Raw genomic sequence first — 71,061 nt, forward strand, 5'->3', positions numbered from 1 at the left:
ATATTGCAAGAATGAGTTGGTGGTGGGTGTGTGGTAAACATCAAGCACAGCCCATCTGTGTGGGTGATGCATATGGTCAGATTTCCTGTCTGTATGCGTGCAGAAATGGATCTGAAGTACTGTCATGCTACTGTGTATACGCTTGAGTTTTCACCAAACAACAGGCTTATATGATGCTATAGAGATGTCACCCTGAAAATTGTGTTTTGGTAGGAGAGTTAAGAGGCAGAGAGAAACATGGAATGCATTTATTTCATCCGTTAGATCAGCATTAGAAAAGTGACAGTGAAAAGGCAGTATACAAGGAATGATTGTAATTGTGTGTTGAGATACAGAGAAAAGCCAGTCATTTTGTTGCACGGTACAGGTGATTCCAGGAAATCCCACAGTAGTACACTTCACTCTATGTTTCCAAGTGGTACATAAATAAATACTTACAGCAGGTCTTAACTGAAGACATGTCTCAGACACAGCGTAAGTGTTTAGATCTCACGCATTCAAACAACCAAATCGCCTTTTCGCATAAGCGTCAAAGGGAATGAAAAGCTAGGGAACATCACGACTATCAGCCTTACCTGAAGACAGTAGTTCTAGTCTTAAAGGAGATTGTCTCTTAAAAGCGTCGCTGTTTATGACAAAGGACGTCCCTCTCCTCTTAGCCGTGTGTGCGTGACTAGATTATTGCTTAACTTTACAGCACGCAAAGAACCGTTTGAATCCAACAGAGATGTATGTGCCCGATCCCTTGGATGTTGGAGTAGAAAGATTTAAGTGTTGAAAATAAAAGTGTACATTCCATTAGAAACATTACACTCTCTTTGTATCATACAATATAAAATATGTACTGTGTACCGTACATGTCTAATGAGAGGGTTTCCATGACAGGCTACCTGTGTACTGAACTCTGTTAGCTTCATACTCTCCCTATCAGTTTACCAATCAGTAATTGGTAACAGCTGATTTCTGCACTCACACATTTGGTCCAACTTAGTAACTCTTGAATATCTCATGGTATGCATGATTCACATCTAGTAGTTCAACATTCCAACAATTAAGTCTGATTAATACACGTAAATGCCATCTTTGTTTAGCAACATTTGAAACCAAATGGTGTGTAGATTATTCAAAAACAATAGGCAAAATTAACTGTGACGACCAAACCCCAAATGGCATTCCCAACTGGTTCATGTACAGGGAACCAGCCGTTTTTTCTACATCTTTTTAATTAGCATGAAAAATCTAATCACACATTTGAAAAATAAGACCAAACCAACAAATAATGAAGACCGAAGGAACAAATCAACTAAATCAAATTACATTTGGTTTGAAAGACGAGATAACTAATTTTACAGTATTGTCAAATATGTCTTAATTGGAAATTAATAATTCGTGCAGTTACTGAAAATAATCAGAGAACGCGTCACGAGAGAGAACAGAGATTCAATCTCCTTGTGCAAGTATTGTCCTGAAAAACAACTATATGAAAACTATGTAAACAGCTAAAGTGTGAGTAGAATTATCAACAAGCTGTTTAAGCCAGCAGAGACCAGAAGGAGACTGTAGTGTAATCAGAAATGAATTATTATAAACATCTATGAATTAATACTCTCAACCTTTTTGGGGAGGCAGCTTTGAAACAGTTCCTACTTTCAGCAACTTACCCTATTTAGTAGTATGTAAGGCCTCATAGTTAAGAGTTGTAGAAATATTAAAGAAAACAACCCATTTGCCTGACAAATAAAAACTGGATGCATGTGTTCTTCTGCAGGGTTCACTGCAACACCCCCTTCCTCAAACTCAAATACACAAGACCATTCCAAGCCAGCAAAATCCCCCAAAAACTAAACAAAAACAAAAGACAAATCAACAAAAATCAGTTCTTTCATGACTGCAGTGCACCCAGTCAGAACATGGAACAGTATTCCTGACTGCACGCTGTGTGGGTCCAGTTAGCGGGCGCACTCTTCCCTTTGCTGTGTGTGTGTGTGTGTGTGTGTGTGGCCCATGGTGGGAGCTGGAGGCAGGCAGCTACTTGAGGAGGCTCTGCAGCATGGCTGTAGCGTAGGTGGGCCGGGCCTGGTGGCTCTCAATGGCGCTGCGAAGGTACTGGACCCCCCCACAGCGGTCCCAGATGTCCTCGAACTGCCGGGCCAGGATCTCCGCCCCCCTCTTCCTGGTCAGACCCGTCTCCTCCAGGCTCAGTTCACACATCTCCATGTCATCTTTCCCTGCACACAGCAAGCCATCAGTGGCACAGGAGCAGCTGCTGGTAAGATGACATGTAGGACATCCTCCTCTCAGCTGACTTAAAGCTTGGACTCTGAGAACACTCAGGTCTAACATAACACAACACAGTTTGTCAACTTAGAGAACACACAGTTCTAACTTTGAAAACACTTAGTTCTAACTTAGAGCACAGTTTTAACTTAACATAACTAGTTCTAACTTAGTTCTTACTTAGAGAACGCAGTTCTATGTGTTCTCTAACTTCATGCCTCTGCCCTGTGTAGGACCTTGGGGTGACTAACCTGCCCCCAGCGGGATGGGGTGACTAACCTGCCCCCAGCAGGATGGATGGGGTGACTAACCTGCCCCCAGCAGGATGGATGGGGTGACTAACCTGCCCCCAGCAGGATGGGGTGACTAACCTGCCCCCAGCAGGATGGGGTGACTAACCTGCCCCCAGCAGGATGGATGGGGTGACTAACCTGCCCCCAGCAGGATGGATGGGGTGACTAACCTGCCCCCAGCAGGATGGGGTGACTAACCTGCCCCCAGCGGGATGGGGTGACTAACCTGCCCCCAGCAGGATGGGGTGACTAACCTGCCCCCAGCAGGATGGGGTGACTAACCTGCCCCCAGCAGGATGGATGGGGTGACTAACCTGCCCCCAGCAGGATGGATGGGGTGACTAACCTGCCACCAGCAGAATGGGGTGCTTGTCTGGGTGCAGCTCCATCTGCCTGGCGATCCAGGGCCCGTCAAAGTGGGCGTACCACCAGCCCTTCTTCTTGTTCTGGGGATCCTTGTACTGATCCCCAGGCCGGATGAAGGGGATCCGGAAGTAGCGCTGCTGCCTGTTCATGGCCACTTCATGCTGCCTGGCAGGGATGGGCGGAGCCGGGTTCTGCTGGGCTGTGAGTGGGCGGAGAGAGGTGGTATGAGGCAGTCTTTGGCCAACGGGAAGGGTGGGAGGGAGAGGGTAGCAGCTATAGCTTGTGGAGGGGGTCAGTAGAGATCATAGAGGCTCTGATCAAAGGGAGAGCAAATCAGTACGACAAGAAGCATGGCACATGTTTGTTACAGAGCTTTAAATCTCCTCTCAAAACATTTAAATACAATATTTAGCATATATATGCAAAGTGGAGCGTAACAAATAAGGGATTGAGCTGGGATTCCAGAGGGTTCTCTATGCAGTACAGGGGAAGACAGGGACGCGTTCTCAAGCTTGTTTAGGCAGCATAGCAGTTCCAACCACCACATCTTCAGAAACTGTTCTATCTCCATCAAGAAGATGAATTCTTCCCATAATCCTTCCACAAGAAATAGCAAAAGCAAATAAAAAGGTTATGGCATCAACTGAGAAGAAAACACCTTTTGGATCCCATCACCATTCAAAACGTTCCCCCCCCCATACACACGACGCAACACAAAGACGTAGCAACCGACAGAAGACTGAACTGAGGCCTCCTTGACAAATGCACTTAAAATGCAAACTCTAAATCTGCAGACTGGATGCCAAAATACTACTTGCACTACAAACACCAGTTTCCTCGGTTTCCAGCAACCAAACTGACTGAAATCATGATGTACTTCACACAGTGTTTCAACTGGCATTTTATGTTCTCACTTTATGGTTTTCCTTCAATCAGAAACCCATCTCTAAGTGCAGAAAATGCCTCCAGTTTTCTGCTCAACTGAAGAGTCTCTTAGGAGTTTCTCTTTCAATCAGCGTGTAGACTTCTCCTGGTGTCACGCTCCCACCTATGCCTTGACACCCGCCCCACACCCCAGCACAGTTTAGACAGACTGCCCTGAACCCTCCCACCTCCAGGTTGCTGCTTTAAATTTGCACATGTATTCCACATCCATAACAGCTGCGGCTCACCACCCCCTCTAAGCATCCTCAGTTTCTGAACGACTCGACATGCCTAATGATCATGTCTCCAGTCGATCACTGCCACAAAGAACCGTATCTAATTACTGGAATTGGCTGAGAACGACTGCTGTGTATACCGCCTTATCAGAACCGGCATGCCTCAAAAATGGAAACTATTAATTTCAACAACAGCCGTTCATGTGGAATTAGAATAACGATCACCTTTTTCCCCCAAAAAATGTTAAGTAAAGCTATTTTGACGGAGAGCGTACCGATAACCCATAATAACCCATCTCTTGTCATGTCCCATGGTTAGTGGAAGGTTTTGTTTAGAAGGGCTGTTAGTAGTGATACATTGTGGAGTACCACTTACATGCTTGTTTCACAGGTGAAGGAGTATCTGAAAATAAACATGCTTGGTTACACAAATACACACGCAACACACGTAGGACAGTGGAAACAGTGTAATCACGGTAATTATGGAGAAGTACAAAGAAAAATTAACTTAACAGTGACGAAGACTATAAAGAGGAACGTACATTTGTAGAAAATAAATATGATTCCCCTTGTGCATAAACACCATCAGTAAAAACACCAGTTTTATAATAGCTAATGGTGCCATACTAATCAAACTAATATCTATCAAAAAATGTGCTCTTGGTCTGTGTAATTTCTCTTGAATGGATAAGATGGAGCACCGGAGGAATTGCTGTCAGTACAGGGAGAGAAAGGAGCTAAATGGTTAACATTAGTGCAAATTATCCCAGAATATGCAAGCATTTCCTCCACATATGGCTTGTCATTGTGTCAATGTTCACAGTGTGACTGAACTCACAGAGACAGAGAGAGAGGATGGATGGATGAGTATGGTGTGTGCGTGTGTGTGTGTGTGTGTGTGTGTGTGCGTGCATGGGAACACAGTCCAATCAGTAGTCTAAACAGACAGAAGCATAAAAGTGTGTCTGAGGTCTGCTAAGGGGGAAAGAGCAAAGAGCTCTTTGTCGTCATGACGACTCCACGCATTGCAAATGTAAATGAGGAACAGTCTGCGGAGAACCGGAGAACCCATTTCCGTGTCCAGTCGAGCGTGAGCGCGTTCCACAACAATGGAGAAAGGTCAGCCTTAGGGGACGTGGCCACTGGAGCCCTCCCAATGTAAAGGTAACAGCACAACTAGGCTGCTTCTTCACTTCTGTCTGCCAACTAAGACCTTAACAGAGAGATGGGCCCTAGTTCCATCACCATAGTTACACTTCCTTAAACAAAGAGAAGCTTGACCCCAGAGTACACACACCACAACGATAATGACAACTATATAGCAGAACGGTATCGCTGTCATCACGCCCCCCCCCCCCCCCCCCCCAAAAAAAGGAAAATGAAATAATTCAGCTGATAAACGATAAAACACTGACAACCAAATCAGAATCCATCAGAATTTAAAGCGCCCGCGCATTTAGAATGGCAGATGACATTGCTGAAAAGCTTATTGCCGAGGTTAGTGTGGACTTAAATATAGTTAGTAGGGGTGGGGGAAAAAACTATTCACATTTAATTTGCGTCTTTAAGCGATTCACAATTTTTTCCATTAAAAATCGCAAAAAATAGATCGATTTTTAATCGAATCGTGACCCCAAGAATCGTTTCGAATCGAATTGTGACGTACCAAAAGATTCCCACCCCTAATAGTTACAGTTATAGTTATATAGCCTTTCGTTATTGTCTTTGAACGGGCCTAACAGTGTGGTCACGTTGCTTTAAAGACAGGTGATGCGTGGTGGTCTCACCATAGTCGGTGACTGACTTGGGGGCCCTCTGCTCGGTGTCCGTATTGCGTTTCTTGTTCTTTGACTTCCAGGCGTGGTAGACCTTCAGGCGGCGGTGAAACTCCTCACGACAGGCTGCCAGGAGCTCGATGTCTGTGGGGTTAGAGCAGGTCTGGGTTACAGTGAGGAACAGATACCTGGGGTTATCGTCCCTGACGCCTGGGCATTTATCACTGTGACAACCCTCTAGCAGAGATGGGAAGGAGCCTATAAATACTTAGTTACTGTACTAAAGTAGATGTTTTCTGGCATCGGTAGGCTACGCTACTTTACTTCACCATTTATGACAACGTTTTACTTTTACTCAAATATCTGTAGGTTGCTTTCTAATTTATTAAATTTTCAAACCAGGCTCAAAAAAGGTTTACAAGAAAAGTTTGGAAAGATTGAAAAAATAATCTTGAAAAAAAAGTTACGTTATGGATGAGAGAGGGAGTTAGCGTCAAAAAAGATTCCTGGCGAATGTGCTGCGTCTATAGTGTCTTTTTGTATTAATGTAACCTATTAGTATGATGTGAGGTCCAACAGGTAGGCTACTTTTTACTCAAGTATATGTCTGAGACCATACTTCTTTACTTTAACTTGAGTGAAAAAGTAAAACCTGCACTTCAACTTTTACCAGAGTCTTTTTAAACATGAGTTTCCGACTTCTACTTGAGTGAAGGATGTGTGGACTTGTGCCCGCTAGGCCTTCTGTTTGGCTGTTTAGTGTTCCAGACACACGGAGACGAGTGACATGGAGATGTGAGATCGTCAGACAATGCAGAAATGTAATTTTTCCCCTGACTGACAGGGCCCCCCCCCCCCCAAAAAAAAAAAAAAAAAAAAAAACAGAAATTAGAAACTCTTTTTTTTCTCTCGTGGGGACCAAACTTCCTGGCGGCCCCCTTGGTGACAGGCTCATAATGTCATCATGACAATTTGATTAATAAGAGCGAAACTTGCACCTTAATCTTAATGCTTTGGAAAAGTGCCAACAGAGGATTAATCAAAAGATAGATCTGGGTAAAAATACTCAAGTTGTATATTTTTTTTCTCCAACTGTGCCTATTTTGGCAGCAGTGGTGAGAGATTGACAGAGCTTCATCTGTATTGTGGTCATGGCCCTTGGTCTCCCTGGTAGGCAGGTGGTTGCTGGCCTGTTAACTGCTAAACTAATCATTTCTTTGTGCCCTCATGGGTCAGCTCACGAGAAGACTTCTCCTTGCCGCCGTCGGCCTTCTCTACCTGCTGCTCCAGCCTCCATCATTCTCTGGATGAGTACGAGCCTAGCGATCCGACGTTAACAGAACTGTGGGCAGCGCTGTTCCGACAGCAGATTACGCCGAAATCGATAACCGCTGATGAAACAGTCATGTTGCGCTAATGAATTAAAGAGCAGAAACCCCTCAGGCACCTAACAAAACGTGCAGATGTTTGCTAACTGCCTAACTGCCTCCTCCCTAAGGATTGTCTCCCCCAAAGGTCTCACAGCTTAACAGATCTTAGACTGGTCCATGGAGGGAGGAAGCAAAAGGCTTCTCACCGCACGAGGTGTTGATGGCATCCCTCAGCTCAGCGTACTTCCACTTGCTCAGCTCGTACTTCTTGGTGCCGGCGGCAGCTTTGGTGGCCTGTACCTGGGGGCTTCTAGGAGGGGGGCACACACAAACAGGACAAGGGGGTTACCACAACACACCCCGTGCTGGCAGGGAGCCAATGGGAAGAGCAGGGACGACACAAAGCTCAGGAGTCACGTGACTTTCACCTCAGGGTACAAACAGACATTTTAATTGGGTGGTAGTTTGGGGGAAGCTGGGAATTAAGGTGAAGCTTTGCATTTTCTACAAAAACAAGATGGAGAATTTCAGGGGGTGGCTTGACTGTAATGAGGGCCATTGCGTGGGTGGATTTGTTGTTGGAGAAATAGGGGGAGAAAACAATCTGGAGGTTCTTCAGAGCAGTACTCATTCTGCTGAAATACAATAATTGGCCTTTTGAGGGTACTCCTCTCTGGCTGTGAGCCTGTCCACAGGCCTGTGTTTCTCAGCAGACAGGTACTTCTCACAGCCCTCATTAAGCCACGACAGGGATTTGCCCCGTTTAGAACAACGTGGAGTAAGGGCGGGCCTCCTACCACCGAAGGCCTTTCACTCTGTAATCCCATTGGCTGGCCGGGCCTCTTCACCAGTACAACTGTTCAGACACAGCGGGCTATTCTGGGTTCCCTGAAGCTCCCAAAGCTGTAACCTTGGGCTAACGGGACAGTCCCCTTCTGGCCAGAACTTCCTGTCGCCATGTGACTCAGGCAGTCTGAGGTAGCATGAGCCAATTAGCAGCAAACACAGTGAGTGGTTCCAGAGGTCAACTGGTGTGTGTGCGTGGTCTCTAGGTACATGTCACTCATTCACACTTGCTGTGAAGGTGACAGGGCCGGAAGGTGGTGAGGCCTGGGGGATAGAAGCTGCTGTGGTGGCTGCAGCAACACTTGGCCCTGTCATCACAGGGACACGCCTCCACAGTTGGCACATGGCACTTTCCTCCTGTCTACGCACGCCGCTCGCACTTACTCTTTGTTGTGTTTAGATTGTTGCTCATTTGAATTGCGAATTAATTGGGTTATATTGTATCACATTTCACGGAAATAAAGTATTGATTGTTACTACAATGATTCTAGAATCATGCGGATTTACACGTCATGAATGTCACAAATTCAACCACAATCATAAAATTTAAGAAAGTGTAAATCTGAAGAGATGGTGTGAGATGGACAGATTTCAGTGCCGGTCGAGTGGGAGAGTGAGTTGGAACAGCTACCCACCTAGCCAGAAGCTCAGACATTTCCTTGGCCATTTCCTCCCTAAAAGAACATGGTGATTCCAGCACACAGCAGTTAGAATGCCAGTCAATGTCACTGCTAAGCCACTGTCAACAGCGGTACCAAAAATAAAACACAATTTGCACACAGAACCACCACCCACAGAGGAAACCACCGCAGCAGAGAGGAAAACACTCAGTCAGAAACGTGTGTGTTTGACCTAGGAAGGTAACACACTCTCTCCTCCTTGTCGCTCCCTGACCAGTAAGGCTCTGTGCCTGTACACTTCCCAGGGGGCCGTCTGGTGACGGAATCCCACCGCTGTGACATATGGCTTGTGAGGCGTGACGTAGCTACAGCAGGAGGCGCTAAGCTGCCGACATCCCATCGTGGGGGGCCTTGGGGCTGCGCTGATTAAACTCATCACTCCTGTTGATTTAAGCATCCAAGCGTTCTATATTTACCCTCATCTCCTCCATTAAAAGCCTCTCAAGAAACCTGTCCCTAGTCCTAACAGAAACAAACCTGGGCCCAACGGTTCTGTCTGCTACATGATTCTTTTGGGGGGTGATTACCTGATGAGAGAGCATATTACCTAGGGAAAAGGTGAGGCTGTAGAAGAGTAGAAATGTGGAAAGTAACTGAAACGGCATTGAGAGAACAGGCATACTTGATAAACACTACTCTACAGAGCGCATTCCAGGTGCAGATGAGGTGGGAGTGAAGATGCAGAGAGAGTGCAGAGAGAGGATGTGGTTCCCTGAGGACAACATCCAGCTGGTGTTGCTGAGGTTGTGTGCAGTTCAGTTCATGGGAGATGCAGAGAGAGTGTGAGAGAGGATGTGAAGGGCAGGTCTTTGTGTGTCTGCCGCTGGTTTAAGTGCTATGACGTACTGGGTATTAGTCAGAGAGGACTACTCATTTGCACCTTGCCAGAAGAAAGTGCATTACACACCTAATTCAAAAGTGCATGTAACTTTATGTCTTAACAACACACATACTGCGCTGGTTTAAGAACTTTCACGTATGGAGTCTCTACTTGAACTAAGCTCTCTGTGAGGGTGTGCTGGAAGGAGGATTGAGAAACGGAGGCCTGAATTGAACCTACATGGTCAAGCTCTTGAGGACTTGAGTTCCAGCAGCGCTGTAAACGAGAGGAGAACAGGATTACAACGTTGCACTCAGCATACAGTGAGTGGGCCAATGGGGAACTGGAGAGGGTGATTTCCCCTGTCCTCTGTCGGTCCAGAATGGGTCATTACCATTCCAAGGCTGTCAGATTAAGGACAGATCAGGCCCCTTGTGAAAAACGTCATTCTGAATGGGAACTGGGAAGGCATAGATATGTCTGAAAAAATAAACTAGACAAGCCACTCTGACCGAGATAGACGTTCACAGTCATCCTGCCTGTTTGTTCCTGAGTGTGCCTTTGTCACGGTTCAAGTTTGCGGTTTATCTGGCAGATTGCAACAGCATGCGGGGTGGTAATGGGTGAGTGGTGAAGGGCAGGTGGGGATGGGATTAAGGGGTTAAATCTCTTCTTACGTAGCTCTCTCTGGAGACGCTGGAACACCCGAAGAGCCGTTACTGGGAGAAGAGAACAGAAGACATTGGTTACACACACACACACACACTCAGAAGAGAAACCAGCCCGTCTCTCCAAAACACCTTTAAAGGAACTACATTAACAAAAGTCAGTGTTCCGATCACTGCTTAGAATCGGTAAGACTGGGTTGTCCGTGGTGGTGATTGGGACTCCAGAGCCCTGTGCTCTCTCAGCTGCCCCGGGTGGGCTGTACCTGCGCAGGCCTGCGTCGTAGGGGCTCTCCTCTGGGATGAGCTCAGACTCGCTCTGGGCGATCCTCATGGCCAGCTCCCTGTCTCTGCGCTCCTGCTCCAGGATGGTGGAGCGCGCCGCCTCCTCCTCACGCTCCGCCTCCATCTGCAGCTCCATCTCCGCCTGCACACACACACACACACACACAATGTTAGTTCACAAACACACACATCTACACCCACCTCATCCCCAGTTGATGAGGGAGGGAGACGGGCAGGCAAGAAGGGCTGAGCTGGTTCCTCTGCCTCCCCTGTCGTAAGGTGCTCCTTTACTCTAATAAGGGACTCACGGAGGTGTGTGTAGCCGGCAGCATGATTGATGCGCCTGCCTAGTCCATGTACTCACCCAGCCAGGAGACTCTTCCATAACTCAGTCTCCGCCAACCAAACTCACAAAGGGCACCAGAAACTCGGTTTTGAGGACAGAGCAATTCCTCACCCAGAAGGGACACAAAGTGAGGTCTCTTTATGTTAGAGAACAATAAGGACACTCTCTCCTTCCCCCCCCCCCCGCCTAAATAGCAGGTTCAGAAGAGTCTCTTCCCCCTTGGGGGGCCCTGCCCTCGGCCACGCCCCCTCCCTAACCATATGGTTCCTCAGTGTCAGGTGCCTGGGCCCTGCCCTGGAGGCAGGGGGATATGATGCAGGGCTGCGGGCCTCTTCAGACCCCTGCTAATGAGCTTTTCTCCTGGGAGGCGCTGTGTCCAGGAGAGCCTGTCAGCTGGAGATCAGCCAGGGGCTCGCTGGAGCACAGAGGCACCAGAGGCTCAGGGGAGGGAAGTGGGGCGGGCAGCTTGAACTAGGACACAGTCCACAGTCCACAGGCTAGCATAGCATATTCATTCTTGTTTCAAAATCTAAGAAGGAAGTGAATAGTAGATACAGCAGTGAGACCAATTTAAGAGTTATACCCCCTATCCTCCTTGAAAGGTCGGGTGTTGAAACTAATTCAGCCCTCAAAGAAGAGAATGAAGAAAGGAAAAAAAAATCTAATTTTGGTGCAGTTTCCTGCCGCCTAAAACCATCCAAAATATGAATTCATGAATATTTGCTGAGCACGCGTGCCCAGAGAGCGTAATCTGGAGGATATCAGCCAGCAGCACCCTGGCTGCAGGCCTCAGGGCAGGGCCTCTGATCTGACGGCCGGCTTCACAGCGCTGCAAGCTGCTGTTGACAGAGGGTCAGTCTCTCTCCAGCTCTCTCCAACAGCAGCTGGGGAACCCACTGAACAGAAACAACCCTCTGACACAGGGACAGAGTGATGGAATGATGGGGGAGAGAGAGAGAGAGAGAGAGAGAGAGAGAGAGAGAGAGAGAGAGAGAGAGAGAGAGAGAGAGAGAGAGAGAGAGAGAGAGAGAGAGAGAGAGAGAGAGAGAGAGAGAGAGAGAGAGAGGAAGAGAGGGAGGAAGAAAGAGAGGAAGAGAGCTTGCCAGGGAACTTTGCAAAGTGGAGCAGGATGAGCATCAGACAGACAGACTCTTCAGCTGACCCACAGGAAGTCACCCACCTGAATCCTCTTCTCCTCTTCCTCCATCTTCTTCCGTTCCTCCTCTTCCTGTTTCCTTTTCAGCTCCATCTCCGCTTTCCTGAGGGAGAGAGAAAGAAAGAAAGAAAGAGAGACAGAGACAGAGAGAGAGACAGACAGACAGACAGACAGAGAGGGAGGGAGGGGGAGAGAGAGAGAGAGAGAGAGAGAGAGAGAGAGAGACAGAAAGAGAGAGAAAGAGAGAGAGAGAGAGAGAGAGAGAGAGAGAGAGAGACAGAAAGAGAGAGAAAGAGAGAGAGAGAGAGAGAGAGAGACAGAAAGAGAAAGAAAAAAGAGAGAAGAGAAAGAGACCTGTCACAGAATGTAGATCTCCAACTGACAAGGAGCCCATATAGAGAGCACATGGAGTCCACACAGCGACTGACTGACTGCTCCTCAAGGTAAGCCATCAGTCAACAGCAGCCCCAGAGCTTCCCAGGTCACTGAAGGTAAACCAGCTCCAGTCCCTGATCCAGCAGCCTGCACACAGCCCGCTGACCTCCCTAACAGTCCTGACATTCACTTTAGCCTGGATGACTTCCATGAACAACCCTGTATAACCACGTCAGGACTTTATGGAGGTCCCACTGACACGTCCTTCCTCTGTCATAATACTCGTTTCCATAACGGATGCCCTTCAGTCATCAGGCAGATGAGTGTGTGGGTTAGTAACTCTCTTGGGGGTTCATAACGCCGAGCCCACCGTCTCTAATATCTGAAATGAGGAGGTACTGATATGTGACGGTTACGATGGGCCACATCGCCTCTGCCAATAGGGTTTTATACCCTAATAAAGGACAAGCGTGTCTGCTCCTCTCTGTGTCCTCCTGACCACCCACCCTCCTCCTCCTCCCCCCCTCCCCCCCTCCACTCCCCCTCCTCCTCCCCCCTCCACTCCCCCTCCTCCTCCCCCTCCCCCCTCCACTCCCCCTCCTCCTACCCCCTCCCCCCTCCACTCCACTCCCCCTCCTCCTCCCCCCTCCCCCTCCACTCCCCCTCCTCCTCCCCCCTCCCCCTCCACTCCCCCTCCTCCTCCCCCTCCCCTCCACTCCCCCCTCCCCCTCCACTCCCCCTCCTCCTCCCCCCTCCCCCTCCACTCCCCCTCCTCCTCCCCCCGGTCAGCTACTCACAGGCGGCGTTCTTCCTCCTCCTGCTTGCGTCTCTGGTCCTCTTCCTCCCTCCTCTTCCTCTCTCGGTCCATGTCCTCCTGGATGCGTTTGAGACGCTCTCTCTCCTCCTCCTCCTTCTTCTTGTTCTGCATGGCGGTCAGCAGCTGCTCTGAGCGGGTCACCAGAGCCTTGTACTCGTGGTCAATCTCAATGCGGGTCATGATGGTGCCCTGAGGGGTCAGAGGTCACAGGAGGAAGGTCAGGTGGGGAGCAGAGGGGAAGATAAGCGTGGTGGGCAGGTCTCCATCGGGGTCTCAGACCCAACGAGCCAGTATGTGCTCAGGCCACACCCACAGACAGAACAGTCATGCATTCTAACTTGCACTCCTAATTCTCTCCTTGGCTGGGCAGATCAACCTTCATCCCTTATCAGAGTCCTGCATATCTGGCTGCATTTCCTAAGACTCTGCATGCCATGGTGTAGCTTCGAATTAGAGGGCAAACGTGTTGCAGGTCGTAAATATTCATGCACATCTGCCGTCGATGGAACCTTTTTATGGAAAAAGTATAACTTGGTAGCACAGCTGTGTCTGCCCGACCAGGACCTGTCCTCCTAACACAAACACACATTATGTGTGACTCCAGCTAACCTGGCAACCCTGGCTCTCACGGAACCCCTGCAGAATGTATTTGTAATCTAGAAAAACTAATAAACAAGGTGCAAGGGAACTCAACGAATTCAATTCATTTATTTGGGATTTGGAGACAAGATGGACGACATCTGAAAACTAAAGAGAAAAACGAGTATCCCTCGGAGGCTTGTGATTATAATGAAGCTAGTGTTGCTGTGCGGTGCTGACAGTGACTGGGATGAGGACTAGGATGACATCTGGGAAGAGAAGGAGCCAGCCACACTAGAGCCATGCCAAACCAAGTCTATTTGTGTGAATGCAGAATCGTGGATTGTGGTGAGGGAGGCAGAGCAGGGGAGGGGGAGCAGGGGAGGCAGAGCAGGGGAGGGGGAGCAGGGGAGGCAGAGCAGGGGAGGCAGAGCAAGGGAGGCAGAGCAGGGGAGGGGGAGCAGGGGAGGGGGAGCAGGGGAGGGGGAGCAGGGGAGGGGGAGCAGGGGAGGGGGAGCAGGGGAGGGGGAGCAGGGGAGGGGGAGCAGGGGAGGGGAGGGGAGGCAGAGCAGGGGAGGGGAGGCAGAGCAGGGGAGGCAGAGCAGGGGAGGCAGAGCAGGGGAGGGGGAGCAGGGGAGGGGGAGCAGGGGAGGGGAGGCAGAGCAGGGGAGGGGGAGCAGGGGAGGGGGAGCAGGGGAGGGGGAGCAGGGGAGGGGAGGCAGAGCAGGGGAGGGGGAGCAGGGGAGGCAGAGCAGGGGAGGGGAGGCAGAGCAGGGGAGGCAGAGCAGGGGAGGCAGAGCAGGGGAGGGGGAGCAGGGGAGGGGGAGCAGGGGAGGGGAGGCAGAGCAGGGGAGGGGGAACAGGGGAGGGGGAGCAGGGGAGGCAGAGCAGGGGAGGGGGAGCAGGGGAGGCAGAGCAGGGGAGGGGGAGCAGGGGAGGCAGAGCAGGGGAGGGGGAGCAGGGGAGGCAGAGCAGGGGAGGGGAGGGGAGGCAGAGCAGGGGAGGCAGAGCAGGGGAGGCAGAGCAGGGGAGGGGGAGCAGGGGAGGCAGAGCAGGGGAGGGGAGGCAGAGCAGGGGAGGGGGAGCAGGGGAGGCAGAGCAGGGGAGGCAGAGCAGGGGAGGCAGAGCAGGGGAGGGGAGGCAGAGCAGGGGAGGCAGAGCAGGGGAGGGGAGGCAGAGCAGGGGAGGGGAGGCAGAGCAGGGGAGGGGAGGGAGAGCAGGGGAGGGGAGGCAGAGCAGGGGAGGCAGAGCAGGGGAGGGGAGGCAGAGCAGGGGAGGGGAGGGAGAGCAGGGGAGGGGAGGCAGAGCAGGGGAGGCAGAGCAGGGGAGGCAGAGCAGGGGAGGGGGAGCAGGGGAGGGGGAGCAGGGGAGGGGGAGCAGGGGAGGGGAGGCAGAGCAGGGGAGGGGAGGCAGAGCAGGGGAGGGGAGGCAGAGCAGGGGAGGGGAGGGGAGGGAGAGCAGGGGAGGGGAGGGGAGGGGAGGCAGAGCAGGGGAGGGGAGGCAGAGCAGGGGAGGGGAGGGAGAGCAGGGGAGGGGAGGGAGAGTGGCCTTAATAAAGGCATCGCCTCCCCGAGGCACCAACAGTCAATAGTCTGGTCTGAGCTCCTCATCATTACCTGCCATCTGTCAGCAGGGGAAAAAGCACTTCATCCAACATCAGAACGTTTATTTTCAGGTATTTATTCTGGAACGCAAATAACTTGTGGAATGCTTATGGTGAAGCGTGTCTAGTTATTCATTTATCTAACAGTAACAGAAGGCCTCGTCATTTCCTGTAATCTGACGTGACGCAGCTTTAAGTGTTCTGGAGTGAGTGGAGAATGTGTGGCTCAGCGCAACAGATACATGTTAACTCTATGTGGACACTCGAGTGAAGAGCAGAAAGAGGAGGTGCTTTTGCCGTCTCACACACTTTGATCTTGACCATGAGGCTGCTGATAGCTGCATCCAGCTCCTGGATCTGGGTGGCCATCTCCTGTTTGCCCTCCTTCAGTTCCACCTGGTTGAATTTGTCCATCCTCTTCTTCAGATGCCGCACCTTGACCAGCCCGTCGATCCTGTTAGTAGACGCAGACGCACATTCACAGACACACCCCAAAAACATCCAACACATTCACAGACAGCCACACGCAATCAAAAGCACAATCAAAAGACGCACACAGACACACACCACACCCAAATAATGACACACGCCGTTAGCCCCAGATTGAGGGTTGCCAGATCAGACAAAAACTCTCCGGTGAACCCCCCCTCCCCGCCATCTTCCCCTCCCCTGGGCTGGTGTTGTTTATCATCACAAGTCTCCTGGAGCTTCACTAAGGTAAGAAGCGGTAAGAAGCCACAAGGCACGCTGTGGCGGTCTCTGTGGCGATACATGTGAGGATTGTTAAACAGGCTGGCGCTGCTGAGCTGTGAAAGTGGTGTATAATGAGAGAGAGGATGAGAGGGAGGAGAAGGAAGGAGAAGGAAGCAGACGGGAGGAGAGGGAGGAGGAGACAGAGGAGGAGGAGGGAGGAGGAGGAGAGGGAGAAGAAGGAGAGGGAGAAGAGAGAGGAGGAGAGGGAGAAGAGGGAGGAGGAGAGGGAGGAGAGGGAGGGAGGGAGAAGGAGAAGAGGGAGGAGAGGACACCCACCGTGGCTTGTGCTTCCTCTTGCAGAGCCACATGCGTACCGTCTTCTGCATCTTGATGCAGGCACTGGCACGGTACAGCATCTTGTTCTTCACTGTGGAGAGAGAGAGGAGAGAGAGAGAGAGAGAGAGAGAGAGAGAGAGAGAGAGAGAGAGAGAGAGAGAGAGAGGAGAGAGAGAGGAAGGAGAGAGGAGAGGGAGAGAGAGAGAGAGGGGAAAGAGAAAGGGAGGGAGAGAGAGAGAGAGAGACAGAGAGAGAGAGAGAGAGAGAGAGAGAGAGAGAGAGAGAGAGATAGAGAAAGAGTGAGAGAGAGGGGATGGAGAGAGAGAAATGTTATGAGAGGTATAGGAAGGGAAAGAGAAGCTTAAAGGCCTTCCACCCACAGACCTGCTGGGACTGGCATAGACTCTACTATGGCCTATACCTTGGCAATGTTCAGAGACACCAGACCAGATGGAAAACCTTCCTCAAAGTCGGGTGTGACATGGAATAGAGATATTACAGTCTGTCAAGCCTGTGGACTAAATGCAGACTTCCCAGCATGCCTGGCGTGAGCAGGGTGTGTGCTCTAAGACTGGTGCCTGGGTCACATAGAGGTGACCTGGCTCAAGTCAGAATCATCCCGTTTAACAGCTGTGTTGTGCGCCGGGGGGCAAACGCCGGGGGGCAAACGCCGGGGGGCAAACGCCGGGGGGTTGAGCCGACTCACGTTTGATGACTGACAGGCTGCACCACTGCACCTTCCTCCAGCGACTGCAGATCAGCCACTGGTTGACCTTCTTCACCAGCTCTGCCAGGTGGTCAGGGTCCGACTTCATGATCTGGTCAAACTCTGCAAACTGGTGGAATTCAGAGGAGGAGATAGTGGAGGAGATAGTGGAGGAGGAGACGGAGGACAGGTGAAGGAGGTGAGGGAGGCGTGTCCAGAGAAGTTAGAGACACCGACTCACAGGTTTTGACGGTGGCTCAAACTATCAGCTTGACAACAAAGGATTCCAAATATTCATGTATTCATGAATTTCATCCCTGGGTCCAGTGTCAAAGTTACATCAGTTCTCACAATGGGCTTGGTCTGGTGTACTCCACAACAAGCACCGCTCGATGTTACAAAAAAGCACAGACACTACAGTATAAATAATTCATATGTATATAAATGAATACTCCATCTGTTAGCACTGGTCTATTATCAAAAATATAGCTTAGACTTTTACCTCCTCTGCCAAAATGAATCTCAACTCAACATTAGGAAACAGCAACCTCTTTTTTTAAGAGAGCTGGCAGTCTGAACGCCTTACCTTCCCAGGCCTGAAGAACACTCTGGTCAGACCGAACTTGTAGTCGTTCTCATTCAGCCCTAATGCCTTGAACAAAGCCTGCAGCCAAAACATGAGCACAGTTCCTTTGAATAAACATGGTGGTGTCTGTGGTGTCTGTGGTGGTCTGTGATGTCTGTGGTGGTCTGTGATGTCTGTGGTGGTCTGTGGTGGTCTGTGGTGGTCTGTGGTGGTCTGTGGTGGTCTGTGGTGGTCTGTGGTGGTCTGTGGTGGTCTGTGGTGTCTGGAATAGCGAGTGGTTAGGTGGCTGTGTGGGGCTGTGGGAGGGGAGCCTCGGGGTCGCCCACCTTGGTGAACAGGCGAGGGTCCAGGCGGGTCAGCTTGGCAGGCATATACTGCTTGTACATGTTGTAGAGCTCGTGGAAGGGGGCTCTGGAGGGGAAGCCGCCCTGCATGAGGTCCAGCACCGACACCATACCTGCCAGGGCACAGGCAGGTCACAGCAGGGGGAACAGAACATCCACACACACATGTTTTGTAGGGTATTGCTGAATGAAATAGAACGAATTTCTTAAAAGGACGAAATACATCTCTGTCCATCTACTTCCCTTCTTGATTTGTCATAACAACTGTCAAATGTGTTTGAATCTTTCCACGTCAAATAAACAGTCCAATCATGATATTTTTGTTATCAGGGTTACAGAGCAGAGGAATACATGTCACGTCTACTGACTTTTTGTGGATGAAATATCTCCAAGGGTACTGAACTAAACCACGGTAAATTGAATATGCAAATGAGACAGGAAGACTGGAGAAATTTGCCTTGCAGCCTTAAGAAGGCAGCCGACGAGAAAGAAAAGAAGTTTAAAAAGCTGTCAGGTAAGATTGGCTTCTAGTGTCCCTAGTGGGTCACCACACACATTCATGTAGGTCTAGGACAAAAGTCTGAGAATCAGCAGCAGCATGGAACACTATGCTGTGTGGGAGAGCCCTCCACCTCCAGGTCTGACTGGTCCACTCCCTGCTGGTCTGACTGGTCCACTCCCTGCTGGTCTGACTGGTCCACTCCCTGCTGGTCTGACTGGTCCACTCCCTGCTGGTCTGACTGGTCCTCTCCCTGCTGGTCTGACTGGTCCACTCCCTGCTGGTCAGACTGGTCCACTCCCTGCTGGTCTGACTGCTCCTCTCCCTGCTGGTCTGACTGGTCCTCTCCCTGCTGGTCTGACTGGTCCACTCCCTGCTGGTCTGACTGGTCCTCTCCCTGCTGGTCAGACTGGTCCACTCCCTGCTGGTCTGACTGGTCCTCTCCCTGCTGGTCTGACTGGTCCTCTCCCTGCTGGTCAGACTGGTCCTCTCCCTGCTGGTCTGACTGGTCCTCTCCCTGCTGGTCTGACTGGTCCTCTCCCTGCTGGTCTGACTGGTCCTCTCCCTGCTGGTCTGACTGGTCCACTCCCTGCTGGTCTGACTGGTCCACTCCCTGCTGGTCTGACTGGTCCACTCCCTGCTGGTCTGACTGCTCCTCTCCCTGCTGGTCTGACTGGTCCACTCCCTGCTGGTCTGACTGGTCCTCTCCCTGCTGGTCTGACTGGTCCTCTCCCTGCTGGTCTGACTGGTCCACTCCCTGCTGGTCTGACTGGTCCACTCCCTGCTGGTCTGACTGGTCCACTCCCTGCTGGTCTGACTGCTCCTCTCCCTGCTGGTCTGACTGGTCCTCTCCCTGCTGGTCAGACTGCTCCACTCCCTGCTGGTCTGACTGGTCCTCTCCCTGCTGGTCTGACTGGTCCACTCCCTGCTGGTCTGACTGCTCCTCTCCCTGCTGGTCTGACTGCTCCTCTCCCTGCTGGTCAGACTGGTCCTCTCCCTGCTGGTCAGACTGCTCCACTCCCTGCTGGTCAGACTGGTCCTCTCCCTGCTGGTCAGACTGCTCCACTCCCTGCTGGTCTGACTGGTCCACTCCCTGCTGGTCTGACTGGTCCACTCCCTGCTGGTCTGACTGGTCCTCTCCCTGCTGGTCTGACTGGTCCACTCCCTGCTGGTCTGACTGCTCCTCTCCCTGCTGGTCTGACTGCTCCACTCCCTGCTGGTCAGACTGCTCCTCTCCCTGCTGGTCTGACTGGTCCACTCCCTGCTGGTCTGACTGGTCCACTCCCTGCTGGTCTGACTGGTCCTCTCCCTGCTGGTCTGACTGGTCCACTCCCTGCTGGTCTGACTGGTCCACTCCCTGCTGGTCTGACTGGTCCACTCCCTGCTGGTCTGACTGGTCCTCTCCCTGCTGGTCTGACTGGTCCTCTCCCTGCTGGTCTGACTGGTCCTCTCCCTGCTGGTCTGACTGGTCCTCTCCCTGCTGGTCAGACTGCTCCTCTCCCTGCTGGTCTGACTGGTCCTCTCCCTGCTGGTCAGACTGGTCCACTCCCTGCTGGTCTGACTGGTCCACTCCCTGCTGGTCTGACTGGTCCACTCCCTGCTGGTCTGACTGGTCCTCTCCCTGCTGGTCTGACTGGTCCTCTCCCTGCTGGTCAGACTGCTCCTCTCCCTGCTGGTCTGACTGGTCCTCTCCCTGCTGGTCAGACTGGTCCACTCCCTGCTGGTCTGACTGGTCCACTCCCTCCAGGTCTGACTGGTCCACTCCCTGCTGGTCAGACTGGTCCTCTCCCTGCTGGTCTGACTGGTCCACTCCCTGCTGGTCTGACTGGTCCTCTCCCTGCTGGTCAGACTGGTCCACTCCCTCCAGGTCTGACTGGTCCTCTCCCTGCTGGTCTGACTGGTCCACTCCCTGCTGGTCTGACTGGTCCACTCCCTGCTGGTCAGACTGGTCCTCTCCCTGCTGGTCTGACTGGTCCTCTCCCTGCTGGTCAGACTGGTCCTCTCCCTGCTGGTCTGACTGGTCCACTCCCTGCTGGTCTGACTGGTCCACTCCCTGCTGGTCTGACTGGTCCTCTCCCTGCTGGTCTGACTGGTCCACTCCCTGCTGGTCTGACTGGTCCACTCCCTGCTGGTCTGACTGGTCCACTCCCTGCTGGTCTGACTGGTCCTCTCCCTGCTGGTCTGACTGGTCCTCTCCCTGCTGGTCTGACTGGTCCTCTCCCTGCTGGTCTGACTGGTCCACTCCCTGCTGGTCTGACTGGTCCACTCCCTGCTGGTCTGACTGGGGGACCTGGGGTGGGTGTTGGACTGCAGCAGCTCTCTGACTGACCTGAACACTGGAGCTGGGACAGGATCTGGGCTCCTTCAAACTGGTGGCTCACCATCTTCAGGTTGGGCTTGATGCAGCGGATGAAACTGGAGCCCTGAGAGGGACAGAGGAGGGAGAAAGAGAGGAGGGGGAGCAAGAAGGGGAAGAGAGGAGGGGAAGAGAGGAGACGTGTGGCTGTTAAAATATGTAGATGGGGACACAGCTCTTTATGAAAAACTACAGGCTCTAAACTGCATGGGCCTCTATTAGGATTTAAGGTGTTGACAAAATGGCGTTATGTCCTCGGTGTGCCTCCTGTGGAATCAATGAAGTTGTGTAAAAAAGGGACGTAGAGCTACGAGACCTGTGGGCTAACCAAGGTGGCTGGGTGACTGGGGCGGTACTGACCGTGCTGCGGAGTTTTTCCAAAAGAATGTTCAACTGGGTCTGTTTGAAAGAGATGAGAGAAAAATATTCTTTAAGAGACCATCAGTCATGGGAGTCGCCGCAATGTAACGGGGGGGGGGGGTCTCGTCCCCCTCACTTAAAAAAAAAGTTGTTTGGACCCCCCCACATTTGCGATCAAAATATTAGTGCATGACTGGTGTATTAGTCCAGCGATCTTTCCATTGCTTCACAATCAAATCCGTTCAACTTTATGAGAAGGGAAAATACCCATAGCAATAGAATTCCACTCTGCGGGATGCGAGTCGGACAGTTCACGCCTCCACATCGTCCATTATCAAGTGATATTGGACACCTCTCGGGCATTATCCCTTACTTATTGATCTTTACTGACTTTCAAATAACGTCCCGTTTGCCTTTCTTAGAGTTGATAGAAGTAGGCTGTTTATAGAATGAGATCTGTAATTTTACTTAGTATATCTACCGATCTAAAGGTTGACCCAATATATGAAGTCATCACACAATCTAGTGACTTTTAGCGGCTTTTCAGAGAGCCACTAGCAACTTTTGGTGGGATCTTTTTGGCAACACTGTTAGAGACAGACTCCAGGAACAGGTGGAATAGGCCAGCTCACAGCCAACATGCATATTTATTCCTCATTCCCCTGGCTTTGGGAGTCCAGTCAAACTCAAACTGACAGGTAACAGTACATTACAACCACGAGGGATATTGAAAGTGTCACTTTGACAAAACCACAACGACAACAATAACGATGTGCATCCAAACAGGTGAGAAACAAACACAGGTGCGTCTCGTTGGAATACAGACAGATAATGATGCTTTTCAGACGCTTTGTGTCTAGTGCTATGCAGGTAGTGATATTGAACTGGCTCCTCAAAGGAGCCTCCTGTGACCTTCACATGCACCCAAACCTCACATCTCTCACACCTCTCACATCAACGGATGGTACGGCTCAGCAGACACAGACAAACCCTTCACGGGGGAGTGTCAGGGTCAGAGAGCTAATACCAGTAAGTACTGTCTATATTACCTTTTCTAAGTCTGATGGCAGACTGTTTTGTTATTGGCTGGTGGGGTGACCTGCCAAATGACACTCAGTGCGACCAATAAACAGCCTTGAGCTTGGGTCGCCAGAATTCAGAATGTCACTGTGGTCGAGTGGCTGGGCAGAGGAGCACAGAGGTGATTTATCAAAGGCTCCTGAATGTCTCACAGCTAGACACACCCTGGCCCCTAGTCTTAAGATCGCAGCCGCGCTCCACGCAGAAAAAGATTTATGCTGTCGTTCAACACACAGTATGAATTCCAAACAGTTTCAGCCGAAAGGTGAAGGTACACTTCCTCTATATTTAACTTATAACATCTATAACATAACCAATTATCAGAAACAATTTTACCTCATTCCATTGTGTCTATATTACACACAGTCATGTTAATGTTCGCAGAACAGTGCCGACATTAACAACCATTAATATTCATACCCAGCGGGTATCACATATTGCATTACCCAACGCAAAACTTACACTTGCAGGGAAGCTGTGAAATCTTAATAATAGTAACTCATGTTCTCGTCCTGTTCTCATTCATTTTTGAATGAACATGAAGCTGCATCCTGAAGTGATGTGTGAGGAAGTGGGTTTAAAAGCCGTTTGGCTCACCTTGAACTTGTTCCCCACGCTGATGAAGCTTAGCTTTCCAGCCTTCTGCTTGGAGTCCTTGGTGTTGTTGGAGTTCTCAAAGAGTTCCCTCACAAACCTGTCTTTGGATTCGCTGATCAGGCACTCCAGGGACATGTGCAACGCATCGTTGTTTTTCTCCACAAACTTGGTCTGCAAAGTCACAAGTTCACACTTCCTGAAAAGGACTGCAGGTGGGATTCAATTGTCATTTACAGCTATTGATTATATTCCACGTGTAATACGCTGAAAGAGCGGATGGGTTTGATCCAGTTTGGGAGGAGACACACGGTATAGAAGTTTGGAGAAGAGCGAAGGCTGTGTCGCGAGCCTACCGTCTCGTAACACACGGCTCCTGCAAAGTGTCGGACTATGAAGCCCTCGTCATCCCTCACGTTCCTGTGGACAGCCAGCTTGGATTTTCTGGGCACCTGAGAGGATCACACACACTGATTTTGAAATACATAAGAGGACAAATGAAGATGAAGTTGTGGATACTTCAGTGTGCAGATGCCTCAGAGCTGGAGAACAGCTGCGGAGACTCACAGTGAGACGGAAGTGGTTCTTGTGCTTGTTGTGTACGGTCTCTGCAAAGTGCTGGTCACTAGGCTGGGGCAGGCGGTTCTCTTCATCCAGGATGTCCAGGATGCCCACCAGCTTGGCCTCCACCAGGTCTGACAGAACAGAGAGCATCACAACAGGCTATTCAGCTAATGCAATCAGCGTGGGCTTAGAAATAACATACGATATTACAGGTGTTTTTGCTCAAAGGACACATTTGTGAACAACTCTGGGCCCTCAAACACGTTCCAATTATAGGAGACACACCTGTCCAGAACTACATTTAAGTTTAATAAAGAAAAGTCATTTATAAATAGTATCTTCTTGACCTATAACTGCTCCGTATAAAAAAAATAGTGTCACAAAGAACATTTTAATTAGGACACTTTTCAAGTAATAGCTGAGAGCAAAATGAATCTCTAACCACAAATCTATAACACAGAGAATCCATCTAAGCACAGAGCGGTGAACCGCCCACATGCTGTAGCTGGAAGGACTGGAGGGCCGCACACATGTACTGTGCTGTGAACAGGTGCAAATCAGACACCTGCAGAGAGCACACACTGGCTAAAACACATTTGCAAAAGCTTACAGTGCCTGACATTGTTCTGGAGATCAATGTCAACCTACTGTGACACAACAAAACCATGATGTTGAACAAGGCTGAAAGCTCCCACACGCATATTAAGAGTTAGTTTTGGAGGGGGGGGGGGCTTGGTGTGATGGATAACTTGGTGAAGTTCAAGGTAGGGTGTGTGCTCTGGGCCAATACCTACAGAGCAGGCTCCACTGAGAACTCTGCAAACTGAAAGGTGTTTGGCTGAATTCGGATCCCATTATGTGGAGCCGGGCACGTAGTGAAAGCTAGCATTCAACCCCTGTCACCTCCACGCCTTTGTGTTGTTCTCGCTGTGGGAGCAGCACAGCAAAAAGGCTGGGGTTTAGATGTGCTCCTCCACATGCTCAATCAATCAGGCCCCCTTCGCAATCTCTACTTCTGTTGTCCAGGTAACAACGCAAAAGCTCCACAAACGAGAATTCTTTCGCTCGGGTGTTTGACCCCCTCACACTGAGAAACCACTCTGCTGTCTCCCACACACACACACACACACACATGCACACACACACACACACACAAACGATCGAGTCCACCCTCACCACTCTGCTGCTGAATGAATATAGAGCAGTGAAAAGCAGCCAGTCATCTGGAGGGAACAGTGGTGCTTTAGCAGAAACTGACCTATGCAGTCCTGATTGTCGACGTAGTGAACCTCGTTCACCCCGAGTCCCTCCTTCTGGTACAGCTCTTGCTCCTGGAGAGAGGGCAGAGAGGCTTGGCTGTGCGTCCACATTCAGGATCATAATGTTAGATTTGAGTATTTCATTGGGTCGTTCTAGGATCCAGGGACCTCCAAGGCTGAAATTCAAGCTCTAACTGATTGTTTTCTATATAATCCAAGCAACACAAATGTTTCCACCCCAATAAAAGAAAATAATTGGAATGTAAGTGATGGAATAACTTTATTTTATTATTTTTAACAGCTGTAGTGATACCTATGTTTTGGAAAGCCAGGACAGCAGTGCTAACGTAAGATAATAATTAGTAAAAGCACTTACCTCTTTCAGGATGCGTTCGTTGAAGAACTGCTGCAGTTTCTCGTTGCAGTAGTTGATGCAGAACTGCTCGAAGCTGTTGTGCTCAAAGTACTCTGGAACAGAAAACCCGCACACGAGTCAAAAACCCCAACAACGTGAACTTCTTCAGCCCAACGTCACAGCCTCTCAGACAGAGGGGACATACCGAAGCCTGCGATGTCAAGCACCCCGATGAAGTTGGCAGAAGAGTCGAAGGGGAAGCACTGGTTGACCCTGGTGACCACGTGGTCGAACAGGCGGCTGTAGACGGCCTTGGCCAGGGCATCCCTGGCGTTGTTAGCCTGCTCCACCTTCAGAGGCACCCTGCCAGATGGAAAAGATAACTCATAACAAGAGGGTTGGGGTGATTGCACCAAGCTGTGAGGCCTGGACCAGGGCTCAGTACAAACTGCCACAGGCCTGCTTGGCTTCCCAAGCAGATAATTGCATTATTGACAAGTTGGGAGGGGAGTGATTGGGGTGCAATACCCATCGTAACACAATTACAAAGTCTAAGAACCACCTCAACAGGGGTGTTGCCTCTGGAGACACTCTAAATTCAATATAATCTGACCACAAAGACGCTCTAAAGCAGGAACATGTCAATCATTCAGCCCCTGTGGGCTTCAAAAGGTTCTGAAAAAGCATTTTAACATTTTGCCCTTTAATTCACAAATACATGGCTGGTGTGCACTTAAGCCAGGCGTCCATAGACACAACCCTGGTGTGCACACAGCCCTCTCCACTGGAGGGTCACCAGATAGGACCAGGCTGTGCCCTGGTCTACCTCTGATGGGAGACATGATTAAGGACTGACGAGGCCAGACACATCCATTAACTCTACCAACCCTGTGGAGTTTCACCAAGCACTGAGTGGTGTTAAAGGTGACATATCTTAAGCACTCACAGACACGCCCCCCCAACCCCTCCACACACACCACCAATCCCCTTTCCACATTTCTGCATAGACTGCCATGCATGTATAATTCATAACCCCTTTCCGGAAAGAATCTCCAGTTAAACATTTGAAACGCCGAGGGTTGAGTCCCCTGTCATTTACAAACCCGAGGACTCTGAAGCGACATGACGCTAATAGTGCTGCTCCTGTGCATCTCCTCCAAGTGTTCTCGTTCTTCACCTTGCATAACTTCCTCTCCAGCATCTTATCAGCTGTCGGTGGAATTGACAGCCTTGGCCCAATAGCTAGTTTAAATAAGCATTAAGATGACCTGGAGAAACCTGCATGGGGAGGTTAGCATGGGGAGGTTAGCATGGGGAGGTTAGCATGGGGAGGTCAATAAGCCCGTAGCTGTTTGCCAACAAGTGGGTGTGTGGGAGGGGCACCATGACACTTCTGAACTCTCTTTCACTCTCTCAATGTCTAAAGCCGTCGCCTGCCATGCCGTTTAGCGAAGGCTTTCCCTTCTTACATAAGGCGTTAAAATAGCCATGCTTAAGGCTGGGTGGAGCAGACCAATCCCCCTCTGGCCCGTTAGACATTCCCCTGCCTCCGTTCCCTTGCTACTGTCATCTCTGGTGTGGATATCGTAGTACGATATCCAAAGACAAGCCACAGCAAAACAAAACAACAACAAAAAATCATTCTCAACTATTTTAACGCAGAGGACCTTCCACCCTCCCAAATGTTCCCAAATTACTTCTCAACTATTTAAACACAGAAGGCCTTCCATCATCAAAAAAATTAATAAAAAAGATTCACAAATACACGTCTGGTCCCCTGCTGGTCCCATCCTCACTGCTGTCTCCTTACTTGATGACCGTTCCTTTGGCGCCCCCTGCTGTTGTGAGCATAACCCTAGTGGTGAGGCTGACTCGGAGGTCGTCCTCATCCAGACCCAGCAGCTCAGAGCAGTGCTCCAGGGGCTGGCCGGACTGCTTCCCGAGGGTGCAGCCACCTGGGGACACAAACACAGCACTTTTTCAAACACAGCACTTTGTCAAACACAGCACTTTGTCAAACACAGCTCTTTGTCAAACACAGCGTGTAGATCAAGTAGAGTCTTTTTGTCCTTGGAAGTGTCAAATGGAACCCTTCAGGTGGGAATTGAAGAAGAAGAAGGGACTGAAGAAGAGCTCACTTGGGCCTATGTTCGATTGAGCGTTTATTTTGCACGTAATTGCCACATACATCAACATACGGTCCCCTTGAAGATCCATAGGGTCCTCGTCAATACCGCAATCAATAGATGCTCAACATAAGCCACGCAAAGGTCTTAAAACTAATGTCTAATGTGACTTGGGGCCAACCAACGAGATGCCTTTAACAAGTACAAATTGTCTTGTTAAAGTAAGAGTAATAGAACCAAGTCACAGAGGTAGCCTACTTGATGTGATTTATCTGTGCTAGTTAACCTCTTCTGTATATCTACTTCCTAATGAAATGGGCTTCATCAAAGCACTCCATCATTACTCGACACTCACTATAATTCACAAACTCCGGTCGGCTGAGACAGAGAGAGAGATAAGGGGAGCACAGCCAGTTTGGGTGGGATGCAGGAAAGACACTCCCCCTCCCATGTTCTGAACAGGAGGGAGGGGTGCAACCTTGCTCATCACACCACCAGTCGATATGCTCATCTGCCCCGGCTGAGGGTCTCTACGGCGGCCGTATAAAACGCCATGGGGGCCCCCCGCCATGGGGGCCCCCCCATATATACATTAATGTATATTGTCTATGGTAATCCCAGTGTACCATCTCCCAAAATGTACCGCATCGTGTCAAACAATAACACGAAATACGCAGCTCTTAAAAATGATGACGTGATTTGTTAACACTGTAATTTTGGATAATGAAATGAATTCTGGCTTGGGCAGCAGCTCTCTGTGGAGCTGGATGGGACTTCCTACAAGGACTTCCTGGTCTCCAAACCCCAGTGAATGCTGGGAAGGACTCCCCTGTTGCATCTGAGACGAAGACCAGGAGCATGTTTATACTGAAGACAACCCTAGGAGCATGGTGGCTGGCGAGGGAAGTTGAAGATTAAAGTAATCAATCGGCAAACGAGAGGCTTCCGGAGAGGGGAGACAAAGCAAATGGCACCTGTTACACAGGAACTAAAGCCTGATGGTTTCTGTGGTGGCAGGAACCCAGGAGATGGTCGCTCACGACTGAGGTGCCTGACAGAATGTTTTTTCGTTGTTATAAATGAACTCTCCTCATCCTCAGTTACACCTGGAGGTGCTGTGGGCCCTGGGGCAGGTATACTAAGGAGGGCAAAAGGCTGGAGAACAGGACATGGGAAGGTATACTAAGGAGGGCAAAAGGCTGGAGAACAGGACATGGGAAGGTATACTAAGGAGGGCAAAAGGCTGGAGAGCAGGACATGGGAAGGTATACTAAGGAGGGCAAAAGGCTGGAGAACAGGACATTCATTCTTTCCATCTTTTCAACCACGATGTGACGATGAACAAATGGAAAGAGAGAGAGACAGTGAAACAGTCGTATGAGAGGGTACACGCGTGATACATAAAAAAGTATGAGAGATGAAAGAGAGAGATGAGAGAGAGATTAAAGAGAGATAAGAGAGAGAGATGAAAGAGAAATAAGAGAGAGAGATGAAAAAGAAATATGAGAGAAAGATGAAAGAGAGAGAGAGAGAGAGATAAGAGAGAGGATCCCTGCTCACCTGAAGTACTACCTGTCTCCTCAAAGTCGATGTTGCCCAGGTGGAGCACCCCTGCTACCACCCTGAACAGGTCAAGCTTCTCTGTGTCGTCCAGGCCGATCTTCTTCATGGCCCCACACATCCTGTTGAAGTCCCCCTGGTCGTCCAGCAGGGGGTCCTTGAGGGGCCCTGCCTTCAGGTGCTGGGAGACCACCAGGAGAACAGGGGTCAGTCACTGGCCTACAATGGTCATGACAGCCTGAGCAGTATGTTTTGGAACGGCCAACCTGGTCGCAAAGGACTGTTTGTCAAACAGAACTTCCGCATGTAAATGTAACCATTGTGTGTTGTTGTTTTATGCTGCTTTCTCGATGTTTGCAGATTTATGGGACCCATAATACTGCAATTTTTCTCAGCAACAAAAACACGTATTATTCCCGGGTTCCATGGAATGGAACACCACATATGCAAAGTTATTTAAAATATTCCTAACAAAGAAAGAGCGAAGGCTACAGAGACAGAGGTTGGATAAATACAGAAATGGATCTTTTTCTTTTAGTAAACATGGAAAATTAGTCCAAAAGACCTGAACACCACACAAGGGTTGAATGGAACTCTGAGCTCTTGTAACACCAACATAAATCTGCACATCAAACAAACCACATCAAATCTCAAATCGTCAGAAAGAAAATGAGCTGGTGTAGGGTGGGCAGAGCAGGCCTGGAGACCCGCTCAGCCTGGCAGCAGGAATGTCACAGTCAGATGATGCTCTGGCAGCAGACGACACACTATCCTTATTTGGGGGAATTTGAAGGTGTTTGTGTTGAACAGCCAGATCAGTGTGTGAGACGCAGCCGGGGATGAGGGGGAAGGGGACTCCCCCAGTGATGTGGTAACCATGGGGACGGGACTCCCCCAGTGATGTGGTAACCATGGGTACGGGACTCCCCCAGTGATGTGGTAACCATGGGGACGGGACTAGGGGTGGTTCTTCTCTATAGAAAAACGGATGATCCACGGTGATAAAAAAGGGTCTCAGTTCATTCTTAAATCAAAACATTTAACTCAATGATAACAGATCCCTAATTGCATCCCCTTAATAAATTCCAATCAGCACTTAGTCATGGAAGTGCTTAAATGATGGCTTGTTTCTGATGTGGAACAGCTCCAGGCTGAACTCTAACTGACACCCAGAGACCCAACTGAGCAGAACGCAGGCCAGAGCTTATGGAAGTTCAGTTAAGGGGTCACAGCCTCCCTGTGCATCAGATACACCCTTCTACTGTGACATTCGGATCAGACCAAAGCTGGACAAGTAGGATATTGTCATTTTGACCTGAAGCCCTACAATAGAGAGCTGAATAAAAAAAAAAATTATAATTAAAACATGCACTGGACTAGGAGAGAGACAGAGTGACAGAGAGAGACAAAGAGAGACAGAGAGAGAGACACAGACAGAGAGGCAGAGAGAGAGAGAGAGAGAGAGAGAGAGAGAGAGACAGAGACAGAGACAGAGAGAGACAGAGACAGAGACAGAGACAGAGACAGAGACAGAGACAGAGACAGAGACAGAGACAGAGAGAGAGACATGCAGAATCCCACTACACTCGGAGCAGATGTGAAATCAGTGATCAAAATGATCCCTAAATTCACATCCTCAAACGACCAAAAGAAAGCTTTTCTATGACACTGGGCCAAACTGACTGTATAATCACCTGATCGTCCTGTGTTTTATAGAGAAGAAGCAGGGTACAAACACACAGCCCAAATCAACTGAACAGCCAAAGGATATAGATGATCTGGCCGCTTGTTATGCGCTGCGTGTTGCTAACAAGCCTCTGGAGCCAGACCAACACATCCTTATTCCAGATAAATGTTGGATTCCTGTCTCTTGAGCTTCATTCATCTTGATATAGAATGTATTCCACTGAATCTACATCATTCACATATCAACAGTTTGCACAAATAAAGGTATATGCTAGTTTTTTTGCCACTATAAAGTACATTTATTTTTATAAATAAAGGAGGAAAGGGGGGGGGGTTGAACAAGAGAATGATGTGCCTGAATGAGAGGATGAATCACCAAGGATCTTCGAGGCAGGGGAGAGGCTAACACTGGTCCGTGGTGTCTTTTAATAACAATAATAATTAATGACTCTGCGCCACTGGAGATGCGGTAGACAGAAGCAATAATGGAATAGCTCTGCATAATTAATCAAAAGAATGAGGAAGAGCAATGAACTCATCTCGTTGGATTAAGTATTCACACCGAGGCACTGCATTGCATCAATTCAAATTAAAACATTGGTCACTAATTCTAAATCTGTTTTGGAGAAAGTTTTAAGGGTTGAAAGAGGTTTATGCTGACCACAACTGGAAAAAAGTGAAAATGACCTTTGTGGCAGTTACAACTATGTGGCTTCAGAAACAGGAAGGCAGGGAGAGAAGGCTCCTGCCATAAACAGGAAGTGGAACACATCAGATGGGACTTCCTGTCTGATAACCACGGCGACAGGGAAGAGAAAAGGCTTGTGTGGTTGTTCAGGGGTTTAAGAGATGACCTGGAGTACCAAGGGCGTAGCAGAGACACAGGCGCTATGAAGGACAAGAGGAGAAAGAGAGAGAAGGAGAGAGATATATATAGAGAGAAAGAGAGAAGGAGAGAGATATATATAGAGAGAAAGAGAGAAGGAGAGAGATATATATAGAGAGAAAGAGAGAGAAGGAGAGAGATATATATAGAGAGAAAGAGAGAAGGAGAGAGATATATATAGAGAGAAAGAGAGAGAAGGAGAGAGATATATATAGAGAGAAAGAGAGAAGGAGAGAGATATATATAGAGAGAAAGAGAGAAGGAGAGAGATATATATAGAGAGAAAGAGAGAAGGAGAGAGATATATATAGAGAGAAAGAGAGAGAAGGAGAGAGATATATATAGAGAGAAAGAGAGAAGGAGAGAGATATATATAGAGAGAAAGAGAGAGAAGGAGAGAGATATATATAGAGAGAAAGAGAGAAGGAGAGAGATATATATAGAGAGAAAGAGAGAAGGAGAGAGATATATATAGAGAGAAAGAGAGAAGGAGAGAGATATATATAGAGAGAAAGAGAGAGAAGGAGAGAGATATATATAGAGAGAAAGAGAGAAGGAGAGAGATATATATAGAGAGAAAGAGAGAAGGAGAGAGATATATATAGAGAGAAAGAGAGAAGGAGAGAGATATATATAGAGAGAAAGAGAGAAGGAGAGAGATATATATAGAGAGAAATGTGGGGACAGGGTGGGAGGTAGAGTGTGATGCAGAGAAAGAGTGGAAAAGGTGAGCAAGCAAGACACAGTAAGGCAGAGAGGGATGAATTGGAGACAGACATAATGAGAGAGAAAGAGAGGCTGATTGACAGACAGAAAGGGGGAGAGAGAGGGAAGAATGATTTCCACTTTACCTCAGGGCTTTTGCGGTTCTGAAGAATCTGTTTGTCTGTGTCCTTGTTTGCAAAGAAGCGAGTGCATCCTCTGTTCAGGTACTACAATAGAAAACAAACAGAACACATACATGATCCAAACACAGAACAACTGAGGATGACACCTTTCATATCCAACTATCCAAGAAAGCAAGGCTAATGTAAGGCCGGTCGCACCACATCATTGATCATGCAAATTCCTGTGTCAGAGCACATTGTGATTCAGGCTTGTGCGTCGTCCTGCTTTGCACGTAAACAAAAGGCACCGATTCATCTCAGTCCTTTCTTTTGTGTGAGTTTTAATAGCTGTTGAGTACTTGGTTTTCCCCCGTGAACCACGATAATGATGAATCCCAATGCAGACTTCCCGAGTGAGAGTGTAAAACAAGCCCAGAACTGAGGCAAACCAAAGGCTTGAACAAAACCTGGATGGCAGAGATGACTCATTGGATCTGGCCAGATGGAACAGCAAACGGCAAAATAATACTTTGATATTACTGAGCCTTGGGGAGCCTCTCAACACTCATTATCTCCTACAGCGTCCTACATGGAGGACGAGTCCTCAAGAGCTACCCCCAGCTAGCCCCAGCTACCTCCAGCTACCCCTAGCTACTCCCAGCTACCTCCAGCTACCCCCAGCTACCCCAGCTACCCCCAGCTACCTCCAGCTTCCCCCAGCTAGCCCCAGCTACCTCCAGCTTCCCCCAGCTACCCCCAGCTTCCCCCAGCTACCTCCAGCTTCCCCCAGCTAGCCCCAGCTACAGAACCAACTCACAGTCTCCACTGCACAGAATGTTATTATTCTTATATTATTCTTATAAACTTTGGTTTCAGTCTACCAGGTCAGCAGTAAAAGTATGGACGGCCATAATATAAAGAACATATTTGGGAAGTGCAATAAAGGATGGCTCACTGTGGGAAGGCAAGGATACAAAGGGAGGGCTTAGCAGGGATGTGGAAGACTCCTTCTAGGGCCTGGCATCTGATGAGGTGGTGGATCCTCAAAGCGGAGGAAGCGAACGTACGGTTCTCTAGTGAGCCGTGGTGAAGTGATGTGGGATCTGCCGCGGATGCAGGAACTCTGCAAGGATTCTACTTTTGCTCGTGGACTTTCTGTCACCTCAAAACTCACTTTAGAGTCGACTCAATCCAGATCTGTACTAAAGACTCTTAACATTAACAAAAGACAATTATCGTTTTCAGACTCCTATGGGAATCTGCCTTCTGTCAACCCTGAGGCGAAATCATCTCTGCGTGCCAAATATGCCCTCGCCCTCTCCTGTGAGTCAAGGGCTTCCAAATAGGTCAATACTTATGTCCAGAATTTAATTGGGGGATTGGCAGAAATGCCACTTCCATTATCTAGGCATTACAATCTCCATTACTGCAGACTGTGTCGATGTTGAGCAGTTCCTTGGCAGTGTTTCTCAGAGAGAGAGGGAGATGGAGAGAGGGAGACAGAGAGAGAGAGAGAGAGAGAGAGAGAGAGAGAGAGAGAGAGAGAGAGAGAGCGAGAGAGCGAGAGAGCGAGAGAGAGACAGAGAGAGACAGAGAGAGACAGAGAGAGACAGAGAGAGAGAGAGCCTGGCAGGGTACCATGCACGTTGAGAGCTGATGCTGGGTAAGGGAAGTGTCAGGGCAGCTTGAACATCACCCCTTAAAGATCTGCAACACACATCATACGGTGACTCAATGTTCCGACAGATGGACTGTTTAAAGGGGGAGTTGGTGCCAAAAGAAGCCTCATAAAACCATGTATGTGAGCTCCATCTAGTGGTACTGTGTCACAGCAGCTTTCAAAAACTCCCAGGACAGCAGGAGGGACATCCCTGGGCCCAGTCTCCCTGACATCCCTGGGCCCAGTCTCCCTGACATCCCTGGGCCCAGTCTCCCAGACATCCCTGGGCCCAGTCTCCCTGACATCCCTGGGCCCAGTCTCCCTGACATCCCTGGGCCCAGTCTCCCAGACATCCCTGGGCCCAGTCTCCCTGACATCCCTGGGCCCAGTCTCCCTGACATCCCTGGGCCCAGTCTCCCTGACATCCCTGGGCCCAGTCTCCCTGACATCCCTGGGCCCAGTCTCCCTGACATCCCTGGGCCCAGTCTCCCAGACATCCCTGGGCCCAGTCTCCCTGACATCCCTGGGCCCAGTCTCCCTGACATCCCTGGGCCCAGTCTCCCTGACATCCCTGGGCCCAGTCTCCCTGACATCCCTGGGCCCAGTCTCCCTGACATCCCTGGGCCCAGTCTCCCTGACATCCCTGGGCCCAGTCTCCCCTGACATCCCTGGGCCCAGTCTCCCTAACATGGATTTATTCTGAGAGAAAAATTCAATGAAGAGTTGAATCCATGCCTGGGAGACTGGGACATACTGTGTAACTGTAGAGTGGTTGTGGTTCTCTAAACAAGAAACAGCAGGCTGGAGAGGGGGGCAGAGGAAGGGAGGGCAGAGAGAACTGCTCACCCTGAAGGTGTCGGGGGAACCCAGGTGGAACCTCTGGCTGATGTCTTCAGACGCCCCAGCACACAGACGGTAGAAGATGTGATAGTTTCTCTCCTCCGAACTCTGACGGCAGATTCTGGACTTCTCCAGCAGGTAGTGGGAAACGAACCCCCCCACAACAGCATTCTGACACACACACACACACACACACACAGTGTTCTTGTGTCAGTCTTGTGGATAGATTTTTTTTTTATAATTTAAGAATATATATTTTGTATCAAAAAAACAATGTTAACCATGGATCTTTTTTACCTTTTGATTGAAGTGAATTTCTACAAACTTCCCAAATCGACTGCTGTTGTTGTTCCTGACAGTTTTAGCGTTCCCAAACGCCTCCAGCAGGGGATTGGCTGAAGAAGAAAAGAAAAAAAGAATAGAAAAAAAGAATGTTTCAAGTAACTCAAAAACAGTAAAAACGAAATTGTAATTCAAGTTGACCAAGATAGTCCTCCTCACCTTCAACTATTCTCTCGTCTATATCTTGTCCAGTTCCATAGGAACTTGTCAAGTATCTAGTTAAAAGGAGGAGAACAAAAGGGTCAATTACTACTGTTTTAACAAATTCACAAAGTCAGAAAGTTTAAACTCAAACCGCCATTTGAGACTGTACCTGAGCACAAACTTGGTGTTTTCAGTTTTCCCTGCTCCAGACTCCCCTGAGACGATAATGGACTGGCTCATCTTCAGGACCCTCATGTCCCTGTAGGCCTTGTCCGCTGAGAGAGAACAGCACGTCAGCCACACTGCCCCCCAGTGGACACATGCAGAAGTGCAGCTGCAGCACCAAACTCACCTATGGCGTAGACGTGGGGTGGTAGTGTACCCAAAGACCTCCCATGATACTGTTTCATGGTTTCAGGAGAGTACAGCTTTGGGATGTCATAATACGGGTTCACTGCAATCAGGATATTAGCTACAAAAGTCTGTCAGGAAGAGAGAGCAAGAGAGCGAGAACTGCTGTTAAACCCAGGCGACGACACTGAGGCTGCTGCAACATGCATCTAACATGTTGCATTCAAACAATAGACCCATGTAGCTGTGCCAGTGACAGTGTGTGGGCAGGGCCACTAGGTGGCGTCTGAAGAGGACAGAGAGGGCTGGCTCTGCCTCCAGCTAGCCTCTAGACAGCCACCATCTCAGAGGACCTGATTCAGTTCAGCGGGGAACAAGATATCAGTCTCTGGGTGATTAATGAGGTCACCTGAGCCCCAGGTGGACACAGCCCAGCAGGGAGACAGGCAAGACAGAGGCAGACTGTGTGTGTGTGTGTGTGTGTGTGAGTGTGTGTGTGAGTGTGTGTGTGAGTGTGTGTAGTCACCATCCAGTAGAAGGCAGAGGGAATGCAGGACTGGGGTGAGGGTACAGTAATGAGTGACTGTCCTAACCTCAACTTGCTGTTCAAACCTGTTGAAAGGCTCAAAATGTCAGGGCACTTACATAAATTTTGTCTTTACTATATCTCACACGAACGTTGTTTAATAAAGTGGCTTCATTCAAGTACATCAAGGAACCTGACAAAGAAAGAGAGAATGTGTCAACATGAGAAAGTAATTTACAAATTGAAACATTTACTTATTGAGTTTTACTGTTAACATTGATTAACAGTGCAGATACAAATGGGGATAGTTGAGAGAGCAAATTAATGTGGATATAGTGCAGAGGACAGGGTTCAAATAAAGTAGTTCTGAAACTCACAGTTGTCCTCCACATGTTTGTTGATGTCATCCTCAGCAGGAAACACTTGGTTAACGGCGGCAAAAAAGGTCTGTAAGAAGGAATAAATAAATAAATGAGAAAAACAAGCGAGGGAGAGAGTAAAAGCCATACTTCTGAACCACAGACCTCTGCAAATGTTTGAAATAATTGTGGGAGATGAAGAAAACAACTTCAAACCTAAAACACAACACAAAAACCATGAGTCAGGAGGTGCTGCTGTTGTTCCTTCTTTCTGACACTTCAGGGTTGTTGGTGTCTTTTCAAGTCTTTGTCAAATATGTGCCCCCCCCCCTCCCCCAGCTCCAGCCCCCCACCTCTCCTCACCTCCCCCCACCTCTCCCTAGCTCTTCCCAGCTCCCAGGTGACTGCACGCCAACTGATCCAAGCTTTCCACAGAGCTTCAAACAGCAGGCTGCAGGAGCACGGAACAGTGAGCGACACATCAAGGCCTGATGAATTATTTGGAGGGAGAAACTGGATGGGGGATCGGGTAGCGGCCGCGAGCTGCAGCCTTTCCTACCTCAACTGCAGTGGTCCGCCCACACGTCCAGGACAGCAGGGCAGCCGGACGTGTGTCTGAGCAGCAGTGCTCAGCCCTGCGAGGCTGGGAGCTAGCAGGCTGGGACACATCTGCTACTCCAGCCACATGTTGGAGTTAAACACATCTGGCCATGGCTATGAGATGTTTTTGAACAAGTTTCTTTAAATGCTCTCTCTCTCTCTCTCTCTCTCTCTCTCTCTCTCTCTCTCCGCTCTCCAGGAGTGCAAGGACGGCTGCAGCGTGAAAGGGAACACGGTCACATGCTTCTGAGCTGCTTGAAAACAAACCGTGTGTCAAAAGTCTGGCTCCACTTGTGTGACTTGAAACATCAAAGCAAGGCTGAGTCTCGTGTTTCCAGGCTCATGAGGCGTCGGCTGATCCACAGTACCACCACGCTGACATGGTCTAAGTAACCGTCTTCTCTGCCACAAAGGGCCTGTTCCACCTGAGTGGGAAATAAAGGCCCTGTGCTGGACGGAGATCAGAGAGGTCTGTGTGGACACACGTAGTGGGACTCTAGGGAGCTGGTCTAGACCAATCACAGCCTGCCCCACACTGGTCCTGCTGGGGGCCCTGTCAACCTCACTACTGCTCTCAGGGTTTAAGCTGTCCAATTCAAGAGGCACTGCATGTTTTTAAGACCTCCAAATCCCCATGCCAAGGTGACGTACAGTCCCCTCTTTCTTTCCTGCCGTGGCACGTTCCACGATCTCCCACTGGCAGGACCACAGCCAGGCCAGACCAGGAGACTGCAGGAGAGGAAACAGGGGTCGGGAGAGGGTGACGCAAGACCCTCTTCTATTTAAAACTGTCCTCCCCCTCTTCTTCTCTCTCCCCTATCCTCTTGCTTCTTTCTCCTTTACTGTCCCTCTCTCCCTCCCTCTCTCTTTCCTTCTCCCCTCTCCAGTTTACTGCTAACTGTGGAAACATCTGGGACACATTACCTAACCCCGAGGACCACAGACTCAGTCATTGTGGCTGTGTGACGCCGTGTCACGCTCCGAGCAGCCTTCCCTCCTGACGTGTCCCCGCCTGCCTGCCTGCCTGCCTGCCTGCCTGCCTGCCTGCCTGCCTGCCAGCCAGCCTGCCTGCCTGCCTGCCTGCCTGCCAGCCAGCCAGCCTGCCAGCCAGCCAGCCAGCCAGCCAGCCAGCGAGGCACAGAGACACTGGCTAACACCGACTAGGTGACCAGGCAGGCAGGCAGGCAGGCAGACATGCAGACAGACCGGCGGGCAGGCAGACAGGCAGACAGACAGGCGGGCAGGCAGACAGGCAGACAGACAGACAGACAGACAGACAGACATGTTTGACAGGACCGTGTTTTACGGGTGGGATGCAAACACTCGTAGCAGGCAGGTGGCAAGCTATGTGTAACTATAGAAACTGAGTCTTGTTTCCACCAAGAGCTTTGCACAGAGCAATAAACCACCTAGCCAGGCAGAAAAGTGAATTAGTGGTAATATGGGGGCCTCTGTAGAGAACCTACTTGACCACATAAGTGACACTTCATCATAGATACACATAGGCAAGGACAAGCTTCAAGTTTCCAGTCAACAACTCTGATGAGTCGAAAATCACTGCCACACTGATAGTGTATCTTGTCTGCGTATTGGAAGAGAAACAGTTAGTGCTGAATGTGGTGTCCGGGTTCTCTCACCGTCCCCTTCTGTTTCAGAGGCTCGATGGTCAGGCTGTCGGCTCCTATGTCCACTATCGTCCCCAGCTGGAACCCGTCTGTAGGGTGGGGCGCCCACACCGGCTTCCCGTCCTCCATCGCTGCGCTGGACTCTGGAGAACACAGCAGCATATCACACCTGTGACCTCCCCCCCCCTCCTGTGCTCTAGTCTAAAAGCTACAACAGGCCACAAACTACAGCCATGTGTGAGACTGAAAAACAGGCTCGTGAGTAGACTTGTGACTCCTGAAAACAAGACGGCTGTTTTGTTTTACGACACTGGTGGTCAAAACAGTGAGCTGGATCCCAGACAGGGGGTCGGTCAGGTGATGTGCCACTGACACCACACTGACATCTAGATCCAGAGGGCACGCCTACGCTACAGACATGTTTGAAACGAGAGAACCTCTGATCTCATATTCAAAGCAGGATCTAATAACTAAAGCTCACTTCAAAATGTGTTGTGGCCTGAATCAAGCAACAATTTACTTCTTAACATAATTTGGCCTTTTGCAAAACTGTTGGCTGGTTTATGGCTGATGTCATTAGCAAACAGAAACGTCAAACCCTGTGGCTAGATGAGTGCTTCCTCTCTCTGTGAGCTGGTCCCAGATGGGACTATGTTGCCTGAATCACCAAGCTGGTGGGTTTGGCAAAGTCCCACAACACAGCCAGAAGAGAGAGAGATTTTCACACCAGCTCCATTATCAATTATTTAGGTCATGCTTTGAGGGGAAACTTCATAAGCACCACAGCTGTCATTTGGAGAAAACCCCATCAAAACATATCCAAAACTCAAAACAAACAGACCCATTCAAAGACAAACATTTTCAATTATCCAATGCCAGATATGTAAGCCTGGGCTTTTCCTCTGGGTGGGGCTTGTACAGCTTCTGTCCCCTCTGTCAGTCAGCCTATCCCCATGGAACAGTGTCCAAGTACAAACTGTTTGCACAACTTACAAACTAACAGTTAGCTTAAGCCCAACTTTACACCAAGGGAGAAAACTGATCCTATTAACATGAGTGAGATCATAGATAATAGTGAACACATTTGTTCGCATGTTTAAAAAAAAAAAAGGTCGAAAAGTAAAACCAAGTTCCAAAGTTTATTACTCAAAAAAACATTCAAGTGTTCCACAAAGTAGCCTTGGCCTGCTGTCAAAATGTAAACTTCATATGTCATCTGTTGTCGTGCCAACTCTCTGTCATTAATCAGATGGCTGTATCTGAGCATGACTAAACATGTATTGAAGGTGATAAGCAATTTGTTTTTTGAACTGTCATTTACCTAGCCTGACGTTGTCATACTCATAATTCTAGTCATAATTTGAGTCTGATAACTCTCTGTTGGGCTGTGACTACGGGGCGTGTTTCAACCGAACTCGTAAAACAAATGCCTCTTCGCTCAATTGGATAGACCTACAACCAATCAGAGCAACGTAATATGTTGTTTGTTGAAAACGAATTCAACCCAAGGGCTCTTTCGTGACGTTGTTGATTACGTTACTGTTGATCATCTGTCCATCATCGTATAAAGCCCGCGCTGGCAATTTCATTGGTCCGTCCAGATCCTGGTTTCATGTAGTTGTTCCCAATACGAGACCCTCCAGACCCAACTTCCCGACCAAATTATTTTGTGGGCGGGGAGAATTGGGCTGGCAGCCAGGCTATCATTTACCTGGCTGTGTCACTCGGCCATTGGTGTGAGCTGCCTCGTCCTACTGTGCTTTCTATTGACTCATCGTAACTTCTTCCTACACCTCGATAGTAAGTGTTAAACACCAGGTTTAAACCAGGTTTAAACCTGGCTAATGTGTTTGATCCAGGCCCCTTGAGCTCAGTGATGTTGTCATGTCTGAAATGCTTTCAGTTGAAGGTTCCTGTTTCCTGCCATGACTTCTCATGATGTATTTAAATAAGTGATTCCTTCCTGAAGGGTTTTCAGGATATGAGGTGAGGTCGATATCCAACCTCTACCACTTCCTGATACACAGTCTGACTGCTTATCACATTAACCCAGTTAGATTATCTGAGCATATTTGAATGCTGTCATTCAAGGTACTGTATTGTGCATTTCATAAAGTTAAATTGAGCATAGGAACCTGCCTGTTAAGGACAACTTTAGTTATTCAACATTTGTGAAAGGGACGGATGCATAATTTTTGTGTACAAAAACATTGTGCCTGCCCAGTCACTGGCCCTGAGAGAGCAGGGTTGATCGCCCCGAAACCCTGAACTATCCTCATTGGCTCCGGCCAGACTGAACGAGAGCCAGACCTTTAGTACAGTGTGTTATGACCTGCAGTGAACCCATGTCATGTATAACTGAACGGCCTCAAGCTCCAACAAGCCACGGAGAGACAGAATGAAGCAGGGAGAACCCTTACTCTCTCACTTCAACACAACATTTTACAGCCCAGCTCAAAAACAGTATTGTAATTCCTGAATAATGACCAACATTACGGCATCTATGCGGCCAAAAAATGGGTGCTAAAAGCGCAAACTAATGTATAATTTTACAGCACTATAGTATCAGTAGCAAGAGGACTACTATCAGGCTTATGGCCTGCATTCAAGTTTCTCCTCATACCTACCACTAAAGTGATTATGAGTATTGTGCATTTTCTTATTCAGTAGTCTGTAAAATTGAAGTTAGCGTTGCACACCAACGATTTTGTTTGTGGCAAATATTTTCCCTCGATTCCTCACTTGAGTACGTATAGGCTTGGATCACCTTAAAAAGGTAGCTGCTGTGTCAACAGCACTAGCTGAAGTGAGATCGTGTCTCATTCGCTGTAACAGAGGCCAGACTACATCACAATCACAGCAGTATCATGTGAGTCTCCAGCTCAGTTAACACATAAAACATCAAGGCCTCACGGTCACCTACACAAAACTGCTGAATTAGTCGAATATAAACAGGCACATAATGAACAGCCACGAAAACCCCTAAATTGTTGATTCAACCAGATTACCAGTGATCAGTTAAGATGTGTGCATGTGAAGCAGAGAAGACCACAGTGCCAGATGGTATCTTGCCACTAAAGTAACCCAACGCTTCCACAGAGGAGGAAATAGGGGAGCCTGGTTGGGATGGCCTGAGAGTTATGCCTGCTAAACCCACTCTTCTGCCTCATCACAGACAAGCGGAGGATTGTTGGACTGAGATGCCACTGTGGTGGTACAGGAAGGTCACATGACGCTCTGAGACACAAAACCCTGTGATATGTTTGGAAACAAAGGGACTGAGGCACTGTGAATGTGCCTGGACAAAACTCCAAAGAGCTCAAGTCTTCAGAGCTTCTGAATCGACCTCAAAGACTCTTTCTTTCACTGCAACATCTCCAGGTTTTTAATAACGCTCTAAAAATAGGCCAGTATTTTTACAACTCATAATTTCCTACCCATTTAGAAATGAAAATGTAACAAGACACAATCTGATGAAATTCTGAAAAACTGTAAAGTGAGGTGCCGTATAATCACAGGGAAAAGTAGCCTGATTAAGATTAGGCAAGATCACAGATAATGAATCTAGTGGTTGTAAAATAATTGAAAAGCAGTTAGTGCTTGTATCATTGAGAGGAAGTCATGGGGTGTGCGTTAAGGGCTGACCTGTGTCCCAGTCAGAGAGGAAAGGTGTGTTAAATGGGTTTATACTGTAGAGGGTGTGTCCTCCATAACCTGGGCCCCACACCCCAGCATGACCAGTGTGTCATTAGGCTTATGATTACATGCATCACGGCTACCTGACAAAACAGGTTTTCAAAACTAACAACCCAGGCTAATGGTTTAAACTGAGTCAACACTGGAGGCTCAAGGACACAGTCCCTAACCAGAAGACCACATGCTGTCCATAGAAGCAGGTTTGACCCAGTCAGGGTTCCAGACCCCTGGTCAGAATGAGGGGTTTGACCCAGTCAGGGTTCCAGACCCCTGGTCAGAATGAGGGGTTTGACCCAGTCAGGGTTCCAGACCCCTGGTCAGAATGAGGGGTTTAGCTGAGCACAGATGAAGCTGACAGAGGATCAGAACAGGGCACTTGAGAAGCAGATAACTACTAGGGAGGCTGGGGCTTAAGGGTAAATTCAATAGGAACCAAACCACATCCCTGTGGTTGACCTACTAAATGACAAACTGTGCTTTAAAATGACTCGATATTGTCTTTAAACATTAGCCAAATAATCAGTACAAGAAGTGATGGAATTGCCATGCTGGGAGTGTAACAGGTTTCCCTCTATTAAACTGGACAAGAATCTCTGTCAGTCTCTGCTCTCCCCTATCTACACAGCTCTAATAACTCCTCTACACAGCTCTGCTAACTCCTCTACACAGCTCTGCTAACTCCTCTACACAGCTCTGCTAACTCCTCTACACAGCTCTGCTAACTCCTCTACACAGCTCTGCTAACTCCTCTACACAGCTCTGCTAACTCCTCTACACAGCTCTGCTAACTCCTCTACACAGCTCTGCTAACTCCTCTACACAGCTCTGCTAACTCCTCCGTCCAGCCAACTGCCATTAGCTGATGTCAGCACAAGGCAGAAACAGTAAATGTGATGCCTAACTAACAAAGCTGTACAATAGCTTAAACATTGACAAGGATCAGCTCCCTCATGTCGAAGTCTAACACTCATAAATAGTTTTCGTCAGTCACTAAAAAAGTTACATATTTCACAAAAAGGCTCTTGAGGCAGACTTGGAACATCAAATCATTTCAATTTAGCTGCTTTACCGACTTGTGAAAAAAATCTGCTAACTTTGATTTGGTTTCAGTTCAGGTTTATTCATACAATTTTATAGATCAGTTTCAGATTAAAAGGCTTCATTCTTATGAAAACAAGCCGTCAGAAAGACACAGCTTGGTCTGTTCTTTGTCAGGATACAACAGCCCCCAGTTGGTCCCTGGAGAGCAGAATCTCTTCCCTCATATCTTGTCCTCCCAGGCGCCGCGGTCTCTGTGTGATCTGCTCTCACTACACAGATACATTAGAGATTATTCAATGTGCATGAGGTAAGAAACTCCATACTGCTGCCTGAAAATGATTGGGCAGGAAAGCCTGGTCAAGTCCCAATGAGCAGACATGCAGATAAGAAAGAGAGAGACACACACACACACACACACACACACACACAGGGCCCTGGGAGCAGAAAAGAATCTCCCAGATCCCATTGGTCTTGTCCAGTCAAAGAGAACATGGAAAACACATTGAGGCTCTGGAGCCAAATGCGTCTGGCAGGATAACAGAAGTGGGCACTCAGAAACTAGAACTAGGCCCAGAACAGACAGACAGTCAGTAAGAGGGCCTTGCTGGTCTGACTGCAGTTTCTTAAAAGCACTGGTTGAGCATCATAAAAGAAAGGTTTGTGCAGGACACAAACTTTATCTATTTTTTAAGGCTGTGTGAATAATGAATAAAAGATGTGAATGCTGCTGAAGAAAGAACAGGGACTGCTGATAAAAATGTGTGAGCTCAAGATGTTGGATAGAAGAAAGAGACGTTCTCAGAGTAGAAGAACGTCTTCATGACAAAGACAGTAACCTCTGCTACACAGCCTCCTTGTCAAGGACAGTAACCTCTGCTACACAGCCTCCTTGTCAAGGACAGTAACCTCTGCTACACAGCCTCCTTGTCAAGGACAGTAACCTCTGCTACACAGCCTCCTTGTCAAGGACAGTAACCTCTGCTACACAGCCTCCTTGTCAAGGACAGTAACCTCTGCTACACAGCCTCCTTGTCAAGGACAGTAACCTCTGCTACACAGCCTCCTTGTCAAGGACAGTAACCTCTGCTACACAGCCTCCTTGTCAAGGACAGTAACCTCTGCTACACAGCCTCCTTGTCAAGGACAGTAACCTCTGCTACACAGCCTCCTTGTCAAGGACAGTAACCTCTGCTACACAGCCTCCTTGTCAAGGACAGTAACCTCTGCTACACAGCCTCCTTGTCAAGGACAGTAACCTCTGCTACACAGCCTCCTTGTCAAGGACAGTAACCTCTGCTACACAGCCTCCTTGTCAAGGACAGTAACCTCTGCTACACAGCCTCCTTGTCAAGGACAGTAACCTCTGCTACAAAGCCTCCTTGTCATGAGCTTGTCATGTTCCAGAGAGAGCGATGGTTTAATATGGGTCAAAGTTTCCCTTGGAAACATTTTACCTAACGAGCAGAGCACTAGCAAGATTATTTGAAGGGAGGAAGAAGAAATAATCCATTCCTATATTACATAAAATAAGAAACATCCTTGCATGAGTTTACACTTTCTCTCTGAACTACTTTGACATACCATAGAACAAAAGGAAAACACTGTAACTCTGCAGTTTAGATTCCAAACATGAATTCTATAATGGGCCTGGTTGTGTTTTCTGCAATCAAGTACTCTAAAAATGGTTTTGTTGTGGCAACAACTGTCTAAATAGTTCACAATCAGGCCCACGCCCAAAACATTGATAGACACTTGTTATTAGCAACACCAAAGAGCGGAACACAGTACAGTATTAAACTGTGTGCAGCGCACACTAAACTGTCCCCTTGTGTACTACATCGTCTCATGCAGCGTGAGTAATCCTAACTTCATACCATGGGGCGGACTGGGCTCCAAAGGTCAGCAGCACATGATCCAATAGGAAGAGAGAATGGTTAGACCTATGCTCTGTGTTGCTATGGTTATGCTACCTGCCATGGTGATGAGCTGGGGTCATTTGCATACTTTCTAGGCTAAACCATTGAAGGCAATCTGGTAAGCAAGGCAGGTTCTGCAAAGTTAAGCCATGGTAAACTAAATGAAAAAATAAGAACACTTAGCCATTAACCCAAGATGTAATGCATCCAAAGGGCTAGACAGTCTGACCTCAGACTAACTGTAAGACCAGTTTGTGAACACAGTCTTTTTTTACAGACAAAATGAAAGACGAACAATAGACCGTGATGATATCACACATCCCAGAGCCACCAACCCAACACTCTCAACTAGCAAACTCCTCTGTCTCAGGAAAGCTTAGGGTGCCGGGTCTCCAACTCAAACCAGACAATAACACCTGTGTGTGTGTGTGTGTGTGTGTGTGTGTGTGTGTGTGTGTCTGTGTCTGTGTGTGTGTGTGTGTCCTGGAGACCACAGAGCACCTGGTGCCAGGGGTCTAGGCACACAGACTGTGTAAGGTGACTCTCTCCATCGCACTGCACAGAGACTTTAGTCTGCTCACTGGAGCACGACTAATTCAGCTCACATTCCACTAATGACAAAGGCACATGGACGAGTCAATGGGGTCCCAACCCAGCCTCCGCATCACACCCCCTCCCCCTCCCGGAAACACGATATTGCCTTGTCCCATTCCCTCACCATTCATGTTACAGGCTGCACAGTGCGGGCCTGTTCTGCTGGGAGATGAAAGGGTTAAAAAGTCTCCTCTGGTCATATATTGGGACATCCTGTTTCCCCTGGTTCTAACCCCCACCAGAGAGACACAGAGAGCTAGCGAAGAGGATGCCACAGAGAAGATTCTCCAGTTTCATATCCTCAGTGGTCCTGTGTTCTGTAGCAACTCATCTAAAAGGTCTTCACAACACCTGAATGACACTTTATTGTGGTGACGACGAGTATTAATGATGGTTCAATGCAGAATGTTCCTTATCTTACTTGACTGGCAGGGGTTTGATGGACATGTGAATAAAGACCTTGAGCAGCAAGGAAAACACTGACAAACCTAAAAACTAGAACCAGTGACAACCTTCACTGTCAAAGGTATCTAGAACTGGAATCCCACTGCTGAGGGGAAAGAGTATTTCCTGAAAGTACTTTGACCCCCCTGTCAAGATTGACTAGCAGGATGTCCACCCAGGAAAAACACCTCTGTCACAATGAGCAGCACCCCTGTGGCATGACTGATAGGACACTTCACTCGTAAAACACAATGGACGTGACTTCAGGTCAAAGTCCGTTAAGAAACAGACATGACAGTTTTGCTATACCCGGCCACGCAAGAGAAGCAAGGAAAAGCAAGTTCCATCAGTTTGCCGAGATGCAGTCATATAACAAAAAGCACTCACAGTCTTATGTAATCATAAACATGCTAGGATTAGAGGTATCCTATGCAGTGGCCAAGTAGGCCTGCACAGAACTAGACGAAAGAAAAGCAATTCATAGATGGAGTACTGCAACCATCCACCTAACTCTATCAACACCAGAACCTTGTACAATTTCCAGATTGTTGTCAAACTGTGCACTTAAGATACAGGCCTCAAACGTGTCCGTGTACCGTTTCAGACTGATTCATTTTTGCTGTAAATACAGTTCACTTGAGCTGTGGCAAAGCACCACATTAATGCACCAGATATTGTACTCCATAATGTGGCCTACGCAGTAGTGCATTTTAATTACAGCTGGGAACAAACACTCCTGTACGGGGGTAATGAGCCTGATGGTGATTCCAATACTGAATGTTGTCCCGGAGCGGCTGTCTGTCAAATATCCAATTTCCCAGCATCCCATTCTCCCCCTAACTCGGTATCGATACTATTCATTAAAGCGACTATTATGTGAGGCGGTTTGTATTAATTTCACACTACTGGACTGCGTTGTTTTTCTTGAGGACGAACAGACGCGAACTGATGGCAATCCCTTCCTGTGTTTTGACAGTCTCCACCAATACTAGCACTAGCATCGGTAAGCTCAAGCTGCCTGGCATTTCCATAGGGCTTGATAGCAAGCAAGTACTGACTGATTTTACATCCCTGAATTCCAGTAGGTTGTCTGAACGCTAGTACATAACGCTTGCCGATGTTACATACCGTATGCACTTCAATCTGCGGCTGTACTCCGAGACTTGTTCCTTAATAAAAGTGCAAGTTTCCACGATGAATGCCGGGTGCGATCTTCAGACCTCCCCTTTCTCCCAGTCCAGCTTTGGCAGCAGAAGACCAGGGAATTGGTCGTGACGTCACGAACAAAGCATGCAGTAACGTTGATACGACGTTGGTGTCGCTGCTAAATTATGAATATTTCCGTCTAATATTTGGTCCTATTGTCTATACAGGTAATACTTGGTGGAAATTCAGCAAAAATAATAAAAGCAATTCCATTTTGGTGGGTGCGAATGCATATAACGGCACTCTAAAATCCCAAACGTTTCTACTTAATGTCAACTTCACAAAACAACAAAACACAATTTGAGAGCCATTAATGTTTGATGGTCAGTAACATAAAACGTGGAGTTCCCCCCCTAAAGATGTCATTCAATACCGATCTGGAAGCTGATAGGTAAAGGGTGCATCTCATTAAAAAAGAAAAAATCACCTACGTGGCCAGTAACTGCGCCTGCCTCATGTTTCTACTGACAATAGAAAACTGTATGCCACAGTTGGTCAACACTGGCAAGAAAAAGCAGTACATTCCGCATGGTCAGTGGCGCCGCCAGGAATTTTGGGCCCCATAAAAAAATACTTATAAGAAAAGTTTATCATTTCTATTCGTTTTTCAATTTTTTAGAATCGTCATAATTTCCCCCCCATATACGGCGCCCCTGCGCATATAAGTAAGACAACGTGACAGTTTGCATTTTGAACGTACAGTTGAAAGAGCTCAATAGTTTATGCCCAAGAACATGTGTTTTGTTTGTGCATTCCTAAAACAGGTCTTTGCACCTTAGGCTATAGAAAATAGGAAAGGTAGGATGACTTCATGCTTAGAGGACAATAGATTGTGTCTGGCTGTCCTAAATAACAGTGGAAGGGTGCGTTGATCCTCCTTGTAAAATATTTACACATCATTGTGATCAAAATCACACTAATTCCTAAAGACATATTGGTTCAGATTTTTCTCTTGTTACAGTTCTTCAACTAGGATAATGGTAGTTTCTGAATGAAAGCAAAGCCTATGTGATGTCATATTATACACTTAAGGCACGAACGGCTCTTCACCATAGTTAATACATGCCTCCTATAGCAGTTTTACGATTAACTCCCTAACTATCTTATGTTTGATCTTCAAAGTCACTGTGCAATAACACAATGAGACAAAACAGTAATTAGTGGTGGCCTTTATAGATGAAGTGGTTAATATGGAATATACTTTTTATACTAAGTTGAGTAGCCTAACTGGTATAGGGTAGCGTTTAAATCAGTATCCACAGCAACATATTGATCTATTTTACGCTTACAGGATTACCTCCTGCAGCTTTAATGTAATATTTGTCCTCATACACACAGTTTCCAATTAAGGATACTATAGGCCTAAAACAGAAAGATAATACCAAGCCCACAAAAAAAAAAATCAGTTCTGTTCAGTACTGAGCAAAACAGTCTTCTGTAGTGATAATGACCATTCACAGACCGTTCACAAAGATGTTATCAATACAATAAATGTATTTATATTTATGCATTTAGCAGACGCTTTTATCCAAAGCGACTTCCAATAGAGAGCTTTACAAAAGAGCATAGGTCACTTATCATAACAACGAGGTAGTCCCAAACATTGCAAGCAGCCAAAACATGAAGCATACATTGTGAAAAACTAAACAAGTGCCAAAGGGAAGACCCATAAGATGCAGTTATACAAGTTACAAATTAAAACAACATGAACCTCAAAAAGTGCAAGACTGTACCTGTAGAAGAACAATAAACAGTCAAATATTTCACAGCGAGTACAAGAGTTAACTTTGTTATAACTAACCTATAAGAGCAACAAGTCTCTATTAATAAGAGTAATTGTGATCCTGGAGGAAACTAACATCAGGTCCAGCCAAGCATTCCTAAGTGCCGTTGTACTCCCGGAACAAGTGCGTCTTGAGCATTTTCTTGAAGGTGGGGAGACAGTCAGTGTCCCTGATGGAGGTGGGGTGCTGGTTCCACCATTGGGGGGGGCAGGCAGGAGAATAGCTTGTGCTGGGTGTGTTGGGACCGGGCGCTCTTGAGTGGTGGGACCACCAGGCGGTTGTCTGAAGAAGACCGTAGGTGGCGGTTGGGGGTATAAGGCTGCATGCAGGCCTCACAGACATCCTTGACACAATAGTGCCACCTAGCGACACAAGCTTTGAATTACTTACAACACGTTTGTCTTTGGCAGCCTTTCTGAACCATGGTCTTCAGCGTAGGCTCAGTTGACAGTTTGAGAACAATCTTCTAACTTTCGGGGAAACAAATAGGCTGCGAAGAATGTGCGCAGATGTGTGCGCAGAAGGTGGAGGCACCGAGTCAGCAAACTAGTCAGTTATAGGGGCCCCTGACGGTCATACAAACCTGCTATTCCTGATGCGTCGTATAGGGGGACATGTTGTATCTAATAGTCGAAGAACTGAATTGTTCACAAATAAATTGTTGTTCACTAAAAAGTTGAATTATTCTAATAAAAACTTCTTGAAATCATACTCATCACAGAGAACAAATGGGAAAATAATAGGAAATGTAACCGAAAGTTGGATTCTGGAAGTCCCAGAATTCCTTTCGGCAGGGTTGGGTGGTATAGGTGTACACCCATGAAATGTAGGCGTTGGTGGTATAGTGGTGAGCATAGCTGCCTTCCAAGCAGTTGACCCGAGTTCGATTCCCGGCCAACGCAACCTTATGATTTTACAAAAGATATAACAGTTAAATATAATCTGCTAAACATGTTCATTCATGATTTAGCTAGCTATCTTTAGATCTATCCAGATGGATATTTTACCTGAGTGCAGATCGACGTGTACTGTTCTCTCATAAAATATTCTGATCTGAGACGCTTCTCTCTATCGCGCAAGAAAACCGCGAAACAGTGCCCCCCAAATCCCAATAGTGGCCACACATGGTAGTATTCGATATGGTTAAGGATAGCCATAGAAAATGAATGGGAAAAGTTAAGAAAGTTAAGACTATTCATAGCAGACTGCCGCGCGGTTGACTCGGGTTCGATTCCCGGCCAATGCAAACATTGTTTTACAAAAGATATATTACAGTTAAATATAGTCTGCTAAAGTTGTTCTTTGTTAGGTTCTTTAGAGTCAGAGGGGGCAAAATGAGATGCAGTCCAGAGCCTTATAACAGCAATTAAACAGGTACAAATGAGAGTTTGTCATGCAGTTGATAAATTAATTCCTCACCTTTAGGTGTCAGCGTTCACTCATATAGGTGGTTCATCTCTCTCTTGCTTCATTTACAACTCTACACTAGAGGGCGGGAAAGAGCTACTGTTGTTTCTGGTGGGTTTTGGATTAGAAATCAAATAGACTGCCTGTCTAGATCTCCTAGACCTCCTCCTCCACCCATCCATCTTCTCAGCCCCCATTCAGGTTCAGCCGTCCTGACTGTAGAGAGAATGATTCCATTGAATTAACAAAAGAAACCCAAGATAAGGATCCATTCTACCTCTCTGTGATTCAGACTTTCCTCCTCGGTCTCCAGGGAGAAGGTATGAATACTCAGTTTCCTTCAGTGTGCCGTGCCAGGCCAGGCCAGGCCAGGCCAGAGGTGCGTGTGACAGCCTGAGGAGAACAGGTGGTGTTTCTCTCTGCTGCGGCAGAAGGACTCCAGAGCTTAAAGCCATAGATCATTCTGATGGACTGTTTATTTACACGCCGGTATTTTTATACCTCAGCAGAAAATAGAGACCATTACTGTCATAAAGGTGTACAAACTGGTCTTTGAGAAATTTCACCTTGTCCCAAAGGATAACTTGTTTGTTACACAGGATCATTGTCATTCTCACTGATGTGAGGATAGGTGACTAGAAAAGCATAGGTATTCCCTGACCTGTAGCGACACCCATGACATGGGCCATGTATCATACTGCATGTGTAGTGATTTCTTGTTATTGTTGAAATCTGTCTGGGATTGATTTATCTTTCGCTGTATCCTTACATGTTAGTTACACACGGAATGGGGCAGTTAGGCTAGTGCACTGATACGCAGTTAGATAGCCCCAGGACTGAAAAGTATCTATATGTTAGATTCATAAACATTAACATTAAGTGTCTCGCATACCATGACAATATGTAGGCCTGTGTTTATATTTTACATGATCACTGTGTTGCGAGTTTGTCAGCTTCTTACCAACAAGACAACAGCCATGTTTTTACTTCATCATTGCCCACTTTGCTGCCTTTTAAAAGGTTCTCCAGATTCGGCAAATACATTTTTTTTTGTCTGTATTCAGGGCAATGCCAGCAGAATTGTTTAGTTTACTAGGATGTGTTTATACGTCAATGTTTCAGTATGTGCAAGATTGATGCCAAATTAAAACTGAATGCCATTGGCACAGTAGGTTTAAAGCCCTCTTGGCAGATGAATAGCTTCTATAGATACAATCTATAACACTAATCATGAGTCACATAATAAGTTATGTCTAATCTGGAGGTCTATTGTGTGTGTAGGCCTATCATTCAAGTTATACACTAACAATGCTTGGTCTTTGGTGTAACGTTCCACAAAGCAGGTGAGTTAACTGACAGAACCTGATATTATATCACAACAATTGTATTTTAGATGACCTGTGTCTTATATAACCAATGTGTAGAGTAAGTCAAGGTTACCACATGACATGGCTGAACTGAGGACCCAAACGCATTACACACACACACACACACACACACACACACACACACACACACACACACACACACACACACACACACACACACACACACACACACACACACACAGTCTAGTTGTGTGCTGAACCTTCATTGAGACAAGAGAGGATGGTTGAAGTGGGCTAGCTGGTGGAAGGTGGAGCGGGGTACCAGTAGGAGGAATGGAGGATTGGAAGCGGCGATCTGGTGGTAGCCAGGAATAAGCGTTGGCACAAAAACAAGCGTAGAAGAATCAAACACAGAAAGCCAAGAATACAGACGTGGGGTCGGTGAATCAACAAACTGCCAACTGGTGGATGACGGTCCGGGGTTGAAGAGCCGTGGTGTTGATGAGGGAATGAGCCACACGTGAGGTGAGTTACCGGGAGGGACTGAAGAAACGGAATGGATGACTGGACCTGGAATAAACAGACTAAACAGACTTGAACCTGGCCTGGCCTCGCTCGGGGACATGACACTAGAGCAGTGGTTCTCAATCCTGGTCCTCGGGACCCCCTGCCCTGCACGTTTTAGATGTTTCCCTCCTCAAACACACCTGATTCAAATTAATGCGTCGTTATCAGGCCCATTTATTTGAATCGGGTGTGTTGGAGCAGGGAAATATCTAAAACATGCACGGCAGGGGGTCCCGAGGACCAGGATTGAGAACCACTGCACTAGAGGCTACTCTATGCTGGCAGCATCTAAAAAGACCATGCCACACTTTCTGTCACTGTAATACAGACTGTTAATATAATAACACAGCTGAAGTGCTTAACTGTTGAACGTTGTTACATTTCCCATATCACAAGACAGCTTGTATTTTAGCAATGAAAGGCTTCTTCTCAGTAAGGCCTTTTTTCAGTCCAGAGGTTGAAGGCTTTGGTGTGACTACATTTTAACTCTTATGAAATAGTGTATTTTTTATGGAGTCTGCTTCACTGGTAACAATGTTATCACATACAGGAGTTATTTCAGCAAGGCCAACTTTATTCACACACCAGCTACTTTTATGAGACTGGCAGTTTGATCCAAATCAGATGAAAGTCTTCTGAGTCGGCAGATAAGTGAACCGATAAGTAGCATTTCTATCCGGCCAAATTCAACAACCATATCTACTTGGAGTATGTGTTTACCTGCAGTTATGAATTAACTTTGCAAAGTAACCACAACAAAACGTTCTACTTCAAATGACTGCTTTTAAAATGTTCTGTGTTGTTTTTACCATTGTTTGGAAACCTGAATACCGGAACTAGGTTTTGCATTTGAGGTCTGTTTTTGTGATTTGGTCACATTTTGTTTGACTGAAATATGTTTTGGATACACAGTGGTCTGATTGTTCTCCTGCTGTCCCTGTCGTCTGCCTGTGTGCCCCCTGGAGTAGACTGACTTGTGAATGTTGGTGCAACATTATGTTAAGGCAAGGCTTTGAGTAAGGTGATACACACTGTTCTCTATGCTATCATTTAAACACATGGCATTGACCTGTAACTGTACTCGCTCTTTCTCTAGCTCTACAAAATCCTCTCATTAAATACAGTGTTTCCCCCTGAGGTAGAATTTTCCTCTCTCTCTCTCTCTCTCTCTCTCTCTCTCTCTGTCTCTGTCTCTCTGTCTCTCTCTCTCTCTCTGTCTCTCTCTGTCTCTCTCTCTCTCTCTCTCTCTCTCTCTCTCTCTCTCTCTCTCTGTCTCTCTCTGTCTCTCTGTCTCTCTCTCCATCTCCCTGTCTCCCTCCATCTGTCCCTGGGTGGGGAGAGTTCAACAATGGGGTGTATCCAATTCACCCCTCTGCACATGTAATCATATTCACATCTCTCTCTCTCTCTCTCTCTCTCTCTCTCTCTCTCTCTCTCTCTCTCTCTCTCTCTCTCTCTCTCTCTCGCTCTCTCTCTCTCTCTCTCTCTCTCTTGCTCTCTCTGCCTCCCTCCCAACCATCCCTTTCTACTCTCCTGCTCCTCTTTCCCCCCTTTGTCTCCAGCCCTGGTTTCTGTTTTCAAGCAGAGATCCCTGCAGCTTGTGTTTCCTGTAAAATGTCAGCCCTCTTCTGTGGGTGTCTCCGGGCGGGGGGCTTCTAGGCTGGACGGACCAGGGTTCAGAGCTAGGGGTGAGGGGCGATGCCTGAAAGAGCCCTCTGTCTGTCTGTCTGTCTGTCTGTTTCTGTCTGAGGAGGAGAAAGAGGAGAGAGGCCGTGCTCTCTGCTTGTCTGGGCCCAGCCTCACAGGAGAGCCTCAGGTGTAGCAGACCCTGGGTGTGGTCCTCCCAGCTGACTCTCACAACAAGAGACTGTTTGACATGGCAGTCGAGGTGTCAGCTGTATCTGAACGCAGGCCTGGAGGTGCAGGGCTAGGCCAAGGCCCAGCTCGAGACTGTGTTCTGTGTGTGCAGCGCGCCGGGGACGAACAACACTGGAAGCCTTTGAGACCGTCCCCGCTCTGTCTTGTGTTTAATCTGGAAAAGCTGCAGTTGTTCAACTGAAGCTCCCCCCTGACCTCGTTTTATGAAGATAGCCAAGAGCCGTGCCAAGAGCCGTGCCAAGAGGCCAAGCTGCTAGCGTCTGAGCCTGGGAGCAGAGGACAGGCGGGGCTCAGGACACGACAGAAAACAGTTCCGTTTTCAGCAGGCCTGGCTGGTCAGAGGAGAGAGTGAAGGCCAGCTCAGGGTGAGAGTTGTGTGGAGGACGAGCGTTGGTCTAGCCACGCTCCAAACAGAGGGGTCACGAGGGAGGGTTGTAAACGAGGAACAGAGATATGAGCAATAAAAGAAATGCCCTCATAAGTGGCTCTTTGTGCCTTTGTGCTTTTTTGTATTTTTATGGATTTATTATTCAGATCTCACTACACCTCATCTTCAAGGATCGTTTTAAGATTGCGGCACTGTGCGAAGAACAGGTTCCCTGTTCGTGAAATTATCTCTTTGCGTTTGTGTGTCTGCATCATTTAGTATCCCTGTGCTTGTACATGCTATCTGTGACATGGATGTTACTCAAAATAGCATTGACAGATTTGTCTGGTGTGGCCCCCAGCTTTCTATGGGAGTGAGGGGGGGCAGAGAGAAAGCGAGAGAGCGCTACGATGGCGGTCGCTCCTCCAGCCTGCCGTCCTCTGCCAGCTGCAGGGCTCCTTGGTGGACTGTGTGACAGACAGAGGCTCTCTGATCCAGGCCTCAGCCTCTGATCAGAGAGCCTCTGTGCGCTCACAGATACTCCTCCCTCTCACTGCTTTATCTGCATTTCCTCCATCTCTTCCTCCTCTTTCACCTCTTCTTCCTCGTTCACCTCTTCCTTCTCCTCCACCTCCTCCACCTCCTCCACCTCCTCCAAATAAAGTTCTTAACTTTAAAGAAACAGCAAATGATTTGGCGAAAGTTGTTTCTAGGGCACAGTTGAATCCTGCAAAAAAGGAAAACGTTTTTAAGAAGGATCAAGAAAACGAGACAAGAGACAGACATCTGATTCTTCGTTGTTTATTTGAGCCTCTTCCCCCTCTCTCGCAGGCAAGAGGCCTTTCCATCAAAAACAATGGCCGTACAAAGGGTATTTTAACCACAGAACATTTATGGCTACACTGATGTTGATCTGCTTCCTGTGCGTGGTTATTGGACTAGCAGTGACATCAACAGAGCCGGCCAGCAGACTCAAGTTGTTCAGTAAACACTCAGGGATCAGACTCCCCCACAATCTGTTTTCTGTCTGCGTACGTTTGTGGGAAAAAGAGTGGGCTGGTTTTAAGGAACAGTGTAGGGGGGGGGGGGGTCTGGTTTGTGGTTTGAAGGGTATTGGAAGGGTGTTAGGGAGGGGTGGAAGGGGGTGTTTGTGTTGGAGTGTGGGGAGCAGGCGAGGCAGGATCAGGGGGAAGGCTGATAGCACCCTGTCCGACCTGGACAGAAACCTGTGGCACACATGGGGTTTGTTTAGTCTGCCTTGGCTCCTCCTGGCCTGCTCTCTTTCTCTCTCTTTCTCTCTCTTTCTCTCTCTTTCTCTCTCTTTCTCTCTCTTTCTCTCTCTTTCTCTCTCTTTCTCTCTCTTTCTCTCTCTCTCCCCTCTTTTTCCTCAACAATTGTGGTCCTGTTCTTTTTTTTCCTTTAGCTGCTGCCTGGTGGTCTCAGTCCATTGTCTAGTCTGAGATTTTGACTTTTGTATTAAAATAAATCTTCTCTCTCTCACTTCCTCTCTCTCTCTCCCTCTCTCTCTCTCTCTCTCTCCCTCTCTATCTCTCTCTCCCTCTCTCTGCGCCTCTCTCTCTGCTCCCAGGGTACTTCCTTCACATGGCGTGCCTGTTTGGTCCGCGCACACGTTTCCACAGGAAATGTTTTGAGGAAGTGAGACTTGCTGATATGGCACTAGCGAGCCCCGATCCTGCTTGCTGCATGGAACATAAACAGACGGAGGAAGAAGAGCGAGGATATGGAGGATAGCTAGCGCCCGGCAGGGCCAGGGCTAGGACCCAGCCAGGTCCCATCCTTCAGCAGACTGAATTAGCACTCCCCACCAAGGTTTATTGGTGTCATGGGAGCTGCGGTCATACACAGGCGGTGGTGATAAGGATGTCAGGCGTTGTTTCCTGGTCAGGCTTGGTTAAAGTCTGTTAGACCCTGTCATAACTCCAGTCACTACCGTTGTTTGGTGACTTTGAACCCAGTGTTGAGCCCCAGGCAGTGTCCTAGTTCATGAGACAGCAGTTTTCCAAGTGTGAGCTATCTGGCTGGATATGCTCTGGCCTAGGAAATAATTCACTTGTCGATTGTTCGAGACAATGAAGGAGGCCCACGAGTATGTAGTGGTCATACCATATCTTGTGGTTCATGGCAACAATGTGTACTCTTGACATTTTGTATTAGTGGGACATACATGTTGATGGCTTCAAATGAATGGAAAAGAAAAGATGAAAACTATTCAAACAGTTTGGTGTGCCGTCCTCTAACCACTCTGAAGTAGCAGCACCAGTTTCAATCAATCTCATGAGGGGGATTGAGGGAATGTGATGTTTGTGCTGGGGAACATGTCATGTCTGTGTTAAGACATCATCTAGTAAGTGGACACGCACATTAAAGTGATGTGAGGGACAGGATCACACAGAAAAATACGGAACATATGGTCTGTGATAAATATAGTATCCTTAAAGTGCCAAGGCAGAGTGTTCACTGGGGCCTCTATGATGTTCAGCAGAAGAGTTAGACCAGACACTTACAAACACATAGAGTAAACCACTGAAATGCGACCAGGCTCCAGATTATCTTTTGAGGAAATAGTGTGGCCAGACCCCAGACCCCAGCCTCCAGCCTCCAGCCTCCAGCCTCCAGCCTTCAGCCTCCAGCCTCACGCTGCATGGCTGGAGACTGCTAGGACATTCCACAGCTACTCCCAGTGAACCTCTGAGGCCTGGAGGCTGTTTCCTTTTTACAATCCAAATCCCCCCCAAAGAAAAACAGCGTGAAAGGAAAGCAGTGGTGCACAACTGCAGCTCCAGTAGGACTGGCCTCTCCCTTCACTGGTTCATTGACTGTGTGTGTGTGTGTGTGTGTGTGTGTGTGTGTGTGTGTGTGTGTGTGTGTGTGTGTGTGTGTGTGTGTGTGTGTGTGTGTGTGTGTATGCTTGGCTGAACCAAGCATCTCTGAGGCAGATCGGGAATCCTTTTCTATATGTTGAATGAACTTGGGAGGAGCAGGACTGGGTCTCTGGACATGAGATGACATGTTATTGTGGCTGCAGAGGTCTGAGAAACATGGCCGACTAGTTGCTGTGGTTACACAGCCCTACATGCCTGTGAAAAGAACTGAGACAGCATTATTCACACTGGACTAATTCTAGTTAGCCAAAATGACTGATTACTGAACCACAGGTAATCTAATCCCTAGTGAGATGGCACTGGAGTTTATTTTTAACCAAAATCAAGTAACAGCTGACATCTGTGACTGGTTAGACCTAAGTGGAGATAAATGCTCGAATTGGAACTCGGCCTCAAGAAAGCCAAACTATTAACTGGCTTTGGGGCTGTTTCATCTGTGCCACCCCCACCCTCACCCTAATGCAAGCCTTTAGATGGGAACAGATTCCACAGGTATCCAGGGACCAGTGGGCAGACAGCCAAAGCTCACAGAAATGCAGCTTGGCCAGAAAAGCTGCCCTTAGTCACCCTCTTGTCTGTCAGGCAAAATCAAGAAACAACACAGATTCAGGCAAATTTCACTTCCCTGTTTTGCCACAGATTTCGCAACAAGCCACAATTGTGCGTGCTTTCACAACACTAGCTCACATGATGCGTTCATTATTGCCATGCTGGTTGCAGCAATTTATGCAGGAAGTCTGACAATCTGGTTTTCAGCACTATTTTTTCCTCCTCTAGAAACTTGACATTGTCAACAAAGCCCAGGGGTTGTTTTAGACATAGGTGGGGCAGGCAGGGGTATGTAACCTAACACCTTTATCCCACAGTATCTCAGTTGATCTATGGAGAAAAACAAAGAGAATGATCTGAGCACATTGGCATCTTCAAGTGGTTTGACGCAAGCACAGGGCCGCCTTGAGGGCGACTGTGGTAATCATACACCAATCATTGTCGCTGGCCCTGGGCCATGGGCCTCTCTGGTTTCGCTAGCTGGTGGCTGACTATCTCACCGGGTGACAATGAAGAGTGACACTTGAGCGCGCTCAGTGTGAGAGTGTCTCTCCTGCTCAAGCGAGGAGTCCTGGTTTACTCTGTCTGAGCCATGAAGCAGAACACCTGCCACTCAGGGGCTACACACTAATGCTGTGAAGTCACTGGGTTGAAAGGCAGTTGAGTCATTCTCCCACAGTGCCTGTCTGTTTTCATTGTATGCAAATTTAATGGGCAATAACGTTTTCTTATCTTTATCTTTCTCTCTCCCTCCCCCTCCCTCCATCTCCACACCTCCTATTTCTTCATGGGCTGTGCTGCATGTCCTGGTCCAGTGAGAGGTCGTCTCTGTCCAGGGACTGAGCCCACCTGACAACCAGCCAATCACCAGGTGTCTGAGGTCAGTCCAGCTCCATGGTAACGGCAGCTGACCATACAGATGGTCTCACTGCTGTAACTGACCACCTGAACTTAAAACTCTCAACACACTGAGCACTTCCCTGGTCAACCTTTCCAACCAACATACCTTTTTTTGTTGTTGTTGTTGAACCAAGTTTGCAGAAATAATAATGTCAGTGTTTTTTATTACTGTCGTGTACATAATGTAAACGAACTGTTGAGGTCACATCAGATCTCCATATGGTAATATTACCTTGGAGCCCTCTCATGGAAAGAAAAGACAGTTGAATATTGCAGAACATTCAGTGAACTGGAGACAGGAAGAGGGTGAAAGAGGAGCTGGTTGGCATCATCGAGCCCCATCTAACCCCTGCATATACATCCAGCCAGGAGAGATGTGCCCTAAAAACAGTGTGTATTTTATTTATTTTTTTGTTTTTAACTGGGAAAAGAAACTCACTGAGATAAAAATATATTTTTTTTTTACAGGAGTATCTTGGCTAAGATGGGCATCAGCACAACAGGGAAATCAAAACACGGCAACCAAATCATCTAGTGGCAATAAATGACCAAATAAATGCAGCTGCAATGAAAGAAATTCACAATATCACAAAAACACAATTGCAATAAGACATCATTACTTTCATTTGAACCCTGAAACCCTAATAACTTATTGGAACACGGCAACATAAATCAAAGCCAAGCGGTAGCTGTTGATGTTTGGGCTCTTAGCCCTGAGGGGAAGCCCATGGGTTGTGTGAGTGAGCGGTTGAAGGGATTCTGTCTGGTAACCTGTTGAACCGGAACAGCACACCACGCCACCTGTGTGTCAATGTTGCTTAGAGAGACTACTTTGATTGAGACATTCTCTTTATTCAGAACTCTGGTGGTGTGTGTTGGCTTCAAATACCCATATTCAGACACCCTGAATTCGTTTGAGAACGATGTTTGAGTGTACAGCGCAAAAGAGACAATAAGCGATAGTAACAGATATAAGAGATAGGTGTACAGTCGTCACTTGTCATCAAGTATGTCTTTGAATGGCTCTTATTTCTTCTTCTCTCCTCGGTCTCCTAGCAGTGAATAGCTTGTGTTCATCTGGTCTTCTGCTCACAGTAGGTCTTTGATGTGCAGCGAGCTCTTCCTGCCTGCTCCAGAACGAGCTGCTCCACTAGAATGGCCTCCTCTCCTCAGAATACATGGCTCTTTGATTGGATTTATGATTCTGGTGGCACAAACTCAGCCTCACTGCTCGCTCTCTCACCCATCGTCATGCCAACAACTGGTTCTCTTGATGCGCTGAGTGGCCGACACGAACGACTGACCCCGCCACCATTAGCTATTCAAGCCTTCAACCACCGAGATGTGAGAGGGCGGGCTAGTGGAAACCCCAGTGGATCAAGACGTCTCTTTGCAACATTGGGAGTTATTGGTAACACCCAACGTAGCCGCTGGGAGAGATGGAGACAACGATAATAATGATTGATTACACACATCGTCGGAAAGTCACATGAACCGTAGGCCTATGACAAAGGCAGATGGTTAAAAAAAAAACTGTTTACTAATTTTTGCGCCCATTTGAATAAAAGAAACCGCAGCTTTTCCGTTTCAAGCTAGTCAAAAACCTGCTGATGTTTTTTTACTTTCTTTGACCATATCTGTACAACGCTTTACAAGCATAACCCCGACGTAAAGTGTGCTTTTTAGAAAATAGTCCGTCTGTCCCTTCAAACCATGACAACTGGCCTGTGAAAGTTAAATGTGACACCCTGAGCAGGCCCGCGGTTGGCTCCTCTCCTCGCCCCTCGTTAAATGATCTCATTACCATTTCATCCATCACACGTTTCTTCCATTAGCAGCGCAGGCTCCGCAGTGGCAGCTGTCCCTGGCCGTTACGTAACTTCCCACAGTACTTTTGTCAGGAGACGTTTCGTGACCTGGGGTGGACGTCTTGCCAGAGAGGAGAGGCTGTGTCTGAAGGGCTGCCTGTCACACGTAAGCACACACACCCCTCACAAGTAGCCTAACCACATCTGGAAAAATAGATATAGATATACTGTCCATCAGGGCTTTAGTGTGACAGCAACCATTTCCAGCGTAAAGAGGAAGAGTAATGGCATAATTCCAATTCAAGTCTGTCTATATATACGACCAACACTTATCTATAAGTTAATAACGCCGTTAGGATTTTATGTGCAGATGTAATACTTATAGAGAATAGGGAAGTTTGGTAGGTATCTGTTAATCCACGGAGGGCCCTGATGATGTGAAAAGGGTAACGAGAGAGACCTGATTGTGCCAGGTGCTTATAGAGTAGAGAGAGAGTAGAGAGAGTAGAGAGAGAGAGAGAGTAGAGAGAGAGAGAGAGTAGAGAGAGGGAGAGAGAGTAGAGGGAGAGAGAGAGTAGAGAGAGAGAGTGTGAAAGAGAGAGAGTGAGAGAGTGTGAGAGAGAGACAGAGAGAGAGTTGAAGGAAAGAGAGGGGGGATGGGTAACACATACAGAGGGAGAGAGAGGGAAAGCACCTATATGCAAGATCCTGCATGCCTGGGAATTCACTTCACAATTGTTATTGCTTTCAGGATTATTTATGGGTCTGCCTGAGTGGCCAGCCTGGCAGTGCACACAGAGGGGGGGGGGTGCTGTCACTGCAGTCCTGGGTAACAGTAGAAGCCTCCTGGAGCTGTCTCGCTGCTGCCGTTCCATGTGGTCACCTGCACTCACTGACACCAGCGTCTCAACAGTCAACCGAGGGACTAACTAACCAGACGAGCTACCTGCAAGATCTTCAACTCTCCTGATTTGCTGCGTTGCTTCAGACAGACTTAGTAGAAGAATGAGCTGCTGGTTTTTGGCTGTCTTGTTATTTAAAATACCGTAGTGTCAGTAGTTTTAAATTTTTGGAGGTGGGTGTTGAGGCCTGAGTTCTACTCGGGTGCGAACGTCGCAGAGGACCTGACGCTATCAGTACGGTGTGTGTGTGTACACATGCAAGCGTGCATGTGCATGTGTTTCGGAAGTCCACATGCTCTGACTTGCTCTGCCATGCACAGTCAACCACCATGACATTGACACATACTCCAGCTTACCTTCCCACCCCTACAAGTGGGGATTAGAACCCAGACCCTCCCTCTCTCCCCATCCTTTCAGAGATGAGTCCAGACCAGCTCTGCTTTCCTCCACTTTTGTCATGTCATCTTATCACACCAAACAGCATGTGAGCCCAGTGTTGGAAGGCTTTCCAGTGCTGCTGTCTTGTTTCTCATGTGAAGGTTATTCATTGCCCAGGCTGTCCGCAGCAGACAGAGGTGGAACTCGTTGTCCCTGTGGACCCCCCTCCCACACGGTGCACTGGACATCCTCCTGTCCCTGTGGACCCCCCTCCCACACGGTGCACTGGACATCCTCCTGTCCCTGTGGACCCCCCTCCCACACGGTGCACTGGACATCCTCCTGTCCCTGTGGACCCCCCTCCCACACGGTGCACTGGACATCCTCCTGACGTGATAGGGACCCAGGGATCAGTCTAGACCCTGGGAGATGTGACACCGCACCTACTGTCGGGGCAATGTCTTTACTCTCTAATCACGCAAACACACACACACACACACACACACACACACACACACTTGAACAACCAGGCAAAGGTAGAGTGCTTTTTATGAGGGGTCCGCAGTCGGAACTCTCAACTTTTTATTATTATATAGCCCACGATCCTTCACCTTTAGGCCCTGCTGTGCAGCACAGAGGGAGAAGGAGCCTGCTGCAACACAAGGATCCCTTAGGGCTGGTCAGCATCAGAGTGTGGGCTTAAGCACAATATAGTCCACACACCCTTGCACATCATACACTTTTTTACTTCCTTTGACTCAGTCATGTGAGTATGTTCTGCATTCTATAAATGTTGCAGAGTAACTGTGGAAGACATGAACGGCATGCAACCTCTGGAATGTTGGGAGGGAATCCAAGATATTTTAATCTTAGTTTGATATCCGACCTTTCTGGCTGGATTCTTTACCTTAAATTAGGAAGTGCAGCAGCACGGGTTAGATGACACATGGTGTTGCTGCTCATGTGCCGATGCCATTGTTCTCTGTGTGTCAGAAACAGCAGTAAACCACCCCATCCTCATCAGTTTACATATAAAAATTCACTGTTTACATATTTGCTCTGTCTGAGAAGGTTGAAACATGAGAAACCTGGCAACCCCTCTCTGTAATTAGCTTCAAGTTTATCACATAAGGGGCCTGTGTAGTCAGTGGTCATTTGACGGTCAGCCATGTTCCCAGTGGATCCTGTGTTTGAGCAGATGTGCCAGCTCTGTTTTGTTCCTGACCTAGGTGGGTGACTCGGAACCACTAAAGAGGATTTCAAGTCCCTGTTGTCCCTGTGTGCTTTTGTCACATGCCAGAGTGTGTTCTCAGACTGGCTCTGGTGGATGTTTAGACCAGGGCTGTTCTCAGGGTCAGCACACACACAGTCTGCATGTCTTACCCAGGGCTCTGATGAAGAGTGGCCAGCCTCTAGAACAGCCTCTAGAACAGCCTGAGCTCCCAGCACATAGAGGGTTAGTCTGCATCTGGCTTCACCTCACCTTCTTGTGGAATCAGGGGTTAAACTGTGGTCAGAATGTTATGTCTCAGTTGACCTCAGAAGATAAACCAGGAAAGACAGATAGACCAGTCTCCCTGATCTGCTTCAACATGTGTGGTCCCATGTCAACAAGAGATTTAGGAGTTACTCATATCAGACGAGTGGCTTGAACACAGGGACACCTCCCTCCATCTCTCTCTTCCTTCTCTCCCTTTCTTTCTCTCCCTTTCTTTCTCTTTCGCTCTCTCTATCTCTCTCACTCTATATCTCTCTCTTTATCTCTCTCTCTTTCTTCCCCCTCTTCCCTGCCTCTCCCTGCCTCTCCCTGGCCTGCCACACACTGCAGCCTGGTGATCCTGGGGCCTGACCTCCACCAGCCATTCCCAGTTGAGCGTTTGACCTTCACCTCCAGCCCTCCTGAGGCAGTAGAGGTCCTGGTGTTGTGCTGGGGTCCCTGTTCCTCCCCAGCTGAGCGGCTAGCAGGCCTGCTGTGCTGGGGTCCCTGTTCCTCCACAGCTGAGCGGCTAGCAGGCCTGCTGTGTGTCTGTCAGCATTAGTCATGTGACACCAGAGCAAAGAGGCGGGAGAAGGAGCGGACGCCAGGAGGGAAGAATGGTGCCCCTGTTCGACCAGCTCGACTTAAGACCCGGGCATGGAGAGCGAGTGAGGGGCTGGCCTGTGGGGAGAGGTGGGGTGTTGGAGGGGCAGGGGGTGCAGGAAGCAGGGAGAAGCCTATGGGAACACCAATATCCTCTTGGAATTAAATTGCGTACCCTGTCTTTGATCCCTTTGAGAAGGGATTTCATTCTATGCCAACTTTCACTTTGTCCCTCTCCTCTGTTGCCCACTAACCCTCACGCTCCCTTTCCACCTTCACTCCTCTGAACAACCCTTCCTGCCATGCTCCACACTGGAGAGTGACAGTGCAGTTGTTCAGGAGGCTACTGCAAGACGCAGGCCAGAGCATGCTCTCTCAGGATCGCTTGTGGTTGCTAATCCCCCGGTCTCAATAAGGGTGGGGGCCTTATTGAGACAGAAATCAGAACTCAGGTTTTGTTTTTCTCTCTATATATCTTTATTTCTGTCACTCTCTCTCTCTCCCTCCATGTCGCTCTGTCTTCCTCTCTCTCCCTGTCACTCTCTCTCTCTCCCTCCCTGTCGCTCTCTCTCCCTCCCTGTCACTCTTTCTCTCTCCCTCCCTGTCGCTCTCTCTCCCTCCCTGTCACTCTCTCTCTCTCCCTCCCTGTCGCTCTCTCTCTCTCCCTCCCTGTCACTCTTTCTCTCTCCCTCCCTGTCGCTCTGTCTTCCTCTCTCTCCCTGTCTCCCTGCATCATGTCTGTGGGTGGTCCCTTCTGCCTGAATCAAGCGCTGGGAGTCTTTGGGACAGGCCGGCCTACTCAGCCATGCCCAGGTTAATCTCTGTCACATTCAGCATGTGTCTCATTCTGCCCAGTCATTCTAGCAGCCCCCTGGAGCCCCCTGGAGCCCCCTGGAGCCCCCTGGAGCCCCCCGGAGCCCCCTGGAGCCCCCTGGAGCCCCCTGGAGCCCCCCGGAGCCCCCTGGAGCCCCCTGGAGCCCCCTGGAGCCCCCGCAGCAGAGAGCAGGCACAGGGCTTCAGACAAGCTGTTGAAGAGAAGAGGACCCTGGCTTAGGAAACTGAAGACTTTATAAACAGAAGAAAGGGGAAATTAAGCCAGCTTGTGAGCACAAACCAACTGTATGAAAAGCCTATCGCTTCCCTGTCGTCTCGAGGTTCACTTCTGTTTCTCTCTGGGTACTGACTTTGAAACCCTTTCTTGGTTAGGAGGCTGGCTCTGGGTTTATTTATCTGAAACATTGTTATACAGAGCTGAGGTATTCAGAATTGCCAAGATACTCTTTATCTATGCTCGATTGTTGAGTGGTTTTGGAAAATAGCAGAATGAGTTGTTACATGGAGTTCTGGTCATGAGACACTTTTTAGGAGAGGCAAATAACCGGTGAGCCAAGAGACCAGTGTCCACACATTTTCATAGTGTGTTGTTTGATGTAGTAGGATGTGAAAGGTCATACACACAGACTCAGACACACACGTTCAAACACACACTGGCAATCGCAGAAGCAAGCAGGCACTGACACACACACACGCACAGACCAGAGTATGGAGCACCTGTGCCCTAACATAAGCAGTGTCTTGTTTGTGTTGATGAATGGCTCTATCTCTCTGTCCCCAGGACCAGGAGGTGATGAATGGCTCTATCTCTCTGTCCCCAGGACCAGGAGGTGATGAATGGCTCTATCTCTCTGTCCCCAGGACCAGGAGGTGATGAATGGCTCTATCTCTCTGTCCCCAGGACCAGGAGGTGATGAATGGCTCTATCTCTCTGTCCCCAGGACCAGGAGGTGATGAATGGCTCTATCTCTCTGTCCCCAGGACCAGGAGGTGATGAATGGCTCTATCTCTCTGTCCCCAGGACCAGGAGGTGATGAATGGCTCTATCTCTCTGTCCCCAGGACCAGGAGGTGATGAATGGCTCTATCTCTCTGTCCCCAGGACCAGGAGGTGATGAATGGCTCTATCTCTCTGTCCCCAGGAACAGGAGGTGATGAATGGCTCTATCTCTCTGTCCCCAGGACCAGGAGGTGATGAATGGCTCTATCTCTCTGTCCCCAGGACCAGGAGGTGATGAATGGCTCTATCTCTCTGTCCCCAGGACCAGGAGGTGATGAATGGCTCTATCTCTCTGTCCCCAGGACCAGGAGGTGATGAATGGCTCTATCTCTCTGTCCCCAGGACCAGGAGGTGATGAATGGCTCTATCTCTCTGTCCCCAGGACCAGGAGGTCATGTGTTTACTTGCATTCAAGATCCCATTTCCTGACTTACAATATCATTTCTGAATGTGTGTGTGTGGCAGGGGGGAGGGGCAGGGGGGAGGGGCAGGTGGAGGAGCAGGTGGAGGAGCAGGGGGGAGGGGCAGGTGGAGGAGCAGGGGGAGGGGCAGGGGGGAGGGGCAGGGGGGAGGGGCAGGTGGAGGGGCAGGGGGGAGGGGCAGGGGGGAGGGGCAGGTGGAGGAGCAGGGGGGAGGGGCAGGGGGGAGGGGCAGGGGGGAGGGGCAGGGGGGAGGGGTGACATGCTGATGTACCATAGCTCTGAGCTCTCCTAGTCTGAGTCATGCAGCCTTCCTCTCTCTCTCTCTCTCTCTCTCTCTCTCTCTCTCTCTCTCTCTCTCTTTCTCTCTCTCTCTCTTTCTCTCTTTCTCTCTAGGCTAATTGGCCCCTGTCCTGTCAATTAGTAGTTTTTAGGTTAATCAGATTAGTTCCACAAGCAGCCCCTTGCTTGCATTCTGTGGCAATTCTCTGTGTGTGCTTAAAGGCTGTTTACCAGGAAACAAGATTAGAAAGTCTCACAGATGTAACCTATTGTTTGCTCCCATGATAGTCTCATGTGTGACTAAAACTGAACAAGGAAGGTTAATACTGTACATGACGTTGAGGTTTTCAGTTAGGCCTCATGAGATTCGTAACACAGCACAGCTGCAGCTTATTCAAGCAGCAGTTACATGCAGCATGTGGTATGTGGAGTCAGAACTGGAGCTGAAAACAAACGTGAATTTACGTAAGTCTGAAACAAACCAGACAACGTCAAAGAAAGGAACGCGACAACAGGGAGTCTGATGGAGAAACAGGACAGAAAGGAAGATGAAGAGAGTCGGAGCGAGGCAGAACACAGGCCAGGGAAGAGTTAAATGTGTTTCCTGGAGGAGAATAAATTAAAAGCATCTTGTAATCACATTGCAGGAATGCAGTCAGTGTACACTGTTAAACACTCGCTAAGCCCTGGCTTCACTTCACTCTCAGCACAGCACACAAAGACCTCTTTGTTCTGTCTACTCTTGTAAAGAAATGTCCCCTCCTCCTCTCTCTATCCCTCCCTCACTCTTTCTCCACTTTTTATTCCTTTCCTCTTCACTCAATCTCTCGCCCTCGCTGTTTCACTTCCTTACTCGTATTTTGTTTAGCACCCCCCCCACCTTCCTCTGTGTTTAAGTCCTCCATCATGTCCCCCTCCTCTCCTCACACTCCAAATATCATGTTTCCAAGGGTTTTCTTCATTTCCTGGCGAGGTTTGAAATGTCCAAAGAGTTGAGAGTTAGAGCAAAGAAAGTAAGTAAACAGGAAATGAGAAGAAAAAGAAAAAACTACTTTTTGGACCCCTCAGCAGTGCATGGAATCTCCTTTACTTTGTTCCTCTGAACTCTCAATTCTTCGAGGGAGAGAGAGATCCAGAGTGGTTTTTATGGGTCTGAAAACACCTTGACAAGATGTGGTTCCAAAGTATGGAAAAGTGCTAAATCTATAAGTCTATTGGTAGACAGAGTGGGGGAGGTACTGTCAAAACAAACTCTGCCGTGAGAGTCAAACTAACAGTACACAGTGCCTGTAGGTGGGTCTGCCTTCTCACAGTTGACTTGTTGTACAGCAGCAGCTCTTACAGTCAGAGGGTTGTTGATGCGACTGCTTCCAGTCCCAGTGTTTTATAGCTGAGATGTGTGTGACCCTCTCACATGCTGCTGGATGTGTGACCGGGTGAGCAGGAGCAGCCTTGTGCTTTTCTTCTGTCCTGCGTCGCTAGCTGGTCTCCCTCCCAGTCTCCCCCACAGGCTCCTGCAGCTGCTGCTTAAAATGCTCTCCACGCAGTCATGGGCATCGTGCCTCTGTGTGTGTGTGTGTGTGTGTGTGAGAGAGATAGAGAGAGGGAGAGTGAGGAAGAGGGAGTGAGGGGTGAGAGAGGGAGGGAACACATTTTGGATAAACAGAGAGAGCAGTAAAACACATAAATTCCTCTAGAGACGAACCCTAACCCTCTCTAAAGCTGACACCATTCACAGGTGTTAAGACAGTTTGTCAGTACCTCTTTGTACCCAGGCGCACACCTCCAGTATGAATGAAGTAGTAAGTGTCAGTGCGTGTATGTGTGTGTACGTGTAAAGACACAGATGTGCAGGCCTGCAGGACCTCCAGAACACCGGCTCTGCCGCCTCTCAACCTGCAGATCTCCCACTCTGGCAGCACATACTCATTTTAATAACCAGGCGACTTAGAGACACATCAATGTGCCGCCTGCTCTGTGAAGATGAGCCTGACCTGGCTGCAAGCCGGATTGTAGGGGCCCAAAACAACATTAGTAAGGAACACTAACTCCCATCAGATAAGAGGTTAAAGCAGACCCATGGAATAAGTGTTGTGACCTCTCTTGGCCTCTCTCTCTCTCTCTCTCTCTCTCTCTCTCTCTCTCTCTCTCTCTCTCTCTCTCTCTCTCTCTCTCTCTCTCTCTCTCTCTCTCTTTCTCTCTGTCTGTCTGTGTCCCTCTCTTTCTCTCTCTCTCTTTTGCTATGTCTCTCTCTTTGTTGGAATGAGAAATCGAGGACTCAGATTTTTGTCAGTTCAGGAGCGAGTGTCTTTGCACAAACTCACTCACAGGCAAACTGTCAAACAAAACGATATTGGTGATCTCTTCAGTGGCTTACATAAGCGAAGGGGGGGGGGGGGGGGGGGGGGTTCTGGGGTCAGAGGGGGTGGATTACACAACCACTTTTGTTCTCTCCATATTAGGCACAGTGTTAGGGCTGAGGAAATAGAGCATTTATGAATCAACCTAGTGTCGTTCCGGCTTCATCAGATGGACTCTAATTTGGATCAGATGTACCCGGATACATCATCCAGACTCCCCCTGCCTTCACTGGCTCATCAGCTCATCTCTGTTCCCCCAGCAACAGCGTGACCACATCTCCCATCCAGGTCGCCTCACACGCTCAATCCCAGGGTCAGAGTCACATGGGGACATCCAGCTGTCAGGTGGCTGGAGGTCAGGTAGAGGGAACCTGATGAGGGATACCATGATAAGTTTTTCTAGAGGCCGTTCATATAGTGAGGTCTGGGGGAGTGTGGGGGGGGGGGTCTCAGGGGTGTGGGGGAGAGCAGTGTCTTGTTAGTATGCCAAGCAGCAGGAGCACAGCCACACAGTTCTCCTGCTCTCGGTGTGTCTAACAGCTCCCTATTGAAAGCACACAGATAAACATGAAACAAAAGGCCTTGGCTGACTCACTGTTTCCAGCCAGGCTGGGGTATGAGAGGGGGCGGGGGTATGAGAGGGGGCGGGGGTATGAGAGGGGGCGGGGGTATGAGAGGGGGCTGGGGTATGAGAGGGGGCGGGGGTATGAGAGGGGGCGGGGGTATGAGAGGGGGCTGGGGGTATGAGAGGGGGCGGGGGGGGGCAGGGGGGGGCAAGGGAGGGCACGGGGGGGCACGGGGGGGGGAGAAGCAGAAGAGAACATTGCAGGTCCGGTGTCGAACAGCCAAGTCTCTGGGATACCAATGTACTCTGAGTCATTATTAGCAATCAGAGGCCTGGATCTGGAAGCCTTTAGCTGGCCCAGCCGGAGATCCATGCGGCCAGGCTCCCATGACTGTGGAGCCGAGAAGCTGAACTGCGTGCAGAGTGGTAATAGCCCTCTGTAATTTGGCAGTTTGATTTGATTATTGGTGAGGTTTGTGTTGGGCTCGGGCCTGTGAGAGAAGGGGCTAATTAGGACCATTATGCAAGACTTCAAACACAGCCATGCTAGGCTTGGGTTGCTGCTGGTGTTTTTCTCTCTCTGTGCTAGAAAGGCCCCCTTTTCTGTCTCTTGTCTCTAGTCTGTCTCTCTCACCAGCTCAAGGTTCCAAGACCTCTTATGTTTAGTAAGCTTCCCTCGACCCGAGAGGGTAGGTAGGTATGTAGGCTGAAGGTAGGTATGTAGGCTGAAGGTAGGTAATTATGTAGGTCGGTATATGTGACCTCTTGTGCCCAGGTCCAGATGTTGACCAGATCAGTGACTGTCTTTTGGTTATACCTGGGAAGGGCAAATATATGATGATACTGTAGGTAGGCATTTAGGTCGTAGTGAAGCATGGATACAGGTAGGTAGGCAGGTAGCTAGGTAGGTATGTATCTGGGTAGCTGTAGTTATTTAAGATGTGCTGCAGCCTGTGGGCTTGGCTTCACTCCAGCCAGAGAGGGCCCCTGGTGTCATTCTATCCAGGGGAAGGTTTCATCAAGGTGTTCCTTTCAAGACAGCCTTTATCTCCTTCTCAATCCCTGCTGTCTCCGTTTGAGGGGCGGAAATCAAAGTGAGTCAGGGCGCTCCCCCGGTACAGCAGCCCCTCAGAGCCTCTGGCTCCTGTTCCCTGTCCCACTATCGCTGACATGGACC

General features: G+C 48.5%; 1 protein-coding gene and 1 non-coding gene across 7 annotated transcripts; one reads left to right on the top strand and one right to left on the bottom strand.

Annotated features, from left to right (window-relative positions):
• Positions 1 to 234: 234 nt before the first annotated feature.
• LOC146287515 (unconventional myosin-VI-like) lies at positions 235 to 47,622 on the bottom strand. 6 transcript variants are annotated; one of them, XM_084699488.1, is made up of 36 exons: positions 47,497 to 47,622; positions 38,690 to 38,820; positions 36,471 to 36,540; positions 36,213 to 36,286; positions 35,569 to 35,698; positions 35,386 to 35,491; positions 35,232 to 35,287; positions 35,028 to 35,125; positions 34,737 to 34,901; positions 32,255 to 32,335; positions 28,832 to 29,012; positions 26,956 to 27,100; positions 25,351 to 25,508; positions 25,167 to 25,258; positions 24,790 to 24,862; positions 23,535 to 23,662; positions 23,324 to 23,419; positions 22,971 to 23,141; positions 21,294 to 21,332; positions 20,907 to 21,000; positions 18,061 to 18,191; positions 17,735 to 17,812; positions 17,149 to 17,278; positions 16,443 to 16,533; positions 15,723 to 15,867; positions 13,212 to 13,420; positions 12,064 to 12,142; positions 10,519 to 10,679; positions 10,265 to 10,306; positions 9,828 to 9,863; positions 8,723 to 8,761; positions 7,448 to 7,551; positions 5,884 to 6,015; positions 4,473 to 4,499; positions 2,917 to 3,135; positions 235 to 2,228 (listed from the first exon to the last, which is right to left on the bottom strand). In XM_084699488.1, exons 2-36 carry the CDS (start codon positions 38,804 to 38,806, stop codon positions 2,029 to 2,031), a joined length of 3,897 nt encoding a protein of 1,298 aa, XP_084555614.1. In that variant the 5' UTR covers positions 38,807 to 38,820; positions 47,497 to 47,622; the 3' UTR covers positions 235 to 2,028. The 6 variants fall into 6 exon arrangements, with proteins under 6 accessions (XP_084555614.1, XP_084555616.1, XP_084555615.1 ...); XM_084699490.1 differs by lacking the exon at positions 8,723 to 8,761; XM_084699489.1 differs by lacking the exon at positions 4,473 to 4,499.
• Positions 47,623 to 50,188: 2,566 nt separating this feature from the next.
• On the top strand, positions 50,189 to 50,260 carry trnag-ucc (transfer RNA glycine (anticodon UCC)). The gene has a single exon. It is a non-coding gene; the product is annotated as a tRNA-Gly (tRNA).
• Positions 50,261 to 71,061: the final 20,801 nt, after the last annotated feature.

This window comes from Hypomesus nipponensis, chromosome 6 (assembly GCF_054491055.1).
Source record: "Hypomesus nipponensis isolate SF chromosome 6, ASM5449105v1, whole genome shotgun sequence".
NCBI lineage: Eukaryota > Metazoa > Chordata > Actinopteri > Osmeriformes > Osmeridae > Hypomesus > Hypomesus nipponensis.

Excerpts from the sequence above, each read along its gene's own strand:
- LOC146287515 (XM_084699488.1), bottom strand. The coding sequence starts at position 38,806 with ATGGAGGACGGGAAGCCGGTGTGGGCGCCCCACCCTACAGACGGGTTC. Across the intron at positions 35,126-35,231 it reads AGACGAGAGAATAGTTGAAG|CCAATCCCCTGCTGGAGGCG; the intron begins GTGAGGAGGACT and ends TTTCTTCTTCAG. Across the intron at positions 4,500-5,883 it reads CAAGTCAGTCACCGACTATG|ATACTCCTTCACCTGTGAAA; the intron begins GTGAGACCACCA and ends GTTTATTTTCAG.